The 72,089-nt window shown below is 25.9% G+C and overlaps 3 protein-coding genes across 3 annotated transcripts in view; 2 read left to right on the top strand and 1 right to left on the bottom strand.

Moving 5' to 3' along the window:
* Positions 1-9,119, top strand: part of LOC145838536 (uncharacterized) — a 13,412-nt gene extending 4,293 nt beyond the window's left edge. The window contains exons 3-8 of the mRNA XM_082946148.1: positions 405-552; positions 3,560-3,636; positions 5,460-5,604; positions 6,161-6,285; positions 7,486-7,664; positions 8,595-9,119. Coding sequence (XP_082802274.1) covers positions 405-552; positions 3,560-3,636; positions 5,460-5,604; positions 6,161-6,285; positions 7,486-7,664; positions 8,595-8,715 — 795 coding nt within the window. The 3' untranslated portion in view covers positions 8,716-9,119. The remainder of the gene's footprint in view (positions 1-404; positions 553-3,559; positions 3,637-5,459; positions 5,605-6,160; positions 6,286-7,485; positions 7,665-8,594) is intronic.
* Positions 9,120-18,321: 9,202 nt separating this feature from the next.
* LOC145838118 (ethanolamine kinase 1-like) lies at positions 18,322-36,187 on the bottom strand. Its single transcript, XM_082945663.1, has 9 exons — positions 36,049-36,187; positions 31,812-31,934; positions 28,373-28,509; positions 27,660-27,776; positions 25,632-25,768; positions 22,970-23,053; positions 19,974-20,140; positions 19,009-19,082; positions 18,322-18,791 (listed from the first exon to the last, which is right to left on the bottom strand). Exons 1-9 carry the CDS (start codon positions 36,157-36,159, stop codon positions 18,728-18,730), a joined length of 1,014 nt encoding a protein of 337 aa, XP_082801789.1. The 5' UTR covers positions 36,160-36,187; the 3' UTR covers positions 18,322-18,727.
* Positions 36,188-58,385: 22,198 nt separating this feature from the next.
* LOC145837799 (ATP-dependent RNA helicase DDX19A-like) lies at positions 58,386-60,566 on the top strand. Its single transcript, XM_082945249.1, has 5 exons — positions 58,386-58,770; positions 58,844-58,923; positions 59,232-59,432; positions 59,685-59,929; positions 60,245-60,566. Exons 1-5 carry the CDS (start codon positions 58,491-58,493, stop codon positions 60,564-60,566), a joined length of 1,128 nt encoding a protein of 375 aa, XP_082801375.1. The 5' UTR covers positions 58,386-58,490.
* Positions 60,567-72,089: the final 11,523 nt, after the last annotated feature.

The following is a 72,089-nucleotide window of genomic DNA, read 5'->3' as shown; positions in this document are numbered from 1 at the left end:
CTCATAATGTAAGGAACATTTCCTGAAAATTTGAAGAAGATTGCTTGAAAAATGAAGGAGAAGATAGATTTTAAAGCTCGTTTTTAAAAACTCGAGAAAAACGGCTTTAAAGTTACCCTTTATATACCCTTTATAAAGACAACCCTTTATATAACCGGTCATAAAAAAAAAGTTACTTAATATTTTTAAAATCTAAAAAAAGCATCTGAAAGATTATGAAATTTACTATAATATAAGTCTATATGTTATTTTTGGTCAAAAAATGGCACTCCTGCTATGGCCTTAAGTGAAAAAATAATTAAAGACTTGATAAAAGGTTGGGTAAAAGTTTCGAAAAGCACTACAGTTTTTTTTATATATCACCTCTAAATTCGCTTGCTTCTGTTTATCCTCATTTTTTTTAGTTACCAAACGCATGGGGGACTCAAGAGCCAGACATCCTAGCGCCTCCGAACCTCCAACCCCCAAAGGAGGACATTTGGCCCGAACAGAAGAAGGTCAACGATTGGGACATAATCGCCGACCCGGAGATAGCAAAAGCCAAAAACCAAGGTAATTTCTCAGTTTAAAAAAGAAATTGTTTTTCATTTGCGCAATGGTTGCGCAATTAGTTTTCGTGAATTTGTGTTCAAATTCAACACAAACAGTGGGTCGCTATCTACCCACTTGATGAATAAGTACAGTTTTTTTTAGAAGAAGTTTCTGTTTTACAGAAATTTTTAGTTGGTTATAAAAGTAAATTGTAAGGTATTACCTTTATTCAATTATCTTTTATCTATAGTTTTGTTAAAGTAAATTGAAGCTTACAAATAAGTTGAGTTTTATATACTTTAATCAACTTTTTCATTACAAACATCTTAATTATTTTTTTCAGTCATATAAATTCAGAAATAGTTTAAGTTGTCAGGCAGGATGTCTAGAAATTCAAAAATATTTAATGCAACAACAGTTATAACAACTTTTTTATGTTTAAACTTTCTTTTTTTAAACAAATTGAATATTATAAATTTCGATTTCAAACGGAGCTGTAAAAAATTTCAATCTCAACGTTTTCTAGTCGACTAGATATACTTTTTAAATTAAAGTGTCAGGTGTTTAGTATGTTAAAATATACACTTGGCAGTAATCTGCATATAGTTATTGATGTATTAATTCAACTACCAGTATACAAAACTTTTAGAGGCCTATATGACTTATAATTTCAAAGATTAAATAACAAATATTAGAAAACTGTTTTGTTTTTGTTAAAATCAACAAAATGATAGACTGTAACAGTTGTGTCGCGTCATCTTTTTGTTAGGGGGTGCTGCAGATTGACATTGTCAAATTAAAAATTCCCCTAGTTAAAATCATTTAGATAAAAATCATAAAGGTAATATAAAGAAAAAGCTATTTTTTCAGAAAAACAAAACTTGAACATATTTGTTTTAATAAATCTTTAATAAGTTATAAAAAAAAAAAACATATCTCATATCTTTGTACATCATCACCCTTTCTTAAAAGCTATAGTTACTTTTTTTTTAAATTTATATTTATATTAGTTTCTATTTTTGCACAACTATAAATTTACTAACTTAAAATTAAGACTTGATTAACTAGCAATAAAAAAAAAACTAAAATTATGCAAGTAAAAAAAAAAAAACGAGGTTGTTAAGTTCTAATCAAAAAATACTTAATTAAACAGCTAAATACTTTATTATATACATATAACAAAATAAAAGGTAAAGTTTACTCACACTTAATATAAAAGTTTTTAATTTTCCTACAAATAATAAAATCTAACAATGAAAAGTAGTCATATAAAAATGTAAATTTTTTATAAAATATGTATATATTTTAACAAACCTTATAAAAAACTAAAAAATAAAGTTAAGTCAGACTTAGCTTTCACTACACATAATTAAGGGCATAGGGGTGGATCCACCTTGGTTTTTACAAGTTGATCTAGACATGACATAAGCGATCAAAGTGGGTGCCTCAATAGGTCCCTAATGGATGGCGCAAACCAAAACGCGCAAAAAGTTTATTTCTCAAAAAATCTATCTCCTCCTTCATTTTTGAAGCAATCTTCTTCAAATTTTCACGGAAATTCTATTAATAGATTTTAAAAAAATTGAATGCAGGATTTTTTTTAATTTTGAAAAATAAAATTTTTATAAAAAAAAACCACCTATTTTTCTTGTTCTTTATCTAATTTTTTTATTTTAATAAAATTGCAACATTCAAAGTCTTCAAGTTATAAAAGGAACTTTTTCTAAAAGTTTTAGGTCTTTGGCTCGAAAATTAAAGGAGAAGATAGATTTTTAGTGATGTTTTAAATTTCAGAGAAAATTGACCCCAAAAACTTTGCAGTCTAAAAGTTTGTATCGAAAACTTTTATAAAATTACATTATCTCAAAAGTTAAATAAGATCTTTTTGTTCTATAAAAACTGGCTTGTAGTTTGCATTTTAAGCTTTCATATAAGATCCAATGTTATTTTTGTTTAAAAAAAGTGTCTGACCCCCCTATGCCCTTAACAAATAAAGCAACACTTAGATAAAAGTTTCTTGTTTGCAAATTAAAAAAACTAAAAGTTGTAAAATAGTCTATGACTATTAAATAAATTTTCAAGAAGTATTAATCTGAAACAACTAACTTTTGTCCTCAAACAAAAAATGAGTTAAATGAGTACTATTTTAAATAACCAAATTAACCAATATAGCAAAATCTTTGAAATAGTACAATATTTGCAAACTAACAAAATTAAAACTGTAAAATAACCTATAAACATTAATATCTAATCATTAATAAAAAGGCATTCCGGAGACAAAGGTATTTTTAGTTTGATAGCTTTTTCTAAAAATAAATATTTATGGTGCCATAAGAGTCAGTGAAAACTTAAGTATTATGAGAACATTACAAAGCAGATGGTAGCTTGTATTTAAAGACATCAAACCAATATTCTGAAAAATTGTGAAGCAAAATACTATATAACAACAAAAAAAGTTTAATAATCTTTCTATAAACTTCATATTAAATAACTCTTGATTTAAAACAAATGCATAGAACTTGTGAGTTGAAATAAAGGTTCATATAAGTTTAAGTATAAGACTTTTATATCATCTTGATTCTTTTTCAACCTTTTTTTTAACTTTTAAATATGCATTTATTTTGTTTTGTAAGTATGTTTTTCATGAAAGTTGAATGGATCTGCTTTAAAAATTAAATTAATCACGAATAATAAAAAAAAAAATTGTTAAATTTTTTTTATTTCCCTTGTAACGAAAAATTTGAGCTCTACAACTTTAACCTGCTATATATTTTACAAAGTAAGATTAAACTTTACTAACTTTTTGCTTTAACATCAGTCTTAATTTCAAGTCAACCCATACATAATTCATGAACAGTCTCAAAATTCTTAAAAAAATAAGTTTTTTGACCAGAATTAAAGAACGCTGTAGTTACTAATAAAATTATAAGTGTCAATATGTTTATTGTTGTTGTGAGCATAAAGTGTAAGATGTTTTTCATTTACTTGTTTGAAGACTGCTAAAACTTAAGTTGTTTACAATAATCAGGTGATTACACGAAAAAGAAGTTTTTCGCCGGTGATTTTGTAGCTGTGTGGTACACAAACGACTTCTACGTTGGAAAAGTTAGTGTTGTTTGATTGATATATAAAAACAATTGATGTTTTGTTGTTTGCAACCAATTAATTGGTTAACAAATGAAATTGTTGATTTTACTGAATCAATTGAAAAAAAAAATAAATAAACCACAGTTTATTTATTAATCAGCCTACACAATTTCAACACTATCAGTACCAGATATTTAATACAAAACTAAACAACTTATAATACTAGTTCACAACGTAACATTTCTATATGTATAAGTATGTTGTTGTTTTTTTTGATAAGTTTGAAAAAAAATTTACTATTGCTTTTTAATGAAACGAGAGTAGTAACTTAATTAAACACAAAAAAATAAAATATTTGGTTTAACTGAATTATCTGGTAAATTATTTTTAAGCAGTGTTATGAGATAAATTAAAACAGTTAATTTTTTAACTCCATGTTAACCATGACATTATCAGTACCCATGAAATTTTTATTACTCAAGCTGTTCTACTTTACAAAATTCAAAAAAAAAAAAAGTTTAAACAATAAAGTCATCAACTCTGTAAATGATTGTTACGTACAAGTTTTATGTAGTTTTTCTTAGAATTTGCTTCCAAAACAGTAACCAAATGACAATTATGTCAGAGTCAATTGTTTAAAAGCCATATGGGGATTGAATAATTTGTTTTTATAAAAATTAATGTTTGCTTTTATATGAAACCTTAAATTATAAACTGCAAGCCAGTTTTTATTTAAAAGAATATTTTTATAACTCTTTGAGTTATAGACGTTTTTTGTAAAGTCAAGCCAATACCGTGCCGTTTGGGCCGTAATTTTTTTATATTTAATTTTTTCGGAATAATAATTGGCTAAATCTGTCTTCTCCTTCATTTTTCGAGCTAGAAACCTCTAAGTTTCAGAAAAAGTTCCTTTATAGATTAAAAGACATTTTGAATGTTAGGGTTTATTTAACACTTAGAAAATAATAAGAAATTAGATAAAGAAAAAGCAAGAAAAATGGTAATTTTTATAATATTTTTTTTATTTTTCAAAAAAAACATCTTGCAATTAATCGATTTTAAAATATTAGTAATGGACGGTTAGAAATATATGATATATCAGGTTAAACTCTACAAAATAAAATCAACTTGTAAAATTCAAGGTAGAGCCCTCTATGGCTATATTGATCATTAAAATATATATATAACTTTTAAATAAACATTTACCGGATACCCGCATAGATAGAACTAAAGATAAAAAAAAAAACTCATTTTGTTATGGTTTAAATTATACATAATGAAATATTAAAATTCTAATCATTAAATAGCATAGTATTACACAAAATGATTGATAAAATTTAACTTAAAAGGTTTTTCAATATAAATTTTGCTAAATAGCGCCACACATCTACCAAAATCTACTGAATACAAGATGGTTGCACAATTTTTTTCATCTTAAGATAAAATTCACCAGATAACATACATTCAACCAATGATTAAAAAATAAATAACTTATAGTAATATTGTTAAAAGTATTTATCTTCAAAAAGTAAAATTTAGTTCTTAAATACCATGGTAGTGCACAAAATTTTAATATCACACTATGATTTTAACCTCAAATAACGCACATAGCATCGAAAATAACTGAGAAGTTTATTCATACACCACACATTTTTTTGTTAACAATATACAATTTTAATTTACAATTCTTATGACTTATTAAACTATGCAGTTTTAAATAAAACATTTACTTCATTATTTTTACTCGTATCCAGAAGATGAGGCCTATATTGTTAAAAACGGCAATAAAGTTAAACCAAGCACCATATTACTGCACACACTTTAAAATACTGTTCCCGCAGATAACGCACATATCGCCGAAGGTGAACCAGGCCACGGTGCACATCCCCTTCTGGGACTACGAGAAGGACAAGGAGGAGAAGCACGTGATCAACGTCAAGCCCGATCAGATATACTGCCTGCACACCTTCGACACCGAGGGAAGGGGTTGGTGATTTAAAATATTTGAAAATAAATAAAAATGAGTTTTTAGTATGTTTTTAAGTAAGATATACTCCCTGCCTGCACGCATTCGATACTGGGGAAAACGGTCTGGAGTTTTTATAGTTTGATTTTTAAGTATGAAACCAATGTGTGCTCTAATTTTCCAGATTTTTACAACCTGTAAACCAGATTGGTTGAGCCTGTATGTTATTTTTATTTAAACCCTTTTGCTGTTCTTTGTTATCATCCCAAGTTTTTAGTTCCAGCTCGCAGCAACCTTTTAAAAAATTTTCTTTTAGTTGTCTTTAAACAAATTTTGTTTAAACTTTAACTTTTAAGCTCACATTACTTACATAACCGCAGAAGTTGTTCATAAAGTTTTCGAGTGAATTTAGTTTTTTATTGACTTAAAAATGAAACAACAAGCAATACCAAATCATAATATTTTTTTCTAATTAGTGCTGACTACAAAAAAATCATATTAACTAAATATCATACACTATAAAACACAAGTTGTTTTCCTGTATTATTACTAATAAAAATGTATATACTTCTTCAGAACACGACAGCGACATCGGGTGGAGAGTCGGTGATTTTTGTTGGGCGTGGTTGGCTGAGGAGAGGGACTATTTTGCTGCCTGGTACCAAGGTCCCAACCGCAACAACCCAAACGACCAGGATGTGGTGGGTGCTTACAAATGTTTTATCAGTATAATGATAAATTAAATTAAACGACCAGAATGCGGTTGGTACTTTTCGTTATTAGATTAATTTAGTAATGTATACAAGGTTCTCACAAATACGCCACATTGAACTTTTGGGAAAATACCAAAGTTAAAGTGAGAAATGTTGCGGGTACTTGTACGTCATTATTATAATAAGTATACACACATGATATTAATTTGTTGATGTGTTCACACAAACATGGTTCTTCCATATGTGCCATTGTAATTTTTTCTGGTTTTTAACATGTCATTTACCATTCAATCATTTACACGATTTACGCAGAAGTCAAATGAAGTTATGTTTAGTATATTTTTAGGCAATGTGTAGAAATTTCTCTTAGCAAAGAACTTTTTGCATTTAAAAATCTAAACATGCTTGTTCAGTGGAAGTTCTGGTGAAAATTTATTGTTTCATAGTATAAGATATAGATCATTTTATTCTTGATAGTTTTTAATGCCTTTTTTTAGTTGTTAACTGATTTTTTTCATTAATTTTGGAATTAACATTTAGCTAGTAAAATAATTTTGAGTAAAACTTTCAAAAATGTTCCTTTTTACCAAAAAACAAGGTTTTTTTTTTTACAGTAACAAATATTTAAAAATACAGTTTAATCAATTTAGTTAGAATCAAACCTTAACTTTTTGAGTAATAAAGAAAGGTTATAAAGAAAGGAAGAAAATATGATTTTTATAAATTAGCTGTACTTATTAAAATCATCAAATTTAATGCCTCATATTTCTAAAGTAACTTTGAGTTTTGTTAAGTTGCAAAGTTTTTATAGAAGCTAGAGCAAAATAATTTACACCAACTAGTAAAAAACAAAATTGATCCCCACAAATGGCTTTGATAAATAGCTGTCAGAAAATTCTTTGAAAACCTACCAATTTTAAATACAAAAATTAGCTTTTTTTTAACAAATACAAAACTTAAATTTACAATCAGGTTTAAGCTTATTCGAAACAAAAAGCTAGAGTTAAAATCATATCATACGCAGGTGTTCGACACATACAAGAAAGGTGGTATACACCTGATAATAATTAGCCAAAATGTTCAGATATTTGACTTATACAAGAAAGATGGTATTTACCTGATGATAATAAACAACATATTAAAATTCATTTTCAAGTATTTTTTGACACACATTTAAAAATGTCACAGGTGTTTGATTCGTACGAGGACGATGGTATCTACCTGATACCCCGTCACTTTGTCATACCCCCGTACATGTTCGACGAGCGGTACCTGGACTACCACATCGAGGACGACCAGGACGTGGTGGTGGACCAGTCCAAGACGCAGTGCGAGAAGCTTGCCCGGATACTGAGGAGGGCGAGAAGGTATCAGTTGTTTGTTTTGAATTTTTTTTGATAATATTTTGTTTTAGAATTCCAATTTTTCTGTAGTTTGTTAGTAGTTGAAGGGATTAGTTGTTATTTTTGTAATTGGTATTTTGGTTTTTTTTTTTGATAAATTTTCATTTTAGTATTTAAATTTTTCAGTAGCTTGTTAGTAGTTGAAGGTGCAAGCTATTTTGTTTGCATGCTCGTACTTGTTACAGATAGTAACTATCATGTAAGGCTGTTTCGTTTATTTGTTGAATGCTGTTGTGGCTGTAATACCCAGTAGGTCCAAACAGGTTTGCTGTCGGGGAAATTTTGTGTTGTAAGCTTCCATTTACAAACACATGGTTTTAAAACATGTAGTTTATATTCTTACCAAAGCACAGTCGACCAATGGAATTGTAATTCTTTGTATAAATAGTAGATAATGTTTTTGATAAAAGTAAAAGAAACATTTTTTACTCATAATTTATATACTTGATTCACAAGTTATTGTTATCAGATGTTAAATTTAATTTTTTCTTCCAATAATAAAGAGGTTGTAGCTTTCTCTTGTGATTAGATTAACAATAAAATTACTTTTTTAAGTTCAACTTGCGACTAACCTAGTATTATAAGTCACAATAGTATTAAGTTAATTAAAAGGAGCTGTAAAACATTTAACTTAAACACCATTCAATTAAAAATAAAATTACTTGGTAGTGAAAATTTTCAAATATAACACAAAAGTTTCCCTATGAATTAAAATGTTTATCAGTTCATTCTATAACAAGGGAATAGCATAACTCTTAAGTAAGGAAAATATTTTAAATTAAATAGTAATATTTCATCAATCGTACTGTGCTGTTTTTAATTTTTTAATTTGATTAAAATTATGCGTCATAATGGTATACATATATAAATCTTTATATGCTGTTTATGTTCAAGGTTGCGCAAACAGAAAGGCGAGAACAAGTATTACTACGAGGAGGAAGATTGCGAAGGTGGATCAAGGTGGAAGGGTGTGGTTGGCAGGACTGGTGTGCAGATGAAGAACATGAAGTTGTGAATGCACACCAGGAAAAGTATGAAGTTGTGACATTTATTTTAGCAGCATTTTTGAATGAGGTGTATAATTAGTTGAAAACAGTTGTGTCTTCAATGTTCAATCTACTTTTTTTTTGTAATGAAATTTTTGGTTATAAATCGGTACATCAGTTTTTATGTTAGTTTAGATTAGAGGGACTAGTCCAACATTCCCTATAGTTATGTACTTGAGCCATTTTTTTGAATAATGAACTTTTAGGTCAATTTGATTAAAATTATTATTGTTTTTTAGTTATTAAAATGAAGTAATATTTTAATTATCAATATAATACATAACAAATTTTCAAGTGCTAAATCTATTAATGAAATTACTAGTATTTTTTATCATGTTTTCCTTTTTTTCTGCTATTTTTATCTACATTCAGTTGTGCCTTGTTGAAATTATACAATTTATAAATTGTAACAAAAACTGCTTAATTATTACTTGTTGTGTAATGTGAATTATTAGTACATTTTGATTATTATTTATCAATGCAACCTGAAAATAACTAGTAATCAAGCAGATACAATCACTTTACTATTTTAGATAAATTTTAGTTTAAATTCATAGACTATTTGCAACTAAAGATGATAAAAAATAAAATTTAACCATGAAACTACAATCAAACTAAGACCATATTTGTAGCTTAAATATGGAACCCAAATAATTTTTATCGGTATGAGTTAGTTGCAGCTAGCAACTATTTTGTTAACTAAAACCGATAAAATTGACCCGATCATATTATTTTTAATTCAATTTACATAGTACAATTAATAAAAAAAAAGATGTTATCTTCTTAAGTTTATCCGTTCCACAACTTGAAAAATGTTTGAAACAGCCTTTTTCAGCTTTAAAAATTTCTCAATTTTTAGCCTTCTAAACTCGGGCAAAGACAAATTAATAAAAAAGTAGAGACTATTAATCTTATACCAGTTATCAATAATTTTTATAAAAAAAAAAGTATTGCGCAACGAATCTAAAAAACAACTAGTTTTTATAAGTGACCTTATTAACTCTTAGTCATTGAAAGAATATTATGTTATATTAAAACACAAAAAATTATGTTGTTTGTCTCAACTGAATTCCATATGTGAAGTATAGCTATAGCTTACTTCACAATTTTATGCATTTATTCAAATAGTTAGTTTTAAAATTATAAATGAGATAACTCATGATAAAGATGGTAAAAGTTTTTTATTTTTCTTAATACTTGAATGAAAGTTATACATACTTGTTTATAAATATCATCTGAATTTTAAACGTTGACAAATTGTATTTGAGCTACTAACAGTTACTTTAAAGAAACTTACTTACTTAATAAACATTGCAACATTAATAATTTTTCTGAAATATACAATTTAAAATGTTTAAACATACTAATTCTGTCAAAATAATAAGCGGTCAAAATATATATTATTTGGCTGATCATTTTTTATGAAAAAAGATAACTTTTTGATTTATTCCTGTTAATAATATATTATTACAAACACATCAATCCAACAAGGTGACGAATTTAAATGATACTTTTCTACAGACGAACATTTATAGTGTTAAAAATTAAATGTTGAAACAGAATAGGAGTTTTTACATCTATAGAAATTAATTGAAACATCTTCTTATAAAACTTAATAAAATAATCATATCCTAACGAAAATGATAATGTTCATAACAAATATCCTAAATTAGTTTTTTAGGGCAGCTGTCAAACTTGCACGAGGGGACAAAATTGCACGAAGAGATAAATTGCATGAAGGGTCACTTATGAGCAGACAATTTTGCACGAAGACATTTTTGCACCAGTTGAATTTTTTTAACTAGATTTATTAAAATTATTTTACTTTCACTGATACCCTTACTCTCGGTCGGTAAATTATTTTTATAATATTTTTTATTATCACTGTTACCCCTTACCCTCGGTCAGTAACCTTTTTTTTTTAATTATTATTTTTCTTAATTTTTTACTCTCGTGCAAAATTGACCCTTGGTGCAAAATCGTCTTCGTGCAATTTTGTTCCCTCGTGTAAATTTGGCTTCGTGCAATTTTTTTCTCGTGCAATTTAGTAACCTTGTACAATTTACAAGATTTATTTTAGATTTATTAAAATTATTTTACTTTCACTGATACCCTTACTCTCGGTCGGTAAATTATTTTTATAATATTTTTTATTATCACTGTTACCCCTTACCCTCGGTCAGTAACCTTTTTTTTTTAATTATTATTTTTCTTAATTTTTTACTCTCGTGCAAAATTGACCCTTGGTGCAAAATCGTCTTCGTGCAATTTTGTTCCCTCGTGTAAATTTGGCTTCGTGCAATTTTTTTCTCGTGCAATTTAGTAACCTTGTACAATTTTTTCTTCTTGAAATTTAGACCACTTCCAGTTTTTTATATTCGGAATACCTTGAAGTTGAATTATTTATATGAGTTTACTTATCACTGAATAGTTTTCTTTTTTATATAAGAATTAAATAGGCTCAATTTTTCTCTACAATTTTTTTTTACTATGTATAAGTATTAAGATACAAAGTCCTTTAAAAAAAGTAACTACTTATATTTAAATATTTGAACTAAGTTTTTGGTATCTATGATACTTGATATCCCAGTTTTTTGTATTTTTTATCCGAAACCAAACATATTTATTCCCTTTAACAGTCCTATATACATTTTTATCTGTATCCATAATTTGTTTTTATTTTTTTTTCAAAGTCTTGTTATGTGTTACTGTTTATACACTGCACATTTGTCTGGCTAGCAGACATAAACTGTTTTGCTGAATTTTATAAAACCAATCAATATTTACAAGTTGTTAAAAAATCTGAATACTTTGTTATTTAAACTTTTTATTACTTCAAGTATCTACGAAGCTTATATAAGAAAGTGTTTTTGCTTTCTTACAAGTTTAAAATTGCCCAAAAATATTGCACAATTCAAAATTATATTCACCTTGGAATTGAGTCATGTTTAAACTAGAAAAAATAGTTGTAAATATCTTTTTATAGGTAGTTTATATACTATTTTCTATTATATGTTACAGCGACTTTTGAAAAAATAAGTTGCTTAAAAATTTAAAACTATCTAAAGACATATTTTTTGAAGAATTAAAGGTGGTAATTATTGGGTAAGCCTTAGCTGGTCGCGAGCAAAAACTTATAACAAAAGAATATTGGCGGGTCGCGGTTTAGTTTTTGTTCTTCATAACATGCCTAGGAATATCTACCTAGTGTAAGTTTAAAATCTCCCTTAAAGGAGACTAAGATATTTTAATGCCTTGCTTTTAACATTCCAGAACATCTAGAATATGTTTCAAAATTTTGTTTTGCAGGCCAGTTTCGCAAGATGGTGCACCGCATCCTTTGGGGACCGCAGTTTGCCGATCCCTGTTGTAGAGTTAAATAAATTTTTTCAGGAGATCGAATTTAAAGCTAATATGTAATTTTTCAGAATAAAATCGACTATTATTTTTAATTGAGATACCACATTCAAGGTCTTAATTCAGCCTACATTTTTTTAATTAAAAAAGTAAATTCTACTTGCCTACATCTTACACTCTATAACAAAAAAATTTAAATCAGCTACTTAAAGTATGTACTTTATAAATATACTAGTGATGTTTCCTAGAGAATTAAAAAAAACACATTATGTTTCAATTTTACAAATCATAAAATATCTTTATAAATTTTAAATGACGTGTGTAATTTATAAATCAGCGATTCTTAACCTGGGGCAAATATACCCCTGGGGTAAATTCCCTTATTTTAGAGGGTAAATTTTCTTTATTACAAGTAACAAATATTTTTTTTTATTAATTGACTTTTTGATTTATAAGTTGATATTTAACTTTAATTTTTTTTAAGTTAAATTTTTCTTTAAATTTAACGATATTTTATACTAAATAAGCTTAAAGTTCAAAAAAAAATCATTAAAGTTAAGCACTGTTTTGTATATTGGGAGTAAACTTTGTAATTACTTGCCAAAAATGGGCAACAATCTTCCGAAAAGAGGTAAATACAAAAAAAGGTTAAGAACCGCTGTTAAAAATTTACTAGTGATGTTTCCTAGTAAGTTAAAAAAAAAAACACATTATGTATTTAAGTTAAGTGTAATTTTATAAATTGTGATAAAACTTTACTACTGCTTTTACATTTGTTGCTGTGTATGAAACGATTTGTTTTGTAAAGTCCAGCTAACAAAAATACACGAAACAACTGTATTTAAAGTTGTGCCTGGCAATTATTAAATACTACTATATTTACTATTAAATTTATTATTATTAAATACAATTATTAAATACTACTTTATAAATAACTGTTTAGCATACAAATTGGTATTTATATACCCTTGTTTTGGTATCTTAAACATTTTGATTGAAATTCATAGTTTTTAATACAGTATAAAAATTAAAGTTACTTTTTTAGAAATGTAACAATTTGCATGCACTTTTTAAATGTATATAAGGCTGTAGGTTTTTTTCGAAATTGATTTATATAGACAGATAATGTTGGTGTTTGTCTTTAATTTTATTAAAACTGTTAATATCAAAACTTTTTAAGACCTGTATCTTTTTTAATGCTGTTAATGTTGTTTAAATTTTACTTTAAATATATATAGTTTCTTAAACAACAAAAAAAGCTTTCAAAATAATTGGTCACAGGACCTGGTTTATGAAAAAACCCTTTCGAATTTTCTCAGTTTTAAATCTTGGATACCTTTTAACGTCTTGTCCAGGACAAAGTAGTATAAGCATAAAAAAGTTAACCTGACTTTCAAACATCAAAAATTTTAACAAATTTATGGGTAGGTTAGATTCTGATATTTCCAAGTTAAACTTTACGACATCATATCAAAAGAAAAATACATAAATTAAAAAAAATATTGTAGTTGTAATAAATGTAGTTATTTGTCTTAAATAAAAAAGATTGCTCGATTTATTGAAATGTAAAGAGCTTATTTCAATAAAGATGTGAAATTGAATATTTTATTTACTACCAGATTTCCGTTGCAAAATTTTCGATCTTTTCAAGTAAAATAAATGGTTAACAGTTTACAAACGATGACCGAAAGGTCTTTTTCCACACCAATCCATTGACCATAGTTTAAAGCGTTCACATTATTTCTTCTTTCTTTCTTATACTTTAAAAGATCGCAATTATTTTGCCATTGAAGTATGGTAGTAAATAAAATGTTTAATTTCCACGTCTTTATTGTAATAATAACAAAATAAAATCAATATACCCAGTAAAAGGAAAGTGCCTCATGTAAGTTTTTAAGTTATGAAATTTTACTCACTCAGATGGGTAAAAAAATTGGATTACGTTAATTTAACAGGTTTGCATTTTAAAATCAAATGAAATGTATATACAAATGAACTTTTTCATATATTCAGGAAAAATTATAATTTCAGATAGAATAAAAAGATATAATTAAGTAAAAGTACAAAGTTATAATATTCACAACAAAAAGTTTAACAAGAATGGTATTATAAACGAACTAATACAGAAGATACTACATGAAATACTTTATAGTGTGTTTTTAATATAAATTTTAAGTACAAAGTTGTAAGTTGCTATTAATTTAGCTCGTATTAATAAAGCTCTCTCTGTAGGTATAAAAAAACTATTAGTATGGATTATTAGTTAATAAACTTTTGGTGAAAGATAATTTCCTTAAATAGTTTTTATTTAGTTAAATATATATACATATACCGATAAGCCTTAGATTGTAGTCTACTATCAAATTCATTTATATTTTATCGTATTTTTTATCCATCTTTTGTGTCATTAAGAGATTCATTGTAAATAAAATCGTTGTATTTCATAACTTTAAGGTTGTACGTTTGCTTATTTTAAATTAATAAACGATAAAAAGAGGATTTTTTCTGTTTGCTTGTGTTTAATTTGTAACTTATAACTAACTTTCAAAGACTTTATTATAAAACCTAGAGAATTTCTCAGGTAAACAAGGGGAGCGAGATATCAATATTTTATATCAGACATTAGCTTTTTTCATTCTTATATACAATAAACTACATTTTTAAAATAAGTAAAAAACATATTTTTTCTTATATATCACGCAATTGTTTTCAAAAACGGTTTTATTAAGTACTGGTATATTTTATAAATTCAGTACTTGAAATTATAATGATATGTGCTTTCAAAATCAATAGAATATTAGTAAAAGCAATACAAGTAAGTATAGTTTGTGAAACGTAAATTATTCTTTAAAAAATAAATAAAACACAACAGTTAATAAAATAAGTATAAATTACCCATAAACTTACCTGAAAGTTTGGTATAAAATAGTTTTTTGACCATAAAAGTAGCTTTGAAACTTATCAAGTTGAAAATTACCTCACGTAAAACTTTTTCATAAAACGCTATACCATTTTAGCAATAGTATTCAACGATTAAATTCAACTTGTTTTTTATGACATTTAGGTTTTAGTCATGTAAAACGTAATTTAAATTTTAACTATACTAACTATAGTTATAGATGTTTAATTGTGTATTTATTTTCCAGGAAATTAGTACTTAAATATTAAGCTTAGATAACTGTTTCAAGCAAACTTATGTTAAATAATCTAGTTTTCAAGGAAATCAAAAAAAAATCCTTTTTTTTATGTTTCCAAATATTGTAAGCTTTCTATTATTACAATTTAGACTTAGACAAGTATTGAAAAAATAAAAATAAGTATATTAATTAAAAGGAAATTTGTTGTTCTTATTATTGTTTTTCATTACTATTGTTTTTTTTTAATACATAATTGTTACATTAATTATTTTATACTTTCATTTATAAAAGTTAAGTTCAGTCGTGGTAGAAATCACTTCTTTAAAATTATCAAAAAATTATACTGTAGTTTATTTATATATTCAAATAGAAAATTTTTTTTTTTCCTTTTCAAGTAAAACTATTAAAAAAAAAGTACACTTTTAGCACAAAATACTGATATAATTAAACGTAAAATTATTTAAGCCTACTTTATTTTTACCTTTTTCAAAGAAGTTGTAACCTATCATTTAAGTACACCACATGTTTGCTTTTAGTTCCTTTTATAAGTTAAATTAAAGTTATATATTTTTTTTTTAGTTTCTATGCTGTTAGAAAAGTTTTTAGATACATTTTTTAACAAAAAACTCACTTAATTTTTATTTAGTTTTATTTTCTTACATTTCGTTTAATTGGTAGTTTTATTATTAAAGGGTAAAACATAGATGATCAAAAAATATGTCTATTAGCTCGTAAGAAATTATATAAGCATGTGGTGTACAACTCGATAACCGAAAGGCTCCTTTGTACACCAGGTCCTTCGACCAAATTTTTTAAGCGCTTTTTTTATCGTTCAATGAACAATATGCTAAATTGTACTACTGTTTTTAAAAGCATTTATTTTTTATAAAGCTGCGCTAAAACATTTTCTGAAAATTTTTTCTTAATGGAATATGTTTAAACTTAGTGTATAAGTTTTCTGAAAATTGTTTCTTAATGGAATATGCTTAAACTTAGTGTATAAAAACTGTATATATAAAATTGATCTAAAGCAGTTTTCGTTTGATTACTGCAATCTAAAGTAATTAATATTTTTATTTGCCTAATGTAAATACCATAAAAACTTTAATTTTGTATGTATACAAAACTATCTTTAGTATATAGAATATTAAAGTAAAATTTTTAGTATTTGAAAAATAGCTATTTCAAAAATTAATGTCAGTATTTATATGTCGTCTCAAAATTTTTATCATTAGATTAGTTAATTGAACTAGAAAACTTAAGTATAAACATGTTTTTAGTTATCCAATGATAGTAAATATATCAAGATATTAGGAAGAATAGTATTATGTTGTTTTTGAAAATCTAAATAAAACTTAATTATATTAAATTTTCTAAACACTAAAAAAAATTAATAGTAGTCTAAAGATAAAATATTAAAATTTAAAAAACTTAATTTAACGTAAAGTATTGTAGTCTACTGTTAAGTTTTTTAAAAAGTTAACCTTTCGATAGTACACACTACACAGAATTTTTAAAATGATATAAAAAGACAAAAACTTCATTTTGGAACTGTGTGATTTTCTTACTAATTGAGTAAGTTCTTTTAATTTGCATTAAAGTTTAAAATTTCAGTAATAGTGTTTACACACATGCTCTAAAAATGATAGACTCAGCGTTTCGAACACTTTTACAGTAGTTTTAAACGTCCGTCAGCCTAAAAGACATACCCTATTATAGGAACAACAAAAAAACAAACGATTGGAAATTCCAAGCCTCACGGCCCAAACCGCAAATGTAAAGTAGCTCTTTGTGCTCCAAACGTATTTGAACGTGTTTTAATGTTTAAAGGCGTCGAAACTTAAGTCAAAAATATGAAAATAAATGTCCGTAAGTGACTGGAAATAATATGCAAGAAGGTTTACTTTGTAGACATGTTGAAGTCACTTTAACAAGCTACAGTTTTTATGCTAAAAAGAGGTATTTAGTTTGAAATCTTCAAAGTGTTAACAATTCATAAGAAACGAAGTCTTATGCATTTTAATAACATTTTAGAACTTTTATTTTTGATTTTGAGTTACTTTTTTACTTACTATAAATGCTAATTTTATTAGCCTTTCAGAGCTAAATAAAAATGGTTCGCTAAAACTAAAAAGTTTAATACTTTTGTATAGCTTCAAGTTTTTTTAATTCACGATCAGACTTAAATAAGTTTAAAATTTTGCCATCAAAGCTTAATTGCTTAAATATGTCTCTTTTTAAAGTTATACATTGAAACAACAAAATATAAATCCTAGATTTAACAAAACACTAATCGGAACTTATAAAAAATATAAGAACAAGAAAAATGTGCTTGAAGATAAAAATAAGACGTACATACGTATTTTTATCTTTTTCAAATATACATATTTTCTTAAGTTGTGGCCCTTTAAACTTTATTTTGAGAATTTTAAAAGTCGTGCACCCAATATTTATTGGGCTGCTTTTTATATGATTTGCCATGAGTAAAAAAAATCATTTTGCAAAACTAAAATGTCAGGGAACCGGATTCACTCTGACACACATAAGAAACTACAAAAATGTCTTACATTTTTTAAAAGGGTTCGAAGGTAAGAACCACTTTTTATTAGACTTCCTAAATGAGTTTTTTTCAAATGTCCGCCTTAGAAATGTAACTGGCAAAAGTATTTTATATAACTTACAAAAAAATACAATATAATAAAGTATGCTAAATTAATGCTAAGTCATTTGTTATAATGCAAGTTTCTAATAAAAAGTTTACTTATTCTTTTTAATGAAAATATTGATTAGTTCAGATTTTAATAAACTTACAAACAGCAAAAAAAACTATTAATTTATATGGAGACAGTTATACATAAAACTAGCTAATACTTTTCTAAATTTCACACTATTATAAATATTCAAAAAAACTAATCACAAAAAACTGTAAATGAAATGATAACTTAACGATTTTATAAGTATTGTTTTATTCTAGCAAAAAAACTCTCATTTTTTCAAATAGCTAGTATAGTTTTTAATGTTTAAAATTATAAATTATATGAAACTATTCAACTAGTAAATGTAATAAAAATAACAAGCTCTTAACACGGAAAAATATATGGAAACAAATATTGATTAACAACAACACTTTTTTCGGTACACAATGTCAGCCAAGTAATAATGAAATGTTTAAAATAACAGAAGCGCTAGTAAGTACACTTGATTAATAATTGCACAAAATTTAAACATAATCTACAAAAAAAAAAATTTTAACTTTTTAAAAACGGTTAAAAGAGCAGGAATCAAAAATAAATAGAATGTTAGTACAGTTTTAATTTCAACAAATCAAACTTCTAAATGCAGTTTAAAAGTACCGAGAACACAAAAGAGGTGTATAAGTTAAGTATACGCTTAAAGTTAAAAATAAGGACGACTTATAAAAGGTAGTAAAATGTATAAGTGAATTGCATGTAATAAAACAATGTAAGTAAAAAAAAGTAACTAAAATTTAGGAATTATTCTTGACATACTTTTTCCTGTTGAAATATTCTGTTAGTCTCAAAACTGCGTACCTGAGAGAATATAATAAGTTTTATTGCTAGTTTGAAATTTTTTTTTCTACATTTATTATTTTTTATTTCTTATAGATATTAGTTTTTTTTTAATACAGACCAAGTGTTTAGATAAAAATTCTAAAATAACAATTAATTCAACTTTTTTTATTTAGCATAAAATTTAATAATACAACTTTTTCATAATGAAAACAATGCAAGTACAAATAAAACCAACCCTTTGTAGTCAAAATCTATTTGGGAGCACTTAGCTTGAACCAATGCCCATAAACCCCACATTAAATGGGGTGTCTGTTAAAATAATTATAAATTTTACACAAAAGAAAATCAAAATAGGAAAATATAAAGTTATGTATTGAAATGATCACAGAAATTTGTAATGATTAAGCGAAAACAGGCAGTAATAATTGCATTATTACAATAAAATAATGACTGACTCATAATTTTATTGTTTAAAAATATTATATATTAAGGCATTGTGTCTTTGAGTACCACTACCACAACAGTTTAATGACTGTTAAAGTTAAGAACATATATATATAGAAAATATTTGAAAAAACCTGTGAACATATTAAAACAGCCTTTGTTATGTTACAGTAAAACTCATTGAACAAGTGATGATAAAAGTGTTAGAAAGTTATCTCAGCAAATTAATCACAAATTTTAAATAGCGAACAAACGTGTTTAATTCTACTACTCTTTACACAATACTATAGCTCTTAGTAGTAAATATACTTGAAGGCCGTTTAATTTTTTTTTTATTGATTTGCATATTTAGTTTATGTCTGCAACACTTTTACAGTTATTTATTAAAGCTGCTTTTTTTCTATCTTGAATATTTTTCTTCATAAACACTTCTTGTAAATTTACTGTATAAACATTACAATTTATATCAAATCTAAACTTACCCTTATAATAACCACTAACTGTATTCAAGTATTTTGTGTTTAGTATAATTTATACAATTAACTGTAACATGCATTTGCTAATTTTGGATGTTTTAAAATAAGTTTAAACAATTACCCATACTAAAAAATGTGTATATAATAAAATACTTATAATTGAGCACAATTAATTAATGTGTCTTTGTAAAGTGACCAAACTTTATTTGAAAAACAAAACAATAAGGTATATGGCGCAAACTTAACTTTATATATAGTTGTATGCTAATTTTATACTAACCATTGAAAATTGGTTAACTTGATCATACAGCTTGGATGTTTGTGATTCTATTTCCTTATTGGTCGACTTAATGTTGTGAAATGTATTATTTTCTTGAATATAATTTCTTAACCAAGCCATCATTTGTTGTTTGTTCGGATAAAAATTGTAATCGACTTCGTCTACTCCTGTTGTAAAAAGTATTTGTTATTTATTAAATTTTTAATAAGTTTTATAAGACATTTGAAAAAAGGAACAGTGAATGTCAGGGATTCAAGATCTTTGAAAAGTTATGGAAATCAATAAATAATACAAAAAGTGCAAACTCAAATATCTTGTAAACTTTTTGAAACTTGAATTTATAATTGTTCCACTACAAAACTTTAGTAGTAACTTTAAGTTGTTTTTAATGTTTGAAAAAATACACAAATAGAATAATTTTTTACATAAAACATTGTAAAAATCTAAAAATTCTATTTATGACTAAAAATATATTTTTAGCTAAAATTTTTAAAATTAATTGTAACAGTTGATTTAGTTTTAATGTACCTATTGCTAATTATAAGTTAGTAGATTATCAAAAAAAAACTTAAACTGTTACAAATGGAGAAAAACTTATTTAACAATATTTTATTTATTTTACAGCAATAACATTGACATTTTTGTAAATTATTAAACTTATTTATTAAAACAAGTGTAAATAACTATTGAAAAAAAGGATTTTCTTGAACATCTCAATGTCTTTAAGAGAAGCCACATATACACCCTTTAGAAAACCAAACAGCAAAATTCTATACATCCACAATCAATCGAAATATCCAAAGTCCATAAGAAATGCGATCAGCCCTATGGTCCATAACCGCCTTTGCAAACTATCTGCTAATAAAAACATCTTTGATACTGCTAAAACTCTATGCAATGACGCACTATTAAAAAGCCCATTAGATGAATTCAAATGTCCCACACAACCCAGTAAGAAAAGATGTAGAAGAAGAAACATCATACACTTCCATCCCCCTTACTGCAACTCAGTCAAAACCAAAATTGGAAAACAATTCCTCCACCTATTAAAAAGCAGTTCCCTAAAGGTTCCAAGCTGCACAAGATAAACAACAAGAACACAGTCAAGATCACCTACAGTTGTTCTACACACCTAAAATCAAGTATCGAAGCACACAATAAAAAGTGCTACCCGTACCAAGCCCAACTGACAAACCCTGTATTTGCAGAAACGCCACTCAATGTCCGTTAAACGGTTAAGGCCATAGGGGAGGGGGTCCAACATTTTTTTTTTTACAAAAATTAACTTTGGCTTTTATATGAAAGCTTTAATTACAAACTACAAGCCAGTTTTAATATAAAACAAAAATATCATTTAACTTTTGAGATATTTAATTTTTTGTAAAAATTTTCCAATATAAACGTATGGACCGCAAATTTTTCGGAATCAATTTTCTCGGAATTTTTTAAATTCACTAAAAATCTATCTCCTTCTTCATTTTTCAAGCAATCTTCTTCAAATTTTCAGGAAACATTCCTAATAATAAAAGGAAAAAAACGTTACTTGAGAATTTTAATAATATAAAAAAACAAAAGTTTTATCACAAAAAATAAAAAAAAAAGTTTTTTTTTTTTTTTATATTGTTACATAAAATTTTTATAATTCCAAAGTAACGTTTTTTTTTTATTGTATAAAGATTAGACTGTGAAAGTTTGAAGAAGATTGCTTGAAAAATGTAGAAGGAGATAGATTTTAAATGAAATAGTCTTTTTTCGCTGTTTTAGTTTTCCCTTCCCATAGGGAACCTATTATGCGGCCCGACTTTGACTGGCCATATCTCAAAAAACAATTTGAATTTTTCAAAAAGAATCGCCATCGCAGAGTCTAACAGAGAAAGATCGTTGAATCAGCAAACAGAGCTCGCTGCCTTGTGCCCCCACTTCAAATCGTGCTATTTTAAATTCAATTTAACCTTATTTTATTTATTGATAGTTTTTGTTTTTTAATCGCCCTTTTAATTTAACTTACTTATTTAATTTAAAGTTGTCTTAATGGCTTTTTAGTTGTATTTAGTTAAATTTTCGTCTGAAAACTACTAACACTTATAAATATTTTTTAAAGGGTCACTTATCACCTCTAATTACCTTCCTACCTCTATATATATAAAGTGCTTTAGATTGTAGTTTTATTATTGTACATGAATAGCTGCTTACCAGTTAACCTCGGTAGTAACAATAAACGTTTGTTCTAAACGTATTATCATTTTATAATCACTCTCGTTTATTCGAGCACAATACTATTACCTAGCTAGAAACTTTTATAGTCTACTACAGTTAAAAAATGTGTTATAACTTGTGTTTTTATAACTACGCTAGATATTCTTTAGTTGATGATGAAGAGAAAAAAGAAGGTTTTAGGCGTTTTTAATGGTAGTTAGTTGTTTTGAAACTTATACTAGATATCATGGAAAATTAAATAAATTTAGGAGGCCATATTTGAAACTTACACTAAATATTCTGGAGTTAATGATGAAGAGCAAAAAAAAAGAAGGTCTTAGGCAGTTTTAATAATAGTTTTTTGAGAAATCTTTTTGGAGGGGGCCTTTTGAGAAAAAGTTTGGGAAACCATGTACTATATTCATAACAGCTTAAATATTTTGGTAGAAATTAGTTGGTATGTTCGGCTTATGAAAAACTAATAACTAAATCTTTAACTTAAATAATTTTTATTTGGTATATTTCTAGTTTATATAATTTTCTTACTGATCACATATTTTTCAATCTAAACTACCTATAGTATTTTTTCATCAGTACATACTACTTTTTTTTAATAAGTAACAACATGTTACTTTTAAACCTTTTTGTAGCATTTCTTGTACAAACATACAATTTTAATATTTTGAACTGATTTTAGCACTAAAGTTGAAAACAAGTGTATGTTAATACTGGTAGTAAGTTTCTAAAAAAAAAAATATAACTCTTACAGTACAAATACATACAAAAAAATTTGTATTTACCTGCAAATTCAGCAAAATGGTTGGCAATGTCGTAAGCTTGGTAATTGAAATTCGCATATTCGTAATCGATAAACCGGATTCTTTCTGTGTTAGTGCATACTTTCATATAAAACATTTTATACTTCAAATAAATCTTTAATTGTTAAAACTTTTATTTTTTCACTTTTATAAACTGAAAGTATAGCTTAGCTTGTTTTAATTTTAGAAGTTACACACTTATAACAGGGTTGCCACAGATCAAGCTGAGAAAAATTTGCTGACTTTTCCTGACTTTTAAATAAAATTTTCTTGACTTTTCTTAATCGAACTCTTAATTTAAACTTATTCTAAAATACTAATCTAACATTTTAAACTATATAAAGCTTAAACTAATTTTAATACAGGTTAAAACAACAGTTTTTTTTGCTGAATTCAAACATCAAACCTCGATTTCATCACTTGTATCACATTCTGTGTATGATTGATGTATTTGATAAACAGCTCATCCAGCAAAATACTTGCATTTTTATCTTATAAACACAGCTTGTCTGAAAAAAGGCAAAATTTTTTAGCATTTCCCAACATAAATGTATCTAAATAAACGAAACGACATATAAGGAACTTTTACAATTAAAACCTAAAATAAATTAAGAACTTAATCGAACACTGTTTTATTTTTTTATATGTATTAACATTTATTTTCTCCGTTTCTTTATTAACACTTCAACTTCTTCATCTAAAGAAGATATGGTTTCCTTCATCTTGTCTGCATCCTGTTTATTTTCTTGGCGATTAAAACTATTTGCCTAATTTAATTAAATCGTTCTCATCTGCTGCCCCTACACTTGTCGAAGAGAATCGTTTCTCTAAATCTAGCCACAGTTTGTGGACTTCATTTCTTTTATTTTTGTACTAAATTATTGACTTAAACCAAAAACACTTAGATTCTAAAATTATGTTAGATAAAGTTGTGTGTATATATCACAGTTTCATTATGGAAGTGCCCTTGCTACATATCATCAATACTAAAATGTTTCCAAAAACTGTTTGTTTAAGTAGGGTAGTTGTTCAAAATGTTAATAGAAAAAATTTGCAGTTTTATAAAGAATATTTATACCAGATGAAGGCATCGGAACTTAAATAATTTTGTAAATTTCTAGGAAAAATTTGCAATTTTAGTCTGACTTTAAAGGATTTTAAACTAATTTTTACCATTTGAAGGCTTTGGAAAATAAAGAATTTTGTAAAAGTAAACTGACAAAATCTGCCTTTTTTTCAAAAACCCACATTTTTTCCTGACTTTTGTCATTTTTTTAGTTTTTCCTGATTTCCTGACCTTGTGGCAACCCTGTTATAAACTATCAATAAAAAATGCTGTGTAGAACATACAAAATTATTTTTAGATTAAAAAAAAACTTTCTTTTTTGAATATAAACAAATCATAATAAAATATTTTTATATATTAATGCACACGGTACTCCAAACTTAGGTATATTAAAATTAAAAGAATAACATTAATAACATACTAACAAAAATAAAGTTGTAAAAAAGATTTAAAATGAACAAGAATATTTATTCGCTTTAAACTTTTAGATGTCAAAAACATGATTGAAGGGATGCCTAAAACTTTATTAAACCTAAAATAAACAAGGAAAAATTTCGAATTTTTTTTATTAAAAATATTAAAATAAAACAGTAATACTTGATTTGTTATAAATACTATTAATGCATATAAATGTTTTTAAAGCAAAATAATTTAATATTGTATGATACAAAATTGTTCTTTGTGGAAAAATTTTCGATGAAAATTATAATATTTTTCAAGAAAAAACAAATATCAATATTTTTGCTATATAGTCGTGAGTTTCTGTTACATAAAAAAAGTATTAAGCTTTTGTTTTTAAAAAATAAAGCTTTTAACTTAAATAGTTATGAAAGTTTTTTTTTTGTCCTGAATACAATACCAAGCTAGATTAAAACCAAAGGGCATACCAGTTACTTAATGTCTTATTCATATATATTTACACAACTGTCACTCTTATTCAAATAAATTACACTTGAAGAAGAGTTTATATACTTAATGAGCCCATTTGGTGAAACAAAAAATCTTAAAAATTTCTGGAAAAACAAATTTTGTATACCTAAAGTATGTATTTTTAAAAATCTATGCTTAAATTCAGGTTGCCAAATACTTTTTTGCAGATTTTCTCCAGCTTTTCTGAATTTCTTCCAAGTTAAAAAACATATTTTTTCTTTTTTAAATTAAATTTAGGGTAAAAAACTGTCTTAAAAAGTATAACAACATTGAAAAGATACTGTTAAGTTACTTGGAAAGAGTTTTTAAATAAATAAAATTTTTATGATACAAAAAAAATTATCTAAATGCTACAATTTTTGTATCTGATCGAAATTTCATTACTATACATTTAAAACCAGCTTAAAATTCTAGGTCTTTCCAGGTTTTTTAGTGATTTTTATTTCATATTCTTCATTTTTATTTGTTTCTTTAACTCCAGTTTTTTCAGGTTTCTTTTTTACCTAAAATGTGAAATTCCAGGTTTTTCCAGGACTCTAGGTTTTAACAACCCTTTTTTATTATATATTCAATTATATTCTATTTTAAACTAAAACTGAAAAAAGCAAAGACCAATTTCATATACATCAACAAATACAAGCAACCAACGTTCACTGGAGTTGTGGACGATGTTGTGCACTAGGAGGTCGTTGTGGCAGAATACGACCGGGTAGTCGTGTTTCGATACCATCTCTTCCATCTCGGTCACTTCACACGCCAACTCGTCCAAACTGCAGAATATCCCGCTGTGTGAAATTAAAACTAATAAATACTCCGCTGGAATAAAATATCCCGCTAAAGTATAAAAACAAATAATTCCCCTTTAGAATATTAAAGGAAATAAATATGGTAAATAGAACATGGATGGTAAATATTATAAATAAACATTCAAAAACAAGTACTACAAACAAAAAACTACAAATAGCCAAATGCTGAAACACAACAGAATTATTATTACAAGCAATTCAATTTTTTTATTTCAATATAAGTTTATTAATATTGGGTATAAAATCAAAATAAAACTTTTATGCAATTTACTTTTTGCAAGGAATTTTATTTTTAGTATATTTAAAACAGTTTATATAAAAGTTAAATCGATATAGAAATCTAAACCCGCTGTAATGTAATGTAGAATATTTTGAAATAAATTATTATAAGTAGTTACCATAATCAGAGTTGCCACTCGTTTTTTCCAATTTTTTTCCAGGTTTTCCAAATTTCTTCCAGGTTTTTAAAAGTAAACATTTTTAGCTCTACTTAAAGTTTAAAGTTAAGTTTAAGATATGAAACTCTGTTAAAGAGTACAAAAACATTGAAAAGATACTGTAAAGCTATATTAAATATGTTTTTTTAATTAAACCTTTTTTGATGATGACAAAATTTTTTTATTTATTTGATAGATTTTTTGAGTCAAACCGAAATATTACTACTGAACATGTGAAGTTTGTTAAAATTCCAGGTTTTTCCTTTTTTTTTAGTGATTTTTGTTCAAAATTTCAGGGTTTTCCAGGTAAAGTGGCAACTCTGCATAATACAACAAAGTTGACACCTTAAGTGGTAGAAAACTTACTAATATTAGATAATTTTTAACCATTGTTTGTCAAAGTTGCAAATATTATCACTTTTAAACACTGTGTGAACTTTTTTTTGTTGAAAATTTTATTTCCAGTATATTTAAAACAAATCATATATAAAGCAAAATGAAAAAGATACCCCTACAACTATCTGAAATTGCAGAATATTGCGCTAGAATATAAAAACAACTAAATATTATTCCTCTGGTTAATGTGTTAAATGTTTTAAAACAAAAAAAAAAGATGAAAAAAAAACTGTAAGTACTGGTAATTTAAAAAATAATTAAACTATAAACAGTAGAAACTTACTAGATATAAATTGTTTTTAATCGAAGTTTATCAAAAATGTATCTAAAGTCTAATTAAAAACACTTATTTAATTTGATTATTGAACGCAACCTTTTTATAAAAAAATACAAAAAAATATTTGAAAAATTAGTTCATATACATAATTTATATTAGAAATTATGAAATAATTAAATACAAACAAGTTATCGTATAAAAAACACAACCAAATATTTTTTCATTTAAGGAAAAACATAACTATAAAAACTTAATAATGTTAGGTAAACAAAATTAAGTTTCTTTATATTATTAATAATAAAGCGATACTAAAGGTTAATTATTAAATGAGCCAAAAAGAACAGAAAACATCCTAAGGTATCTTAAAGCAAGGTGACAAAATATAAACTAAATATTTAAAAAACTATTGTGAAATAATCATAGAAAATAAACGCGGTTAAAAATATAATTTTAAACTAGTTTATCAGCTAAATATGTATCATGTACGAAAAAGTATGAATCATTGGCCTCATAACGCAAAGTTACTTATTTGATAATATCTAACCGATTCTCGAACTAAAAATTATTATTAACTTTATACTCATTTTGCGTGTTTTTGTTTGAAAAAATTATCAATATTTTGTTAGGAACAAAATAAAATATGAAACATAATATTTAAATAATATAAAACATAAAAATGTTTGGATAACAACTATTGGAAAGTAAAATTAATCAGTAAAAAAAATTGTTAAACTAAGCTTTAAAATAAAACCAAACAAACGATTCTTTTTCTGAAGAGGCAAGTTTCAGAAATTTTCTGAAAACATCAACAAAAACAGGTTTTGAATTTTCATGGTTGGGAATTGCATGCATTTTTACCATCTCTCTCGCAACTAATCTGTGAAATAATACTTGTTTAACATTGTTAAATAAAACTTTAGAGAGTGTTTAGATGTTATGTATACAAAAAATTTATGGCATTTTTTACAAACATTAATAATGGTTTCAAATAAACTTTTAAGTATTAAATATAAATCAGCTTTTACATACTATAAAAATGTTAACTCATACATTGATTAAAGTCATTTTTGTAATAAGTTTATAATACAAATGTATGAACCTTTCTTTTACTGTTAATTTTTTCACAAGTTTATAAAATCATTAAAAATTTATCTTTTTCTTACGTTTTTAAGCAACTGACCTTAAATCATCGGTTTTTTTTTCTGCAATGTAAGAAAAAATTGCAATCATTAAAAAAAGCACTTTGTGACTTAAAGAAGTAAAACAATGTTTTTTTATGAATACACATCTTTCTAAAAACTACAAAGATTCCTAAAATATGATTATTTTTCATAAAACTTAGCCAGTTTAAATTGGTAATTTATATATTTAATTCTAAAATTTAATTTTTAACACAGTAACTTTTATAAAATAACTTGCTTCATTCACAACTTTTTTTTAATAATACAATAATCTAATCTTTATTTCACAGACCTTGTCACTTGTGGATCGCACACGGACTTGGTGGTCAATGTGGCGCCGGGCACGAACTCGTAACACAGTCCGTTCTTGAATATGCAGTACAGCTGGGGTGCGCAGTCGTACTTGCTCAATAAGGAGAAACTCTCTACCTGTATACATAAACTTGATAACAACTTGTGATAAGGAGAAACTTTTCACCTGTGGTTGAACACAGCTTTGTTCTAAGTAATTTGAAATAAAGTCATTTGTATAGTAATTAAAAATTTAATTTACTTTATTCAACATAAGATGCCGTTATTTTCTGTAGAAATATATTCCAAATTCCTTGGTATTAAGAAAGTTATAAGCATAAAAACTTAAACTATTAAAGAACTAATAAATTAAACTTTTTTAAGTGTCTTAATTTTACTTAAGAAGTAAAAAAGAAAATAAATATTTAATATTATATAAGTCCAAAACTACTACAACTTTAAACTTCGGGGTAAAAAGTAATTTAATCAATACTAAATACTTTTTTAAAGATAATGTTTTTTTTTATGCTTAACAAACTATTTTTTCAACAGAAGTTAAGTTTCTTTAAAAACTGGTGTTTTAAATCAAAAAAAAACATTCCATACTAGAGCACAATTTAGTTGAAACAAAACAAAGTAATTAAAAAAACATTCTTTATTACTACACCCACATTTTGTGATACATATTTTATAAAATAATTGAAAATTGAACAACTTTGTTTGGACATATACTATTTTTACTATACAAACAATAAATCAAATTATTTTAACACTTAATATTTTAGCCAAAATTAAAAAATTAAAAACAAAATTTTGTAATAAAAATAAGATCTTTGTTTAAAATGAGTGCTAGATTTGACTTCTTCGAAAATAAATAAATTTAAGTTTATGGAAGTATTTAAACTGTACTCAAAGCTATAATTTTTTTTTTATTTTAAGCTGAACTTAGTTTTTTTATTAGATACTTATTAAATAAACTTCTTATTTGATGAGTTAAAAATTGAAAAATTTGCAGTTAATTAAGAATATTTTAAATTTGAAGAAAAAAAGTTACAGACTATCTTAATTTTACACTTTTCTAATGATAAAGTAAGGGTTAAAAAATTGTGAGCTTTGATAGCTATTTATTTGTACACTTCATTTGAACAGAAATTACTTAGCCGGATACGTAAAGGACAAAAACCATCATTAACTATGGATAAATATCATTTTTTAATGAATTGAGGTACCTTGAATAAAAACTGTCTAAAAGGTAACATAATCTTTAACAAAAGTAAAAAATCAAGAATCTGAAAAAAAATAATAATAATGTTTAGGGATATTTAAGGGCTTAGGGGAAGGAGTCCAACATTTTTTATACAAAAACTAACATTAGATTGCAGAGTTGTAATGTAGTGTACAACCTAAGTGTAGTGTACAACTAAAACTCATAATTAAATTATACCTCAACTGTACTATCAATAATATTAAAAAACACCTAGGGCTACTCTATAAAAAAAACTAGGCATGGCATGAATGAGCACATTTCATATTAAAGAACAATTGCAAACACTAACATATACTCATTATATATAAAACACCACACTTCAGAAAATACTTTAAACGTGGTCAAAACTTTACACAAGAATTAAATCTAGCAAGAACATATTTTAAGTATATACAAATAATATAATATTCAAGTACTTTGAATTTCAATTTAAAAAATGTGCTTATAAAAAATAATGTTGTTTAAAAAAGAACTTTACTATAAACAACACAAAATACAAACGTCTACATGTTAGCAGCAGCAAGATTGTCTAGAATGCCTGTCACTGCACTCAGTATTCAACTGAATGGAACATCAGTGTACTGGTATTCCATTAAAAGATCTTATTTGAAAGCTGTTATTCTTTGCTATAAGATACTTTTACAGCATAAAAAAATTATTATTAAATTTTGAGATATCTTCAGTTGTGTATAAAGTCTACAACACAAACGTATGGAGAAAAAAAATTTCATTGCCAATTTTCATGCAACTTTAAAAAATTAACTAAAAATGTATCTTCTCCTTCAGTTTTTGATAAACTAACCTCAATTATTTTAGAAATGTTCCTTGCATTAATAGAAAAAACTCTATTTTAAAAATTTATAAAAAATAAATCAAAATTTTTATCTCTTAAATATTTTTTTTTGTTATTTATATTTTTTTAATAAACAAAACATTTTTACTCAAAATATAAAAATCCTAGAAAAGAAGTGTTTATTATCAATTAATAGCAAACAGAGAAAGTTTCAGAAATATTTCTTATGAACTGCAGGAAAAGATAGATTTTTAATGATTTTTTGTTTGCATTTTTTACTTTGGTCCTTCCATAAGGATCCTATTGAGCTTTCCTACTTTGCACTCTCATATCTCAAAAAGAATTTTGAATTTTACTAAATGGTAAAAAGCAACTGCTAGCTTACCTAAATTTCTTTGAAAATGAGAACAACATATAAAAAAGGTGTCTTTCCCCCCATATGCTTTTTGTAGCCTATTCACATAAAATTTATCTATTTAAGAACTTGTACTTAGTAAAAAAGTTTATTTTAAGTAATTAATAAAAAAAACTTATGTACAAAACGCTAGGTTTAACTTTATAAAATTAGAAGAACAAATTGACAACATTTATCTAATGATCTTGAAGAAAATTAAGTTAGACTAAAATAATCTTTATAGTTTGTTTAGAAGAAGGATTGGTTTGCAAAATTTTATTACAGACCATATTTACCAGAAGAATCTTTTTCAGGCATATTTTTTAATGAAAAAGTACATAAAATTAAAGAAAAATTCTATAAACAAAAACATAACAAAATAGTTGCTTTATAAGCACTACTGTGTAGGGAAAATCTAATTAAGAGTTGACTTTAGTATTATTTAATAAAAAATCTCAAATCTTTTTTACAAACTTTAATATTTAATCTTAAAAATATAATGTGAAACAGAGTTTTCCGCAATAGCACCAGATTTTACCCATATGCTGTTAATGTTTACCCCTTGTATAAAGCATAACCAAACATCTTAACAACTTTTTTAGTATTTTATAAAACTAAGTTATAAGAATCAACCATAAAATTCTATAATAAAAATTTAATTTACGAAAAGTCTTTTTAAAGCTAAGAAATACCTTTATCTTTAGAAATGTTTTGAAAAATAAATGAGCCAAAAATTTTGATAACAGGTAAATATGGAAACTAACATTCTTTTTATCAATCTGTTTCCACTTAGAGTAAACTTAAAATAGTAAACTAATTATAAATGGCTTTGAATCAATAAAAACTTTAAAAAGCAACCATGCCATACTTACATTAGAATAAAGCAACTATAAAAAAGTACGCACACTTTTTTTGGTATCAATATTTAAAAAGCTTTAGCATACGGAAAATGTAAGGTGAAACAATGGAAACTAAATAAAAACAACCTCAGCTTTTCTGTCGAGAAACTCTTCAGTGCCACTGCCGTTGACCCTGACCAAAACTGTTTCGTTTTTGTTTTCTTTCAAACTGAACCCGAGCATTTTGTTGGTGATTCCTGAATCGAATACCTGTTGTTCAACAAGCATTTAATTTTAATTCTTTATAAAAAATTCCATTTCGAATAAAATAAGATTAGTGTTCTTCAAATTTTTTTTAAGTTCAGTTCATAGAAAATTTAAAGGTAAGCAAGTTTATTTATATAAAAAGAAATTTTTTCTTCATTTATTTTATCATTTCTTGATTGATATTTGTTAAACTTATTAACAACTAAAACTTTTACTTTAAAAATCAATGTATTTATTCTTTCAAAAATTTATTTTACAAACTAAGTTTCGGTCAAAGACCTCTTCAGTGCTTAAATAAATCTAAAAAAAGATATGTGACAGTCATGGAAAATAGCAATTGAACAATTAAATTAAGATAAAAACAAAATATTACTGAAAAATTTTTACTTAAGAAACTAAACAAATCAAATTTTAATATTAAGACTGAGTTTTTGTAGAAGTTAAAATTTTTAGCTAAGTTTTAAAATCAATATAACAACAATACTAACAATAATCAAAGCTGCATGTAGCTTTCTTTTATCTTCTAAATAATTTACAGACTAAATATTGCTTAAGTAAAAGTGTAATTAATGAAATGAGCTTAAAATTTAATTGAAATTGGTGTGGCTTATTTTAATTGTGACGTAATTATTGAAAATTTGAACAATTTTGTGCTTTTAATCGTTATTAAAATTTAAATTTCCGTTCATATGTTTTGTATGAAAGCTTACAGTTAAAACAAATTTTTACCTTAAAACAAAACAAGTTAAATTATGGTACTAAGTTTGAATTTTTGGCAAAGTTTAAATTCTAGTTAAATTTAAAAATCAAAGAACAACACAAATAAATAAGAATAAGGTTAATAATAATAAGTAGGCTTAAGTTAAGATGCATTTTAATCAAGCTGAATTTTAATTTTGACTTGAATATTGTAAATTTAAGTAGTTTTGTGCTAATAATAGTTACCAAAATTTTAAAATTTTGCTTGAATAATTTAGAAAAAAAAAAAAAAAAAAAATTAACTTTAAGAAAATTATATTTACAAAAATTAAAAATTAAAAGCATGCATAAAACCTGTATTACGATTAATTTAAGTTTTGAAGTGGAGTTTTCGGAAGTGCGGGCAGGAATAAAAGAGTTCGTACCGTTTGTTTAGATTATCCCTTCTGTCTGCTTTAGCGATCGCGACCTTTTCTAATATGCAAGTACTGCAAATGCTTTGTGGGTTTTTTGCTTTGCCAATGTGGTGGATAATTTCCCAATCTATTTTGTATTCGATGTTCTTGTTTTTAAGCTTCCATATATACTTCGATAATTCTGTTCCGTTCTCTTTATAGTTTTTAAAGTCATTAATATGGTTGTACCATCTTTTTTTAAAAGTTCCACCCGTTGAGCCTAAATAGTTTTTTGTTTCGTTTTCCGATTTGATTGTCGCTTTATATATCACATTTTCAACTAAGCATTTATTCTTAAGGGGACATTTGTTTTTTGTTCGGCAGTTGCAAAGTGTTTCGTTTGGATCATCGTTTCTTGTTTTTAAGTATTTTCGATTGTGTTTTTGGATTAGTTATTTAGGCTCAACGGGTGGAACTTTTAAAAAAAGATGGTACAACCATATTAATGACTTTAAAAACTATAAAGAGAACGGAACAGAATTATCGAAGTATATATGGAAGCTTAAAAACAAGAACATCGAATACAAAATAGATTGGGAAATTATCCACCACATTGGCAAAGCAAAAAACCCACAAAGCATTTGCAGTACTTGCATATTAGAAAAGGTCGCGATCGCTAAAGCAGACAGAAGGGATAATCTAAACAAACGGTACGAACTCTTTTATTCCTGCCCGCACTTCCGAAAACTCCACTTCAAAACTTAAATTAATCGTAATACAGGTTTTATGCATGCTTTTAATTTTTAATTTTTGTAACTATAATTTTCTTAAAGTTAATTTTTTTTTTTTTTCTAAATTATTCAAGCAAAATTTTAAAATTTTGGTAACTATTATTAGCACAAAACTACTTAAATTTACAATATTCAAGTCAAAATTAAAATTCAGCTTGATTAAAATGCATCTTAACTTAAGCCTACTTATTATTATTAACCTTATTCTTATTTATTTGTGTTGTTCTTTGATTTTTAAATTTAACTAGAATTTAAACTTTGCCAAAAATTCAAACTTAGTACCATAATTTAACTTGTTTTGTTTTAAGGTAAAAATTTGTTTTAACTGTAAGCTTTCATATAAAACATATGAACGGAAATTTAAATTTTAATAACGATTAAAAGCACAAAATTGTTCAAATTTTCAATAATTACGTCACAATTAAAATAAGCCACACCAATTTCAATTAAATTTTAAGCTCATTTCATTAATTACACTTTTACTTAAGCAATATTTAGTCTGTAAATTATTTAGAAGATAAAAGAAAGCTACATGCAGCTTTGATTATTGTTAGTATTGTTGTTATATTGATTTTAAAACTTAGCTAAAAATTTTAACTTCTACAAAAACTCAGTCTTAATATTAAAATTTGATTTGTTTAGTTTCTTAAGTAAAAATTTTTCAGTAATATTTTGTTTTTATCTTAATTTAATTGTTCAATTGCTATTTTCCATGACTGTCACATATCTTTTTTTAGATTTATTTAAGCACTGAAGAGGTCTTTGACCGAAACTTAGTTTGTAAAATAAATTTTTGAAAGAATAAATATATTACTTCTCCTCCAGCAGTTGAGATCTCTCTATTTGTTTTCTTGAAACCAAAACATATTATATTTAAAAATCAATGTTTAAACATTTTATGTCTATGTATATTCTACTTTTAATGTTTGCTAACAAATAAAATTTTAGTGATAAATATTTATTTTTATTTAAACTATTTATTTTTGAAACATAACAAACTTATAAAATACACTAAATAAAGAAAAGTTTTAGTAGTGTAAAAAAAGATAGTATTACATACATTTCTATTAAGTTATTAATAAGTTTATTTATCACTATTCTGTTTTTTAATATTTTGTTAATATCTTAAATTCTTTAAGATTACATTTTTCTTAATAATATAAGGTTTTTTACTTTAATGTATCACTCTTACTATAAAGAAATTTTACTTCAGTAAACTCTTTTAGTTCAGGGTTGCCACTCGTTTTTTCAAAAATTTTTCCAGGTTTTCCAAATTTCTTCCAGGTTTTCAAAAGTAAACATTTTTGGGTCTATTTTTAGTTTTAAGTTAATTTTTATAAAAGAAACTGTGTTAAATAGTACAAAAACATTTAGAGGTGCTGTAAAGTTACTTTAATGTGTTTTTTAACAAAAAATTTTTTTGATGATGACAAAAAAATCTTGTTTATATGATAGATTTTTTGTGTCAAATTGAAATTTTAGTACTGAATATGTTAAAATTATTAAAAATTCCAGGTATTTTGATCAAAATTCCAAGTTTTTCCAGGTTATTTTTGCCTAAATTGTCGAATTCCAGGTTTTTCAAGGTTTTTCCAGGTTTCCAGGTAAAGTGGCAACCCTGTTAGTTTGAAAAATGTTAAACAAAACTACTCTTTTTTACATTCTAGCAAAATTAATTTTCTTAAACTTTTTATTTATGTTAATTATTTTTATTTGATAAGTTAGACAAACATCTTAGTTAAAATTTTAAATTATAGCTTTATAAAATATAGTTCAAGTTTATTTTAAAACATATTTTAACTAATTTATTCCTATTGTCCTAACTCAAATTTTAATAGTTAAATTACACTACGGTAACATTTGTTTTTCATTATTTTAAAGCTTCATTTCATTAAACCTTCATAAATATTACTTTAATTTATCTTATATTGGAAACTAAAAAGTAATTAAAAGACTTTACTTTAAACTCAGTTTTGTCAAATTTTTTAATTAACTTTAACAAAATAAATCTAAATATAATCACAAATGGTGTACTCAAAGTTTTAAATACAAATTGATTTTTTATATTGGTTAACCCTGCTTATATGATAGTTTTATTATAACATTAATACACAAACATTATTTTTTTATCATATTCATAAAAGTATACAAGCTATAGGACAAGCAAAACTTTAAAAAATTGCAACTAGAACAAGCACATTCAAAATAATTAGAATATACAAAAAATTTTACCTTACAAGCAATTTCATCTTTTTTCCAATCAGGTTTTACCAAGTTTATAATATGGTAAGATTCTTCAATTGCATTTTCCAAACTAATACATATATCAAGCCTTTCTAACATTACAATTTTATAAAATAGCTCTTTTGCATCCAATCTAAAAAGTGTATAAACTTTTTAAAATTTATATTCCGATTAAATTCTTATTTAGTTTAATTCATAAATGGTAGTATGTGTTCTGCTGTTTTATGAAGTGTATCTTTTTTAATAGCTAAAGAATAAGAAAAAACTTCTTTAAATTAATAATTTCAGTTTTTTGTTTATACAATCAAGTTGTATACAGATTTTATAGTAACAGTGTATACGTAGATACAGTACATACTAGAAATACTATACTACTAAGGGCTAAAGTAAACTTTAATATTTAGAGTTTATAGAGATTATGAAGCTAAACACAGGGTTGCCACTCAAAAGAATAGTTTTAGTAATAATAACTAATCAAGCTTTTATTGTTATTCAAAACACTCAAGTTTTACAATCATCAATAAAATAATGAGGTATTTACCAAGTTAATCATTGATATTTCAAAACAGCTTTAAAAAGGTTTCTTGTCAAACTGCTTAAGTATTGATAACAAAGTTTTCTAAACTAAACTGTTTATATTTGACAGCTTTTTATAAAACAATTTTCTGCATTAACAATACTACTTTTGAAATTTTTTATAAAAAATTTAAAGATATGGCTATTTTTTATTTAAAATTTAATTTCAATATAACTGTTATAAATCAAATAAGCTTGAAACAAACCTTTACATATAACAGTAAAAGTCAGAAAGTAAAGTGTAGCTTTTATTGGGTTATTATGTCAATTGTTATTTTTTATCTAACTTTAACTACAAAACTAGTATAACAGCATAAATTACTTGAATTAAAACTAAACGCAGTAACTTTTAAAAAGTTTTAGAGTATTCAATTTTTATTAAATATTCCTGTCCTGGACAAGACGTTAAAAGGTATTTAAGGTGAGCAACTTGATAACCAAAAGATTTTTTTTGTGCACTAGGTCCTAGGACTAAACATTTTAAGCATGTTTTTTGTTGTTCAATGAAGTATATTTATTAAAAACAGAAAAATACAGTAGATTGACAATACACTTTTTTTGTAAGATAGGTAGAGTCCAGTTTTTGATAAGAACCTTATTTTAAAAAATTATTACACATACGGCTATAAAAACTTTTATTTGCTATGAAAGTATACTATTTAAGGCTTTTAAAATATTTTTTTGTTTTTAGTTAACCCATACAAAATATACCAACCAAACCACAAAAAAGTGTTTTTTTGGATAAAAAAATCTAATTATTTTTGTAAGTGATATTGATGGAAAAATTTTGATTAAGAATTGTTTTAAATAAGGTCTTTAATATTAAATATAGTGACTTTTGGATCATATGTTGAGTAAATTTTCAGAAAATAAGACCTTTAGCTGAACCAAATATTTGTTGTGACTTGATAACTACTAAATGGATTTATGCAAAATAGATAACTGATCTATTAAAAGTTTGAAAACTACAATTTTTCTTAATTATATGTGCAATAAGATTGCCATAATAGCGTTCTATATCAGAACTGAACTTTAACTGATCTCCAAAAGAAGTCTACACTAATATTACTGGAAGAAGAAATATAAGGAGAAAAATAATAATGCTCACAAATGTAATGGATATCAAACTTTACATCAATCCTTTTGTTTGTAGTGAAAATATCCAAGTAATTGTGTTTATTCAACCTCTAAAAGAAAAGCTTGTCAAATTACAAGAGATTGTGATAAGTTGTTTTTGGTGACTAGTTATTGTTTAATTTTGAAATGATACAATGAGAATGAGTCGGGTAGGTTTGACAAATCAAATATTGTCTGGGTGTGCATTCATTAGCAAGTTAAAAAAAGTACATACAGCTGTGTGTTAAAAAAGGCACCAGTTTTTTGTGCAGTAAAAAATTGGAGCAAAGCTTCCTTCATGAACTTAGTTTGTTGAATAATTTTATTTAGCAGTTAACAAAGGCTTGGTCAAACCAATTTGATCATCAGACTACAAGCTTCGGTTGACTGAGACCGGTTTTGTCCTCATAAGGACTTATCAGCCTGTCACAACCAAAAAGCTTGCAGTCCTCAATCTACAAACGGTTTATCATGCTTTCACATGAAGCAACTATTTGCTGGCAATGATTGATGACTTCAGTACTGTATTTTGACGTGCAACGTTTAAACATTATCCAGGCAAGACATCTGGTAAGCTTGTATGAAGTACAATCAACAAAACAACAAAAACATCAGCGACTGCTCTGCAGACTTTCCCCGATGTTTTTGTTGATTTAGCAGTTATTTATTTTTATTGATCTAAATAAAAAAATTACTTGAACAATTACATTATATTCATAAGCTTCTTAACTGTATTTTAAATCATTTTATGCTTACCCTTTTTATTTAATATAAAGAACTTGTTTACATAGGTTACACCTATTCATAATTCTCTTAAATTTGAATTCTGTTTAGTTTATATATGTTTCAAAAATGGTTTTTGGTATTGCAACATTCAACTTAATGAGTATTCTAAGCAGTCATCAGCAGAGTACTCTTTAAGTCAAAAAAAAACTGTCCCAAGTGACCAAAAACTGTACTGATTGACTTTAAACTGTCCTAGGTCATCCTGAATTTTTTTTTTGAATTTCTAAAAGAGTTTTTGTTTCATACTTATTAACATTAAGTTATCCAAAAAATTTGGTTATAAAATAACCAATTTTGAAACTAAATCATCTAAGTCTCATTCAAAAGCTAGAACATAGGTTTGCAAACTGCAGCCAGGGGGCCGCATTAAATTTTTTGTTCATTTAGTTTAATATATTAATATTTCCTAAAAACAAAAACTAAGTTTTAGTGTAATCTTTAAATGATAATCTATTGCCTAATTTTTTTTTGTTTTAAAAGAGTGTTGCACTGCTTACATAAAAAGTCTGCAACTGAAAGAGGTTGGTTGACAATCTGAACCTTTGAAAGTTTAGTCACTAACTTCCCTCAGTGACAGCAGTTTTAATCAATGGATTGATGTGTAGAAAGCCTTTCTTTTATCAAGCTACAAACCATTTGCTCCAAAAATACTGTTTTGTGCTAAACTTATAAAAATAAAAATTTCAATTTAATGGTTTCAGGGTTGCCAAATAGTTTTGGTATATTTTCTCCAGGTTTTCATAGTTTTTTCCAAGTAATTAAAAATACAAGTTATAAGGTTTATTTTAAGTTAAAAATTTAGTCTAAGGTAAAAAACTATATTAAAAAGTACAACAAAATTAAAAAGATATCTTATAGCTTCTTTAAATGTGCATTTATTCTAATAAAAAAATTATTGATGATGACAATTAATTTTAATCTTTACAATAGATTTTTGTGTCAAATAAAAATTTTACTAATTATAAACACAAAAATTGTTTAAAATTCCTGTATTTTTTGTGATTTTGTTCAAAATTCTAGATTTTTTTAGCCTTAATTGTCCAATTCCAGGTTTTTTAGTAATTTTGTTCAAAATTATAGATTTGTTTAGCCTTAATTGTCCAACTCCAAGTTTTTCCAGGATTTCAAGTTTTTTGGCAACCTGGTGGTTTATAAACTTCTGAACAATTTAACCAAGTAACGAAGGGTATTCAAATAGCAACTTTGTAGTAATTGACCATAGAAACCATTGTCTATTATGGGCACTTAACAGTTCCCTCGGAGGGAATCCCTCCTGTACATGTAAAAAGAGTAACAAGAAAAATGTGAATGCACATGATCTTAAAAATTAAAATTTAAGGAGAGAAGACGGTGTGGTTCCCATAGTAGACTATGGTTTCCATAGTCAATATTGGCAAAAATAGGTATAAAAAAGAGTGCACACCAATTTTTTCTTTTAAAAAATAATGTTTTGAGTTAATTTAAATAATAATACTTAAAAAAAAATATCAATTAGTAATAATATTGATTTTTCATTGATCTTAAGTTCCTTTTTTGTTGTTTTAATTAAAACTGCTCAAAAAATGTTATAAAATGTATGGTGTGAGGCTCAATAACCAAAATGTCTTTCTCCACACCAACCCATTGACCATAGTTGTGAGGATTTACATTTTTCTTTCCTCCCTTGTACTTTGATTTTTAAATCATTCAAGTTCATATTTTTCTTGTTGCCCATTCTAATAGAACAACTACAAAAAGTTAATCAAACAACTTAACAATAAACAGAAAGCAAGAAATTGTAAGATTTACTATATTGAAATTCCAGAGAGCTCAAGGTAGAGTTATCTTTGTTTTTTATTTCCTTTGACAATTAATTTATTTATCAAACTTAGTTAATGTAAATTAGTTGTTAAAACATTGTAATTAACTTAAAATTTATAAACTTATTCTTTCGTTTTTATATTTAAGTTTTACTACTAAAAAAAAATTTATAAATGAAAATAAATATATTTAATAGACTGCACCAGAGAGTATATGCAAGTTAGAAATTGATATTCTCTCAAGTTTAAATGAGTTTATATTCGAAATCAATAAAATAACTCAAATTGTTAGTCATATTAGGGGATTTTACAAAAATTTAAAACTCAACCTTGCGACTGGCTCTACTTTAAGTTAAACCTTAAAGTTTTTTTGTTTACTGAAAATATGTAATGTATAAAAACGTTTTGTAATTATGAAATAAGCATATACTTATATTTCTGCCCTTTGTGTTTTCTTAAAAATACTAACTAAATAAACTTACAGTCATTTGTAAATTTCAACTCAAACCTAAAAATATGTTCTATATATTCTTCGACAAACGGGTATACACTTTTCTTGGCTAGTATTTTTTCTGCATTAAGTTGAAGGCAAGACAGCTTTGTTGCTAATCATTTTGGTTTAAATGTTAATAATGAACAAAACACAGCAATATAAATTAAATAATCTGTAAAATATTTTTCTACGCCACGCTGAACTTTAAAACTTATATTTTTTGTGTCTATAGAAGAAGAGTAAGGGATCAGCATAAAGTTTTTATGATCTAAATTCCAATTAAATATAAAAACTTATGAGTGTGTTTCATATTTTCGATTTTCTTTTTTTTTTTTTTTCCGAACTAGGTTTTACACAGTATCTATGGACTATGGAGTATGACTAAAGAGTAAAGGTTTTTATGTACACCGGGATTCCTGAAAAAGACCTTAAAAGTTTTTGTTTATGTTTTATGAAAAAAATTTGCATAAACAAGTTTCCTCATAACTGCTAAAGGAAAACTTCGCAGGTCACTTCACAAACGTTTTTGCAAGATGCAGATTCAAGACTCGTTTGTGACGTCATAGTCATAATTTGTGACGTAATAGAATGCAGGCTTTTGGTTTTAGCTTCACGTCATTGAAAATCGTTACGTGATCGTGGAAATAAAAATTTGCGTCGATCGGGGCGTTAGAAGCCGTAATATTAATATGATTGTTATATAATAGCTGAGGTTTTTTAAGTTTTTATATAAAATTTTTGAGTTTTGGTTTGATCATGCTAACTTTTAACTCGTAGTGAAATAGTAAGTAGTAAAGAAAACAAATTTATCTCTGAAATATTTTAAATATCAATGCATTATGTTAATATACCTAGAAAGATTTAAAATTTATGCTTTAACTATAACGTATATATATATATATATATATATATAACTGTTACTTAATTCAATTTTTGATTGATAATGACTGAAGGTTTTCTTAACTTTTTTTTTAGTCATTACAACGTGTAACAGAACTAAAGTTACGTTTATTAAACCGTTACTTTAATAAATTATCATTCTGAAACTTTTTAAAGTTATAGGATAACTTAGAAATACTTTCAAAATAAGTTATTTTTATAAGTTAAATATGTTTGTAAAGGTACTGGTATTTATTTTCTTAAGTCTAATATACTATTTTACTATATAGCCTTGTGGCTAGTTTATTTGTGTCTATATTAACTAATAAATTAAAGCTAAACACACTTTAATTATAAAACTTAAGTTTTGGCTTTTCATCAATTCTGTTTTTCTTCGAAACTTTTGCAAAGTTTTGAATTAGTTAGTAACTTTAAAACTTTAAAAAAGTTTTCAATGCATTGCTATTACAGCTTAAAGTTTTTTTTTGTTTTTAATTAAACCAATAAAACCCTCAAAAGTTTTTTTTTGAAAACACTTGCAAATTTTTTATCTAAAATCTAACTGTTAAATACCAAGCTATTACAAATATTAAACAAATGGGGTTTCAAATTTTGCTAAAGTAGTTTTAAATATAGTTTTAAAGTATTTTTGATAGTAAACTAATCAAGCCTTTAAAAGTAGCTGAAATGTTTTGTTCGTTTAATAACTACTGGAGCTGGTTAATTAGCTCAGGGTCATCAAAAGATATTATGACGGCTGCAAACAAAAAAAAGAATTTAATATAAATATTTTTTTATAAATTTATATTAAGTTTAACTCACATGAATCTGGTTCGAAATTTATGCTTAAAGCTGTAAAATATATAAAAAATAGTTTATATAATTAGTTCTCTAACTAGTTAAATTTAGATCTAGTTATTGGAACTTTATTATACAAAGTTGTTTACAAGCTCTCACATATAGAGTACTCAAAGCTTATATATTTAGATTGAGAATTTTAAGATTTATAAATAGATTAGTAACTAATAATAAATAATAAAAACTTAATCGATTCGTATAATGATATGTTTAAATATGATTAAAAGAATTAGCTTTATTAATTAGTTTTCTAACTAGGTATATGTGTATCGAAATATTGCAAGTTAAGTTTCTATATTTGAAAATATATTTCTAATGTTTACAGGTAAACTAATTAATAACAGCAAATAATGAAAACTAGGTTGTATAAAAGAAACTTAAGTTAAAAAAAGAAAAACGGTCTTATACTTACTTAAACAAACAAAACAACTTGAAAAACTATAAAAAAGAATTACTTAAAACTTCTTGACTTATTTCTTTATCGTTGTAATCCTACTTAATATTTTAAAGCAAAAAGATTTATTTAAGTTTTATAACAAATTTCTACGTTACTTTGTAGTCATCGGTACTCTTTTCCTATATATATAGTAAAAATCATTTTTAGGTATAGTGAACATTTAATAGAAGTTAAATTGCTTGTATTTCAGAATAATTTGTATCTGTACTTTCTTTAATCAACTTAATTCACAGGAATCACTAGCCTAAACTAATAATTCTAATTTCTAGTATACTTAGTATAGTGTTTTTAAAGTTTATTGATAAGTACTTTAGACGAGCGAAAAAACAGGTAATGAGTTTTCTAAAGTTATCTTTCATAATTTTTCTACTTTTTTTGAAAATGAAACTACTAAAAAAAGCTTATCCTATGCAAACCTTATGGTAAACATATGGTTATTTCAAAACTAAACAAGTTATAGATTAAAGTTAGAATGTAAAATAATTTATCAAAGTTCTTGCAACCTTTTGCCAATTAAAAATTATAATCTAAAGATCAATTAACAAATAAATCAAATAAAAACAAACTTGTATTTGCATTCGAGTTAGAAACAACAAAAACAGTTAAAAAAACAACTGTCAGAAAACCATTTCCAATAAATAATTCGATACAAATGTCAGCGATGTAAAATTACAATTTACAAAAACCCGAGCGCAGAGTAATTTATACCCAGCTGAATATCGGAATTTTGACGTCACAAACATGTTTTCTCGACACTTTCTCCGCCCCTTTTGTCCGGGTGACTTTTTTCTCGCGTCTTTTTTAAGAAAGTTGGGGCGCAAACATTTATGTTTTTGTCTTTTTTGTTTTGGTATTTTTATTAAACGGGGTTGGGCTTATTGACGAATTGGCTTGGGCGAATGACAAGTAAAGTTTGATACTTTATACTTAATATAATTTATAATAAATACGCAGTAATACCTTTAACCATGTATTTCGTGTAAGTTAAGTAGTTTTATTTGTTACATCTTTTTAAAATTCCAACTCCTAATAAAAATGTTATTATCCCAATAAATTCAAATTTTTAAGCCGGGAATATCTTGAGAAGCTGTATTTAAACTTTTCTTGTTTTTAAATACTTTTCTACATTTTTATAACAGTGCTATATTTTACTGATATAAAAAGTCTTATGTTCAACAATAATTTGTGTGAAAATAATCGTGTTACAAATGATTTTATCCGTGAGTAACAGTTATGGTTTTCCAATTGAACTTTAAAAAAGTTTTTTTTCTTTTTTTCTTTTCTTTATATGGTTTTTGATATAAATACCTTGGTAATAAAGCTAGTAAAAGTATTACTATAATTGAAGAAAACGGTTTATTTAAAGAATAAGATACATAATAATATATGCTATGGTAAAATTTACAATGCAATTGTTTTAAAATTTTAATAACAAAAAAAACTTCTAATTTTATTTTTGTATAATAAAAAATATTAAAAAGTTTTATGAAGAATTTGAACTTCATTTCTGCTAAGTTTTAGTTTTTGCTCATAATACATTGCTTTAGTTTTAAATCGTTTATTTTTACTAGAAGTAAAGTAAATTATAATTTAGTTTAGAGTTCCTTAAAAACTTCTTGAATACATCGTTTTTGTGTACAAAAATGAAGTTCAGTATTTTTTAAGTACATTAAGCTATATTAACTTAAAATTTACAAGAAAAAAAACTAACTAAAGTTTACATTTAGTTTTAAATTTAGTATATTTAAGAAGTTGCACATAATTAAGTTTTGCCTATAAAATGTTCTTTAAACTTAATGCAAATCACGTTTCTAAAAATAGCAAAAAAATATACTTTTTCAGACAAATACAATTATAATATTTATTTTTAGTCTAATAGATAAGCGTTCTTCACATGATTAAGTTGAAAAGTAGTACTTTATTTTTTTTTATAAGAGTCTTTTTAGATAAGTGAAGTTTTTACGCAGAAGTAACAACTTTCTTAAGTAAAAATAAGGTTTTTGTGTTTTTGCTGTTAATTTTTTTTTATAACATATTTTTTCTCGCATAATAATAGCAAATAAATACAAATACAATATTTTAAAATCAGATGTTTAAATAAGCATTTGACTTTATAATTTTTTTGTAGATAAGCATAAAAATCTTTTTAAAGTATTATCTTACATAAATTTCTTTTACTATAATGTTTCAAAACAAAGTTAATTTCTAAAATTTGTCTATTTTTAAATACCACCCATTAAACTTATAAACTATTTCAACAGAATAAATATTTGTTTAAGAACATCAGATTTCTTTGTTTTTTGCAGAAATTATACAATTAAAGATGTAATATTAGTTTAAATTTATTATTATGAAAAATTATATTTTATTTAAAACAATTGAAATGCTAACTTTTCAAATCATTTTTAATTGAAACGAGCTGTAATATTCTTAAAAACATTAAATGTTGAGGTCTAGTGTTTATTGTAATTACAGTAACACTTGTACACGGAGTACAACTTGCAACAAATGTTATTTTCAAATGCAACCTGGTATTCACTTAAAACTTGATGATGTTCTTGAATAAACGATCTCTACAGTGGCTTCTCGTTGAAGCCAACTTTTTGTTGTTTACAATTTTTTTTTCAATATTTGTTATCATTTGCGGACAGCATCTTTTTAAAGTAGATACCAACAACAAACACTTTATAAATATATAAATGTTTTCAGTTTGCTCAAGTTTGTTAGTAATTTAACGACCAAAGAACCAAAACAAAAGTTTCAACTTTTAATTAAGTATAAATCAAATTGAAAAAAAGCATTATAGCCTGCAGACATCCTGGTTTACTGAATTAAATTTGTTTTCATTTTTTTGTATGCAATCTACAAGTAAGTAGTTAAACAAACATCAGGTTTTTTTTCAAAAATCTAAAAAATTTCTGACTTCATTCTGACTAGTATCGATATCTGCGTGGCCACCGAAATGCCGCTTGCGTAGCTCGACAAACGTTTTTTCACGCCACTATCATCACGCTCACTTCTTCCACCTTTACCAGCATCAATCACGTCATTGATTTATCAATCAAAAGTTTAATCTGCCCCAACAGCTCCTTGTTCCTCTTACAACTATCAGAAGTATCGGAGAAACCTGAACTCAAAATTCTTGTTGTCCCTCAAAATTTCCTCGCACTTCTCCTCCTCCTCCCTCTTGCGCCTCCTGTCGTGCAAACTGGGGAAGCAGCTCGCGTTCTCCCGCAGCCTCGAGCAGCTCAAGCTCGGTTGGTACGTGGGGACGCAGTTGACGTGAGGGGGCGGTTTGGTGTTGAAGGGGCTGCAGTTGTAGAACCACTGAGGCATGTAGCAGAAGTTTGTTCTCGGAGGGGGGTAGCGGGCACGACGGCAGCATCCCGTGATCGTATTTGTCTCTAGTCTTCTCCTCTTTCGTGTGCTCTTCCGTTGTCGTCTTCTTCTTGCTCTTCCTGCTTAACTTTGATTTCATCCTGGAAAACACAGAGGTTTAGCTGGACTTTACTGATTTGCCCGAGTTAACTGATTCGTTAGACGCTTTGGTTTGGTTCTTTGTGGATTTTTTTTTTCAGATTTTACTGAATTACCAGAATTGAGAAACTCATTAGATTTGGTTTTGTTTTTAGTTTAAGTTCCGCCTTTTTGTGATGCATTTCCTTTTTCTTCTATAGTTTCCAACTTGCTCTGTTTAAACAGCTGTATAAAGCTGTTGTTTATTATATAATTGAATAAAGACTTAAAAGATGATATACATTTTGTGCTTTGTGAAACCCGTGGATGGTAAAAGAGGATTTTTTTAAAAAAACTATATGTTTAGACTATTTTTAGATGCGAGTTTATACTATTACTATGCTATATAATCTTCACTCATACTTATTGCTTTTAATTGATTATAAAACAGAAGAAAGCGTGTACGGCGCCGAGACAGCTGTACAAGCAGACCATTTGTTTTGTGTGATAAGTTTGTATATATATATATATATATACATAAAGAAAAGAATAGAAGTAAGTAAACTGAATCAATTTTCACAGAGTCCACTTAAAGGGCTTCTAAGTAGTTTATTACAATTAGCCGGCTTATGAGCAACACAGTTTTGATATGCTAATCACAAAAACATTTTAAAGCTGGTGTATATGCAAATGATGCTGTGCTTTCGAAAAATTGTTTTGACATAAAGATTTTAGAATAACTTCTTAGTGATAAAAAGAGCACAGCCAATAGCAGATGTTGATAATCCTGTCTGTAGGCTGTGCTTAAAAGAATCAACTGCCGTTATGTGAGCGTTTAAAAAGGAAGGTTGTTTAAATAAGAGGAGCGAATTCATATAGTCTTGCAGAATGTGAAAAAGCTCCTATTAAAATTCAATGAGTAGTCATTTATTTGTAGTTTTTTGATTTTTAGTTGTTTGTTTAGAAGGAAGATACGTTTTTGCACCGAAAATTGTCCTCTACAAAACCTATAACTTTCTAAGCCAGCCTCTCTGTTTCAGAGTTTACACAACAATAAAAGTAAAATCCCACACATGTATTGTATTTCGAGTCTCTAATGTAATAAGATGATTACAAACACTCCAGACCTAATACCAGTGTGTAGTGTTCACTAAAAAATATTCCACCTGGTAATAGTGAACACAGCATGGTTAAAATGTACCAAACGGCTGATAAACTATTTAAAGGAAAGGTTTCCATTTTTGTTTGGACGATAATGAACCAGTTGAGAATGAATAGAACGGGATATTCACATCAAGTAGAAATCCTAAAGACGATAAACATCTAGAAAGGTTTGAAAACGATATATACGCTGCAATTAAAAGTTTGGAAAAGTAAAGACCCGTTGTTCACAAAAATGATTTATATGAATTAAGAAAATCAAATAAATTAATTGCCTTTGCTAACACATCATTAACTATTTAGAAAATTGAACATAAGTGCTACAAAAAACTACTTTAAGAAAACATAACAGCAAACTACAAAAAGTGCGATAGCAACGCAGTAGAAGTAATTTTTTAAGAAGCTCAAAAAATTATAAGCAATTTAAAATTCTCAGTAAAATTCCAAAGTTGCAACAACAAGATGCATCTATAACTTTAAAAGATCATAATTCAGGGTTTCCGAACAAACTTAATTGTAGAGTAATAAGTAAAACGCATATTGATAAAATAGTAAAATATTTAAACAAATTTTAACTAGTACAATTAAAGACGTAAGAACAGCCACTAGTCTAATCCAATGGTAAAATACTAGTGAACTATTACAATGCTTTAACAGTATTAAAAATAAAAGTAGTAAGCGTTTCATTAGCTTCGATATTGTAGAATTTTATCCGTCTATTACAAAAGCACACTTAATTAATGCATTAGATTATGCATCCCAATTCTTTAATTTCAGTAAATCAGATACAGACATTATACTTCATTCGTGTGACTCTTTACTTTTTTCGGGTGATGATGTATGGAAGAAAAATGACACTGATAGTTAATGGTTTCGTTCTGAAGTATGTGTTAAACATTGAGGCTGAGTAAACGATACGAAAATTAGTTGTTTTTTTTTATATTATTAACATATATATATATATACATATAAGAACAAACGTGTGATAAACAAAAAACTAAAGTAGGAAGAACAGTTTACACACATGCAAAAAAAAGATGATTTTTGTAAATTTATATTTTAAAAAAGGTTGAAATATCTTCATCTGTATTAGATGTCTTAAAAGTACGTCGCAGAACAAAACTTTTTGTTTGGCGAACTTTTTATAGAAAAACGTAAATTTACAATCTAACTGCTTTTTAAGTAAATGTCATTTGTATTGAAGTTCTAAACGCTATTGAAAACAGTTTTCATTATGTTGAAAATGTTGATTATGACAACTTATTACGCGTGCTTTTTGTAAAGAGTGAGCAAAAAACTCTGATACAAGTTAGATTTTTCTCGGATGAATTTTTTTTAAAGATTTCCCTTTAAAAAAGTTGTTGTTATAAACTTATTCGAAGTGTTTTTAGAAAAGTTTTTTTTTAAATGTTAATAGCTTGAAAAAAGTAAAAAGTTTAGCCATATATAAAGTTATTTAAATTCTTGAAACAGAAAAAAAAAGTAACTAGTTTGCTGTTCCAATTTGTTTTATATAAATAAAATATGCATAATTTATTAGTTTGCTGAACGACAAAATAAATGCTTTAAATGTTTGGTCCTAGGACCTCGTGCACGAAAAAACCTTTCGGTTATCGAGTCACACACCACGGATACCTTTTAACGTCTTGCCCAGAACTAGGATGTTTGTTAATGAGGGAAAAAGTAGTTTTTTATTAATTTTAAGAATCATAGACTTTCGAACTGTGTTTTACATTTTTATTGTAAAAACTGTGTCTGTTTAGTAGCAGAGTTAACTATTTGTGGTAAAAAATATATAAGCTCTTATTGTAAAGCGAAAAATAAGTCTCAGACAACTCATGAAATTGTATAAAACTTTATAGATACAATAGTTGTCGAATACCAAAATATTTCAACAAGTTTCATCAAACTTTGAGTTAAAAATTTGTCACAATACAAGAAAATCTGTCCCTAAGCGCCCATACGACAAACCTAAAATAGGTTGAAAAAAATATTCATCCATAAAGGTAAAAAACTGATTGGTTATCAAAAAAATTTAAAAGAGTCGGTGCGATGTATTGGACGAGATAAAAGCTCAAAAATTAGATCAATGAAAAGTCAATTAATCAAAGAACTCGTCTATAAACTTTTAAAACAAGTAAACAAGCTTTAATAAAACTTTAAGTAGAGTAGAAGTTGATTATTTAGGTTAGAAAATCTCAAGAACTTGTAAACTCTATTTGTAACATTCATAAAAGCTTTGTAGAAAGTAAGAAACTGAAAAATGAGTCTTGCAAATGTTGCAAACTGAATTTTTCTAAATTAGAATATATTTATACACAAACTCAAGCGAGGTTTTACGAGTAAAAGAGAAAAGTTTTGCTCCAACCGGAAACAAGATTGGTAAAGTCAACAAAAATATTTATTTGAGAAAACAAAACTAGTGTAACGCCTCTGGCTATAAATTAAATTCAGCAAAATAGTTTTCTCTAATTAGGGGTTTTTTATTAATTTGTTAACTCTCTAAAATTGCCGCCTTAGATTGAATTATTAGATGTGTGAAAGCTCAAGCTGAACTTCCTATGTGCTAAATTGTGAGTATTGTTATTAATCTCTTATTTTTTAGCTCTGTCTCTTAAATTGAAATTTCTAATAAAGTTAAATTGAAGTTAATTGTACTTTTGGTTTGCATAAATTTGAATAAATAAACTCTGCTGTTGATAAAATTAAATTGAAGTTAATTGTACTTTTGGTTTTGCATAAATTTATATAAATAAACTTTGGTGTTAATACTTCATTATATTGAAATTATCTGTAATTTGATTTTACATAAATTTAAATAAATAAACTCTGCTGTTGATAAAATTAAATTGAAGTTAATTGTACTTTTGATTTTACATAAATTTAAATAAATAAACTCTGCTGTTGATAAAATTAAATTGAAGTTAATTGTACTTTTGGTTTTGCATAAATTTAAATAAATAAACTTTGGTGTTAATACTTCATTATATTGAAATTATCTGTAATTTGATTTTACATAAATTTAAATAAATAAACTTTGGTGTTAATAGTTAATTATATTGAAATTATCTGTAATTTGGTTACATAAAATTGAATAAATAAGCTTTGTTGTGGATAATTAATTAAGAAGCAGGCTGCTTTTGGTGCTCTTAATAATCTCTGAAATTTACAAATCAACTTTAATCAATTTAAAATAACTAGTGGGCCACACCTAACTCTTGGTATAGCATAATGAGTAATAGATCCAAGCCCCCCAACTAAAGGGAACATACATCATACTTTAGACAAGGTCAACAACCCCGAAACTCGCTGTAGCCAACGTAACATAGACAGAGGAATTAACAAAAGGGGTGTTGACCCACACTCTTCGCGCCGTAGCCAACCTGGTCCATCAGACCAACCACAAGCAACGTGCGAAAGATACTAGAAAAAGTTGCTGAAAGGACTTGTAGGCTTGGGATGTTCAGTCCACCATTAGGTTTTTGTCAGTCAAAGATGACGCTTTGCTGAAAGTTCTCTAAATAAATTGTTCAAATATGCAGACTTTACTTTGAGTAAAGCATTAAACGAGTAAAGCATAAGATGCTTTAGCTGTTTCTTATTTCGTTGATTTAAGTAATTACAAGTAGCAATAATCTTATAAAATGTCTGACTACAGCTTTTAGCCTTTGAAAAATGTTTAAAATATTTTTACAGTAAGTTAAAATTGTCAAATACTCTGTGCTCATCACGTAAGTTCAGTTTTGTTAAATACTTATAACGATTTTTAACAAAATTCAGCTAATTGTTGACAAATGTTTAGAAGTTATCACTTAGCTACAAGAACTGATTTGCAAAAAAAAATAAGAAAAAAGTTTCACAGAGAGTTTGACAGTTAAGTTCAATCTGTAATAAGGTTAACAAAGAAAAAAACATTTTTTTCAAAAACACTAAAAAATAGTTGCTTTTTACGCAAATTTTTGTAAAGTAAACATATAGTTATTGAATTATACAAGCAAGGAGTGTGGAGAATAGATCTACTTGGCAGTATGATCTCAGCAAACTAACAAAGTAAAACTTTGTTGGAAAAAAGTATAAAACACATTTAATAAGTAGAATCAAATTTGATCTAACAAGCAGAAGATTTCTTGTTTGTAAGCAATTTGATAAGAAATATTACAAAAGAAGAAATATCAAATCAAGTCAACTTCTCAATATGGTTGCATAAGTTATAAACACTAATTCTAAGTAGTCAAATGTTGAAGGAATTTCAACTGACTTAGTTAAATTTTTCAGGTAAATGTCCTTAAATTTCAGAAACTTAAGATTATTAGTAGAATTGCATAAAAGTTTGTAAAGTGCTTTTTTGAGACTTTGCTAAAAGCTCTCTAAATGTACTGTATAAATATGCAGACTTAATTTTTTCTAACTTCATTTGTATCGGATACGATAGTTAAGTTGCTTCTTATTTTCAATTTTTATAATGTAATACTTATTATTATCAAGAATCTTAAAAATTTCTGGTTACAACTTTGAGTAAAATTAAACTGGTAACGTAGCTTATTGATAAAAAGTTTAATATATAAAGTTCTAATAACTAAGAATTTCAAACAATTTTGTATTTCAATGTTTGCTAATCGAGCTTTCAATTGTAAGTTCAATATGAAACTTGATAGTTTAAATGAAATCAAAAAAGAAAAAAATTGATCTCATTTGAAAATGAAACTTTAAAGAAATCACTTTTGCACGACTATGTAAAGAAAATTATTTCTATAGAAAAGCTAACAAATCAAAAACACTGTTTACGAAAAGGTATACTAGATAAGTGAAGACAATTTCTATACAAACTGTAGTGTACTGTAGTTTACAGTAAAAGAAATAAAAGTAGCAAAATGACAACTGATAGTTTAAAATTATTGTCAGAAAATATTTTCTAATAAATTTAAATAAAATGGAAAATAAAAATTATTTTAAATTGTAAATATAAATTTAAAAAAAATGTTTGAAGAAAATCTCTCCTAATAGTCTTCAACAAGTATGATCAAAACCTCTACTGATAGTCTTCAACAAGTATGATCAAAACCTCTACTCATTGTTTTCAACAAGTATGATCAAAACCTTTACTCATTGTTTTCAACAAATATGGTGAACACCTATGGTCATCGTAATTAACAAGTACAGAAAAAAGTTATTGAAAGGGCTAATAGGATATAAATGTTTGAGTGTACCTTTAGGTTCTTGTTATTCAATGATGACGCTTTGCTGAAAGCTCTCTAAATAAATTGATTCAATATGCAGACTTTATTTTCAATAAAATATTATGTAACGGAACTTTCACATTGTCTTTGATTTTACTCTTACTGTAGTTTTCGTGTTTATAACAGAGACAACATAATATTCTATAATTTATATTTATTCTTTCAAAAAATTATTTTGCAAACTAAGTTTCGGTCAAAGACCTCGTCAGTGCTTAAATAAATCTTATTAAAATAGAAGATACTAAGATTTATTTAAGCACTGACGAGGTCTTTGACCGAAACTTAAGCACCGAAAACATATTTTGTGCTCAGTGATGCTTAGTGAGCCAGTAAAAACTGGTGTATATTTAAAAAAAAAAGTTCACGTTTGGCAAGACACACGTTTCTTGAAGTTTAAGAAATAGTTCCGGAAAGTAAGATTAGTTATTCTAAGGCTAAACAGTATCTTCTGCAAAGGTTCAATGAAAATTATTTATTTCAACTCATATAGGTTCAAAGTTTTTATTTTTTATTCATAAAAAAACCAACTTACAAATAGTCAAGCATGAAAAGTTTTGTTTTACTAAAATGTTTATTCTGTATTCAGAACTGCTCTTTTTAAAGTTTATGAAACTCTGCTTTATTAAAAATCTAGTAAATTGAAGGTTGAGATTTTGGCCCTGATTGTGCTAAAGTTTTAATAATATGAAAAAAGTCTTTGATATATTTTATACCTAACTAAAATTATTAGTCTCACAGTACAAAAATTCGGTCCCATTTTTATTGTACTTCAGGTAAACAAAAACTAAGTGACCTATGTTTTTTTGTTCAGTATATCACTAGTATTAAAGTTATATACGGAAACTAACCATAACCCAAAAATTAAAAAAAGATAGGTAGCTTCTATGTTTGTGTTATATTTACCTTTTGAAATTGTTTTTTAATCTTTTAATCATTTTTAAATATTTATAAAGTATTAAAATTTGGAGCATAAATTAAAAACAACACTAAAAGTGTATTTAATATTTGGTTAAAGATTTTTATTGGTATATTTTTTAATAAATTTTGTAAATTAAAACTTGTAGAAGTGTTGTTGTCTTGAGATTTTATGTTCAATAAAGTTTAGATTATTTATATTTTTAATAATACAACTTAATAATTTTTGCAAGCATAAACTTAAACATCAATGGTTTATACAAAATTATTTTTTAAGTACTTTTTATACATTTAAAACAAAAACTTTAAGATTATAAAAATTTCAATTTTAAAAACTAAACAGTAAAATGAATGTATCATAAAGCTTAAAAAGGAAATTCAATTCTTTAGCTCAATGCTTTTTGACAGACTCCTAATATATTTAACAATTTCTAGTGGCTATTTTTATTTACTACTTTTAATCACAATTAAATTTGTTTTAGGATTTTATTTTTATCACATATCTTAAATTTCTGTATAAATTTTCACGACTATCAAAATAATTCTGAAGGAGCAATCAAAAAACAACATATAGCATTAACTCAGGGTTGCCACAAGGTCATGAAATCAGGAAAAATAAAAAATGACAAAAGTCAGGAAAAGTCTGGAAAAATCAAGGTTTTTTGAAAAAAGGTCAGGAAAAGTCAGGAATTTTAAAAAATTTAAGAAAAAGTTAGAAATTAGCAGTTCAAAATTACAAACTTCCTTACTTTCCAAAGCCTTCAAATGGTAAAAATTATTTATAAATTCTTATGTCAGATTAAAGTTGCAAAATTTTCTAGAAGTTTACAAAATTACTTAACTTCCTATGCCTGCATCTGGTGTAATTAATAAAATATCCTTTATAAAACTGCTAAAGTTTTCTATTAACGTATTGAACAATTACCCTACTTGAACAAGCAGTTTTTGTATACTTTTTAGTGTTGATGATCTGTGCAGGGCTGCCAAAAAACCTTAAAATCTGAAAAAACCTGGAATTTTCAACAATTTTAACTTGTGTTAAGTAGTACAATTTCGATTTGACTCAAAAAACCTACCATATTGATAAATTTTTTTTGTCATCATCAAAAATTTTTTTTAGTAAAAAACACATTAAAGAATCTTTAAGATATATTCCATGTTGTTATACTATTTAACAAAGTTATTTAGCTTTAACTAAAAATAGACCCTAAAACGTCTAATTTTTAAAACCTTGAGGAAATTTTGAAAACCTTGAAAAAAATTTAATAAAAACATTTGGCAACCCTGTCTGTGGCAATGACACTTCCTTAGTGGAACTGTGATCTATAATCAAAAGTTTATCTTGCAGAGTTTAATAATTAAAGTGTTTTTTGTTTAAGTAAGTAAAAAGTTCTTTTTACCTAAGCACAAAGTTAAGTATTTTATGTAGCAAGTTTATGTGTTTACTATACCTTTTTATATATATTTTAAGTTGTTTAAACTTGAATAATAAGTTATTATATCATTATTTTTCATTGAAATTTAGCTAATTTTTAATTTTTTTGCAAAATATCTTAAGTTTTTAAAATAAATAATAGTTGATTTATTTCTTTCAAATCTTATACTGAATGATAAGAAGAAATATTTTATATAACAGATATATATTTTACTTTTTAGGCATTTTTTACAGTTACTTAAGTATGTTATTTTATAATTGATATTTAATTTAAGAATTTTATGTTACATGGTTTAGGTAGTATTTTTTTCAAACTAAGTGAACAATTTATATAAGTATTAAATGGTTTAGATAAGTTATTTTTATTATTACATATTATTACCTTAAGGTTATTTTACAACTTTTATGCAAGTCAGACTATTTTTAGCTGATAGAGCTGTTTAATGAAAATACATCAATACTCAGATGGTTAAAGTTATGTAGTAAAAGTTAGATGATTGAACTCAGCAAAAAACTGTTGGCTTAACTTGTTCAAAAATAATATTGAAAGCTTTCAATAGTTTTAAGTGTTTGATTATTTATTTTAAAATTTTGACTAAAAAAGTTTGACTGAAAAAGTCAGGAAAATTTTAGTAAAAAGTCAGGAAATCTTTCTTAGCTTGATCTGTGGCAAACTTATTAACTGCAAATCATTGTCACTGCAATCAAATTAACAAGAAAAATGTTAACAGGTTGATAAAATAATTCATTGACTTCTGAATTTTTGCAATTCATGTTAAATCTTACTGTTATTTTGTCAAACAGTTTTCAACTTGGTACTGAGCAGTTTAAATATAAGTCAAATCTCCATTGATCACTGAATTTAAACCAGAAGTAATGAATTTTACTATTAAATTGTCAACTAGTTTTAAAATTGGTTTTGAGCAGTTAGTTTTTAAGTCCAATCTGCATTGATCACTTAATTTTACCTGAGGTAATGAATATTACTATTATATTGTCAACTAGTTTTGAAATTGGTTTTGAGCAGTTAGTTTTTAAGTCCAATCTGCATTGCTTACTGACCTTCAACTATTTTTTTGGTCAGCTCTGCTTTGGTCAAACAGTTTGGATTCTGGACTAAAATAACATATTTGACTGCTTTTATTTGCTAAATTTCAAATTGATTAGGTTTTAAATTAATTTATGTTATTGTTTTATTGTCAGTTTGTTATATTTTTTTATCAATTTGTACTGATTTTTAACGCTGTTTACTTTATAATCTTGATGTTAAAAGTTTATGGCTAGTTAAATTTAAGAAATATTTAAAATTTAAATTTTGAAAATGAACCCTAATTATAAGCCCCTCTCTAGCTTATATTTAGCTAAGCTACCTAGCATAAATTTTTCACCCCAGTTTAGCTTTAGCAATAATGTGACCAACAGTCCTAAGGGAAATCCCAAAGGATCTAAGCTGTAACAAATAGTTAGTTTTTACTATTTAAAATTTTATCTATAATTAGTGATCTTTTAATTTTTTTTCTAATATTTAATTTTAAAATTTTCATAAATAGATATCTTTTGTTAATAACAACAATTTATTTTAAGTAATTGAACTTATACAACCATAAGATAATATTTCAATATGTGACCAGAGGGTGTAAAGTCCTTATAGTAATCTCTAAGATGAACATTAAATGTTCCAAACAAAGTATTAGGCACATACACAAAAAATATATGTAAATGATAATTAAGTAAAATTTTTAAGAATGTGTGGTCAAGTTGTTAAAACTACGTGGTCAGATTTTAGTGAGCTATAAAAATATAAACTTCAGAAGTTATTTTATATTTGTCAATCATGCAACAGCTAAATCTACTTTCAATTGCTATAAAGCAGGGTTAAACAAACGTTTTTTTAATTGACCTTCTTTAGAGAATTTAAAAATGCCATGGCACCCTTCAACAAGATTACTCAAAAACTAGCATTAAAAATTCTTCTTCAACAATTCCATAATATCTAGTGTAAGTTTCAATTAACTTCATAGCCTCCCTTTGCCGCTTATGGTCCCTTTATGGGAAGCCCTGCTATAAAGTGTAAAATATTTGCTTCATACAAATTTATTTTATACAATCAAGTAAGTCTAATTTAGCTTTGGTAATTTCATTTAACATTTGTGAAGTAAAATTGTGCACAGTAGCATAAGCATTGTGTACTTATACAAAACTGCATTAACAATAGGTTAAACAGCATTATTGATTAAACTCAAATAACAAGTAACAAGTTGTTGGTCATTGACATTATGATAGGGTAGATATTGGTAGATAACATAAGCATTTTATTTAAGGTAAAAATTTATATTTCTAAGTTAAACTAAAATTTCAATACATTAAAATTGAAGCAAAACAATAAAGATATTTTTTTTTTAACATTTTTGTAAAGAGTATTAAGTTAGCTAAAGCTAAAAAAACATTATATTAAATGTCCGACATTACTTGATAACAAAAAAAAAATTATAGATAAACAATTAATATTAAAACGTTGTTTAAAAGTAAATATATAAATTATAGTTATTAAAACGATTAATTAGTAATTAGAACATTGTAGAAAAAAAGTATATTTGGATAATTATTATTATATATAATTGTGCCTATTAGTATTCTAGAGTAGTACTGCGTCAAAAACCTTTAGACTTTTAGTTTATATATGTCATTTCAGTAGTAAAAGCATGTAAAATTTAGTTTGTGTTAAAAGCTTATCGTAAATATGTTTATTTTATAAAATATAATTTTAAAGAAAGTATCACTGATTTAATTGTTATGAGTTTCAAAAAACTAAAGATGATATATAATTTTTTTTTCTCTTAGTATTACTAAGCAATAGCTTTTGTTGTTTAAATCGCGATGGTGATAAATGTTTTTTATACTTTATATACTAGTTTTGTAAAGTTTTAAAATTTATATTTCTTCTACAGAGCTGGTCTTACGTAAACAAACTACTAAAATAAAAATGGCAAATATTTTGGAAACAGCTACAGATGAACAAATTAAAAAGTTTGAAAATCTTAAAATTAATGAAGAATCAGCTAGCAAAGAAGAAAAGACAGACACTGCAACTAAATCTGAAACATCTCCTCTTCAAAAACAACTTCAAAAGACGCTTGTTGACATTGGCAGCAACACAGTGAAGTTGGAAGTGCAACAGCAAGACCCGAACTCACCTATTTCCTCCGTTAAAAATTTTCAAGACCTGAACTTGCGAGACGACGTTCTGCAAGGAATCTGGGACATGGGGTTCACCCGCCCTTCGAAAATCCAAGAGACCGCACTGCCCATGCTCCTCCGCGACCCCCCAGAGAACATGATAGCCCAATCTCAATCTGGTACTGGAAAAACGGCAGCGTTTGTTTTGACGATGCTGCAAAGAATTGATTTGGAGAAGAAAGTGCCTCAGTGCATTTGTCTCTTGCCCACTTACGATTTAGCAGAGCAGACCGAAAAAACGGTTAAAAATATGGCAAAACATTTGAAAGGTCTCTCCGTTGATCGTGCAGTGAAAGGAAGTACAAGTTAGTGTTGCGTTAATTCTTCAAGAAACTTAGATAATATATTTTTCATTTAAACAATATTTTTAATTTACAGAAAAGAGAAACAGCGTGATTTCATCGCAGATAATAATCGGAACACCTGGAACAATGTATGACTGGTGCTTTAGAAAAAGAGTAAGTTTAATATTTTATCTTAATTAAAAAAAAATATTTTTATATTTGTTTTTAATTATGAAAACATTAGCTATTGAAATAAAAATTAACATCTCAAACTATAACTAAATCTTGGTAAATGAAAAGTCATCAGTTCTTTAAGTTTACAACTAGTAAATTTCAGCTAAAATTAAAGTTAAGTTTTTAAATGTAAAATTAGTATTTAAGTAAGACCTTCTGAACAATAAACTTAACTTTCCTGCAAAATATTTCCATCAAAAACTTTAAGCTTTTTTTTGGAATATAAATTAATTAAAAATATTTTTTAGATAGTGGATATGGAGCAAATAAAAGTGTTTGTATTAGACGAAGCTGACGTCATGATTGACACTCAAGGGTTCAAGGACATGAGTATTAAAATTTACAAAAGTCTGCCAGCAACTTGCCAAGTTTTGTTGTTCAGTGCAACTTATGAAGATTCCGTCATGGATTTTGCCAAAAGAATAGTGCAAAAACCGAATATTATTAAGGTTTTTTGTTTGTTAAAATTGACAATGTATTAAAAAACAGTTGTTTTGTTCTCGTCTCTATTTTTTTTTTAATAAAAATAATGCTAGAGTGTTGCTTTTTTTTCTGTTCTGTGGTTCAAAGTCATTTATGATATCATGGCAGATAATTTTTTTTAAAACATAAGCCCTTTAATCGTTTTCGTTTGCTATTACTATCAGGTTAACTATATTATTATTAACTACATATATAACTAAATTAAATAAAACATGCAGTTATGTCGTGAACAAGAAACTCTAGACAACATCAAGCAGTGCTACGTCGAATGCAAGTCTGCGGAGATGAAGTACCAGGCAATAGTGTCGGTGAACTCTGTGTTGAATGTCGGCCAAGGCATCATATTCTGCAGAACGAAAAAAACGGCAAAATGGCTGGCGGAAGAAATGTTGAAAGATAAATTTGTCGTTTCTTTGCTTACCGGAGACCTGGATGTTACTGAAAGAGCAAATGTGCTAGAAAAGTAAGATTTTGTTTGTACTAAAAACTGAATACTTTGAAAGTTTAAGTATAGTTTAACAGTTTTTCATTCAGCAAATACAGCCTGATCTCAGATCACAAAAAATTTATATTTGACTTTATTTTTATATATATAAATCTAATTTCTTGCCTTAACTTTGTAGGTTGTTTCTATCTATACAAGCTTTTTTTAAATTAATATTTTTTCGTGTTATTAAGTAGTTGTACGAAGTTGAAAAAAACAACAATTAACTTTAAAATTCTGGTAGTTATCAACATATATACATATTTGTACACTTTAGATAATGAATATTTTCAGATTTAAAAAGGGTGAAGAGAAATGGCTAGTGACCACAAACGTGTGCGCGCGAGGTATTGACGTTGAGCAAGTGACGCTTGTCGTCAATTTCGATTTACCAGTCGCCCACCCAGACACTCGCAAGGCTGACTGTGAAACTTATCTGCACAGAATCGGAAGGACCGGTCGATTTGGAAAATATGGCGTCGCAGTAAACTTTGTATCCAGCAGCCAGGACCGTGAAATATTGAACCAAATAAAAAGTCACTTCAACAAGGAAATGATCCAACTGAATGATATTGAAGACGACGATGAGCTCGAAGCAAAACTCGCAGAAAAATAGATAGAACAAAAAGAGAATATTATTTTACTACATAACAAAAATAAAACAAAATCACATAGTTTTTATCGTTTTTTTTTTCTAGTTAATTTCTTATTTAAGCTTTGACTTTGTTTCACTTAAACAAAATGTATAAAATTTGAACTAATAATAAACTAAGCCTGAATAAGAATAGACATTCACTTAACGCTTTGAAACTAAGCCTTGATTAACCGTATGTAGCCCACGATGTACATTCTTGACAACTACAAGTTCAGTGTGCAGAAAATTCAATTAAAAGTTACAAAGTCAGAAGAAATTATACCAGTATGTAACAGTGCGTATTTGTGTGCAGTCTTCAGTTTCTGATTGATCGATATTTTGTCCTTGACAAAACATTAAACTGTCCATGGTGGATGACTTGATAATCGAAAAAAAAATGTACACCAGGTCCTTGCTTTAAACGTTTTATGCGCTTTTATTTGCCGTTTATTAAATAATTAAATTGTGGTTACTTCAAACTTTCTTCTAATTGTTTGCGCGTATTATAAAATTTTAAGTCAACTAACTGATCAATTCGTTCGGATTTTTCCTAAAACAGCTGGTTTAAAAGCAGTATGTTATTCAATCTTAATTATGTTTTTTTTAATTATGTATAAAACTGTATCTCCTTATATAATTTTGGTGATTGCTCTTTGGGTCTTGAAATTTTTACGTAAAACTTTTGATATTTTGAAACACAACAATCAAACAAAAACAACAATGCCAGAAAGTCATTATTCACAACTTCATGTGTCAGAAATGAAAAATGCAATCTGGATACGAAAAGCAGCTTAGAACAAGTTAGGTATTAAGTGTACAAAAATTTTACTTATATGAAATTGACTTTGCACAAAATTTGATGAGAACAAGAGGTATATGCTGTTATTTTGAAAAAAAAAACAATTATTTTAAATTTTCGTTTATTATTATTTATTTTACTTATTAAACACTTAATATTATAATTCAAACTATAAAAATTACAAAATTATGAAAAAATTTAAGATTTGAAAATTTAAGCAAACCTTGGCAATACACTTTATACCTTCATTCAAATACTCAATGAAGCTAAAAAAAAATCTGGGTTAGATTTTGAAACATATTTAGAAATAGTAGCTATATCCTCTGCTAAATTCTATATTTTTGTTTTTAAAAGTTTTAGAAAATATTACTACACCACTTATAACTAATCTTTATTATAGATTATTGGTATAGAAATTTTTGCTTTAACTTTTAATAAAAAGTAAAACAAAATGATGTTAAATTTTAATTATAATGATTAAAGAAATATCTTAAGTAATATTGTAATCGATAGTGTTAAGTCCTAACTTAAAATGTAAAGCTAACATAAAAACTTTTTTTTTACACAAGGAACTAATAACTAAGTACTTATCACAAACTAGTTATGAAATTATTAAACAATAAAGGTCATTTTTTATTAAAATCTATAAAAAAAAATTTTCTAAAAACTCAAGTTGAAACTATCTAGTAAACATTTCAACGGGAGAAATTGAAATAAAATAAGTTAAAAAAAAAAACTAAGCTTAGTCTTAAATTGGTAACCACTTATATACACTTTATCAAACACATCACTAAGAATTACTAAACTTTTATTTCAATATATATATATTTAAAAAAACTAAATCTACCAAAAAATTGTAAGCTAACTTTTGTTACATATAGAGTTATTTTACATTGTTTAATTTTCGTTGATTAACAAGCAAACAAGATAATAATGTAGTAGGTGTAAATACTAATAAAAGACTACTTGATGTATTATAAACTATCAACTAAGTATGTACAAAGGAAAAGGTCTTTCCTTTTTGAATTGAACATTGAACTCGTTAAGTATTTTTCAAGTATTTGTTTAATAATCTTTGACTTATTTTAAATTGAGAAACATATTTTGCTTGGTAAAGATAAAATGTTTTTATATTATAAAGCTAATCATTCTACCGAATTATTTTCAATAAAAAATAAAAAACCAAGATGTAGTGCAACACGTATTTATTATAAACCCAAAAAATTTTTTTTTGAAATTATTGTAACTCAGTTTATGAAAACAAAGCAGTAAAATTTATAAACTTCAAACAAATAATTGAATATACAACCAACATTTTGCTTCAGAAAGCGATGAAATCCTTGTCATTTTACTGTAGGATTGTATGCTTCAGTTATTGATCGTCAACGCTTTTGGCAAATTAGTCAAAATTTGACAGAATGGTTTTTATACTAAGCTCATTTAAATCTACCGTTTTAGTCAAACATTACAGGTTTTTTAAAATAGCACAACTCTCTTAAAATGTGTTATATTTTACATCTTCCTGGATCAGTTTGTCGTCAATCTCCTCGATCTGTTTGTCATTTAAGTTTTATAGAATGTTAGAAACAAGGTAATGAAGTTTCGTAGAATGGTTGAAGCAAGGAGTTGAAGTTTCGTAGAATGGTTGAAGCAAGCTAATGCAGTTTCAGCAAAAAATTGTTGAAGTCGTCAAGTCTGTTTGTGAAGCGTTGCTGTAGGTGAAGATGGCATTTTGATTAACTTAGCGTATTTTATTTTTATTTTTTTGAAAACTAACTTGTTGCCGTTTTTATTTTTCAATTTTTGGTTTTTAACAGTTTAAGAACTTTTTAATTTTTTGTTATATTAGCACTTTAAATTATAATTTCAGAACTTTTGTTTATAGAGAAAAATGTTTATAGTATACCTTTTATAATATAAGAGTTAAATTTCGTTACCTATATGTCTAAAATAATAAACTTTTTAGTTTAAATTGAATGTATATTTTAAATTTGAAAAACTACTTTGAATACTTTGAAAAGCTATTAATTGTTGGCTTAATAACTATAATATACTTCAGCTTTTAACATCCCGATTAAAGCTTCAAAATGACTTAAGTTTAATAACGTTGTACTTACATTTGGGTTAAATAAACTTTCTATATACGCATATAGATATCATAACTACAAAAGGTATAGTTTTAGCACAACATTACTAAAAATCGCTTGTTTATGAATTTTGAGCTATGTCAAATAATACAGATAATGCATGTAAGAAACTAATAATTTCAAAGTTTATCTATAAAAACGAGAATGCATTACTTATTAAAAAAGACAACAAATTAAAAGAAATAATTATTACAGTTACTACACTTGTTACTTAAAATAATAGTTAATAGTATTACATCTATTTTTGTTAACAGCTATTATCTTAACAACATACAATTTATAGAAAAATACCTTAAGCTTGAATTTTAGTAAACAATTATACATACATATTTAATACCTGTGAACATAAGCTACAAAAAAAGAATCAAATACTTTGAGTAAGTCTACCTTATCATAACTGTATTCAATAGGAACATAACTGCACTAAATGTTTTATTTTAAAGTACAATATTATAAGTAGTATATAATACAGTAAATTATAAGTACAATTCTATTAAAATAAGCAATAAGCTTCAAATTATTGTTTATTTAAAGAATTTTAGTTGCTATGCTATAATGATTGTTGATAACTAAATTTACAATGTTTTTGTTTACATGATTATAATATTTTAATTACAGCTACGTAATATTTAATAAAACACTTCGCTTTCTTAAATACTAACAATAATCGTTTGTCAAAAACAGTATTTTAAATTGTAGAAGCAAATAAAACATTATTTAAAATTTTAGATGAAGTACTTTTTCAAAATAAATTTAACTTTTTTATATGATTTAGATTAGGTCGGGAAACTTTTTCAGTCAACGGGTCAGATATAGAAAAATTTAGTCGTTGGCGGACTGGAGCAATTAATTTATTCAAATTCATGAAATTTACCCATTTATCTATTAAGTATTTACAAAATAATAATTCTGTTTGCGCTTTTAACTATATCTAGTACAAATAAAAAATCTGCGCAGATTGTACCTAATACCTTTTTTTTTGCTATTTATATAATGTATTTTTCATCTAGCAATGTGTACGCTCGTCTGCCGCAGTTTTAGCTTGTGCAAGCCGGATTCCATTAAAATTTTGACAACATTGGCGGTAGGCCATTATCACTAAAAGTGGATTGGATCTGACCCGCGAGAAGTACGTTGCCCACCCTTAACTTAGTACCTTTTAACTTCTTAAATAGACATTAATCTTACAAATAAAAGTTTTATTAGAGTTGATGTAGTTCTTTAAAAAAGATCACTTTTTAGTTTAATCACCAAAAATAATTAGAATGTTTTAAATGTAATCTTTGGTTATCAGTTAATTGTTTTTTTAAACTATTATTAGTATATTAAAGTAAATTACAGTCAAATATATGTTCCAGTATTAAAACTATTGATAAAAATGACATGTTAAACTAAACTTTTAAATTTTAATTTATGAAATAATGAACGTACAAATATGTACTGCAAACAGTTATCGTATAAAACAAGTAATTAAAATAAGCTCCAAGTATTTGTTTATAAATCTTATAAATATTGAAGTACTAAAATAACTAACTTAACAAATAAGATTTTATTTGTCTCGTACCCAGTATATGCATACGTTTTTATAAAACCGAATAAAGAAAATGAAAAAAACTTCAGATAGTTGTTTTTTTTTTACTAATAGTTGTTGCAGATCAAAGTCACACATTTAAAAACATGTTAAAGATCTCTTTTCAAGTATTAAGAATTAAAGCTAAAAAGCTAATTAAGTTTTTATTAAGGTGTTTATACTATACAGTTCTGATAGTTTTTAATCTCGCACAGACCACGCATTGGAATCCCATCACTCTCAACACTGACCACCCTATCACATGACAAATCATTCAAACAAACGTTTTCACGCATAAAAATATGAACGCAGTGCTCCTTTCCACCACTGTTGCTTGGATTGTTGTATCCCCAGTCGTAAAGAGTGTCCTTGCCAGGATCCAATTTGGTTCCGTTCAAAAACCTAAGTTGCCCTCTCTTCCGATGTCATCTGCTCCAATCCACAAGTGCACTCCTTTCTCTTCGACTAAACCTCGGATTTGACTGTAAAGGAATTATAAGTCACAAGTTCTTTTGAAAATATTTAATGAAAGTTAATAGTATGTGGTTTTTAATCACTATAACTATTTTCGTAAATTGTTCACAACTTTTTCAGAAAGTTTATTAGTTAATAAAAGACATAAAGTAATTATCATTTAAATTACATTGATGTATATTACTGATTATAACGTAATTAATTTTAGTGAGTGTAAAAGTTTTGATAAAATAATTCGTTTAGTATTTATCAAAAAAGTCAATACTAAAAATATCTGTATATATTTGTACAACCAAAGTTATAAAGAAATTAGATTTAACATAACATAACAAAATAAACATACTTGAAATATTGTGAACTTTCAGCACCAAAATTGTGCATAAACAAATCTCCCCCCATACCAAGACATTGTTCCCTGCTTTGCCAATAATTTCCGTTTGTTGTTGTTATTCTGAACTCATAATTGTCTGTTATTTAGAAAAAGAACTTTAATATTATTAATTACAAAAGAGTTATAAGCTTAAATGGTACAGTCAGTTTTTTATCTTTTTTATAGTTCTTTTAATATACAGCTCTATATTTATTTATTATACTTATATTTTGAAGTTTTATAAGTTAATAAAGTTATTGTGAACTTAATATTGTTAATATTTAAAAAATACTTTTTCTTTAAAGTCTAAACTAAGTTTGTTTTTCATTGTTTAAATCAAATGTTAAATTTAATTTTCAAAAAGTTCTATCTAATCTATTCTAAAAGGGTTTTAAAAATTTATAGTTAGTAAGAGACTAACAATATTTTTCGTCTAAATCAGATTTTCTCTGTTCAATCTCTTTGCATGTTGCCGAAATTTCGATTTTGTTATTAATGTCACCATATATGCAGCTTAACAGCATCAAAAACACCACTGATTTCGCTAATAGGTGCATTAAGATTAATTTATACCGCTGTAAAATTAGTAAATATTAAACAAGTTTCAAATCATTTTTTGCTAAATCAATAAATTACTGAACAAAGTTATGTTCAAGTAGCTACAGAGACTACCTTTCTTTTATTTATTACTACTGAATAAAAAAAGTAACTAAGTCTATTAACTCATGATCTAACTGTTATTGTAATTTTCATTTTAAAACTAATTTTGACTTCAAAGCATTAGTCCGTTTATACAAATATATGAATACTTAGAAAAAGGTAACTTATTTTGAGTTAATAAATGTAAAGTTTTCTTTAATTTCAGTGTTTCTTTTTAGTTATTTTTCAAGTGGTACAAATAAAAAATCTAAAAATAACTAATTAATTTACGAAATACTTTAAGCTTATATAAGAACAAAAAAAAACAATAACAAGTTAGCTTGATTTAAGAGTAAATCATAAAACATATTTTAAACTTCAAAATACATTAGTATATTAGATTCTTTTAGATTTATACTTTACTTTTTAAGTTTAGTTTGATCTTGTTTTATCTAATATCTTAACTTGTGTACAAATTTTAAGCTAAAATTTTAAAAGAACTAATAAATTTTACAGATACCGTTGATTTACTCGAAAAATTATTTTAAAACCAACTTATTATTATTTTTTAAATATTTCTTTACTTTTTAGATTCTAACTTGTTATAGTACTTGTACTTGGTTGTTATATAGTTTTAAAACTCCAAATGTGGAAAAATTCACACATGTCTTGATGTTATACAATATGTTTGTATAAGTATTACACAATAAACATCGTAATAACACAAACTTACATCTACGCTTACAATAAAAGCTTTACATAACTTTTTTAAACATATTTTATGAAAATATTTAGATTTATGTAGAAAATTTGCCTTAATACAACTTTTAAAGCATTTGTTCAATAAACTTCGTATATAAAGTTAATAAAACCTTTAAAATTACTTTAATGAGACGAGTAATAAAAGTTTTTTTCCATACTATCTTACTTAAAATTCATAAAAAAAAATTTTGTCAGATTACAGTTTGATATTTTTTGAATTAAAAAACATTGTAAGATTTAAAAAATGTTGCAATCTTGTTATGCTCTAAAAGCTCTTTTATTTTTTTTTATTTTTAAGACTATAAATAGACTTAAGATACTTACATAACTTTTGTGTGAACTTGTTATATAACGAAAAAGTTCGCACACGTTTGCATACATATAAACCAATTTGTGTAATTAAAACTAACAGATCATGAAACTAGTTATGTAATTTAAACACTTATTAACTTTTAAATATATTTGAATTTTGTAACTTGTTTTTTTATTTTAAAATACTATTTAGTAAGAAATTTTACAGAAGTAAATTAATATAATGGTTGATCTAAAAAAAAAATTATCTTGTGCATTTTGAAAACAGACCTTTTTAAAACAATATCTAAAAAAATCATAAGTAATTTAATACTTTTTTGAAAAACTTTAAGTTTACTTTTGAAAAGTAAAAAAAAAGTTAAGTCATGTTGTGTATAGCTGTATAGTTAAAGTCAAAACTACTTAGTAGATGTAAGATAAAAACTTTACAAGTCATTATTTATTAATAATTTTAAAGAATGATTTTTTCAATTAGCTACTCTATAGCAGCGCTTCTGAAATGGGGTTCCGCGAAGCCTTTTGAAATTTAAAAAAGAAATTTGAAAGAAATAATAAAAACATAAATCACAAAACTTCAAAAAAAATGGAACACATAAAATGGAAAACATATATAGTTATAGCATTCATTGATCTGCTTAGTGTGTATCTAGCGGTAGGATTTTTAATGGGTATTCATTATTAAAAGATGTCATGGTTGCACAAATTTTTGCAATTTTTTTGAATTTCTATTTTTAGTGAAGTCATGAAAATACTAGTTTTATCTCTAAAGCAAACAATGTAGGAGCAATCAAAACAAATTCTAAATGTTTACACAAAAAAACTAAATAAATAAAAAATATCAGAAACTTTTTTTTGGTACATTATATTGTTTCAAATGCAGTAAAAATGTTTAAAAAGATGTCTATTAGCTCGATTTAAAATTTAATATGTATAAAAGCTTATTTTTACTTAAAAAAAGCCTACTATTATTTAAAAAAAAATCTTGCCAAGCTTTTAAAATTTTAACAGAAAATGAGTTTGAAATAGTTTTTTTAGACTTACATGATAAAAAGTGATACTCTAATTTTTAAAAGTTGTGGCCAGGTCTTTAAAATTTTAACAGAAATTCAGTTTGAAATAATTATTTAAATTTACATGATAAAAATGTTTTAATGTCTTTGTGTTGGCCAAGTTTTAAAGTTTGTTGTATAATTATTAAATGCTTATTCTGTTTAATTATTATAACTCAATGATACTTTTTTGATATTCATTTACAAAAATACACCTAAAGAAAATGACAAAAAACTTTTAATATTTAAAAAATGATATTAGTTTTGAATTGATGATTTTAAAATATTAAATATAAAATAATGATTTGCTTAATTAGGTTGTCTTTTTATTTTATTTACATTTATTTATTTTTTGTTAGGTATCTTAACCGTTTATTACAGTAATTTGTAAATTCGATTAGGTTCATCTTCATTTCGTTATTGTTTGTAGCTCTCATTTTGTTTTTGTTATGCAAGGAAAGATTTTTATGACGTTGCGATTAATCATGTTTGTTTTCGTTTATTTATTATAGAATAATAAAATACCTCTTGCCTCTGGCGCACTTTGAGTTTGACTCGACTTAATACTATTACAATTGGTAAGATTTCTAGCAATGATATAGTTTTGCTAAAAAATTCGTTTTTCACTGAAATTCTTTTGTTTTTTGCAGAAAATATTATATTAAACATTTTATTTAAAATTAAATTAGGGGTTCTCTGGAAAAGTTGAACTTTGAAAAGGGTTCCGCCAATAGAAAAAGGTTCGGAAGCACTGCTCTAGAGCATATATATTAGATTATACACAAGCCTAAACATTATTTTTATTCAGAAATAATATGATGTATTAAGTTTTAAAATTAGGTATTATAACAAAAAATATAATTACAAAATACCATCAGTTATTCTTGTTGATCATTTCAATGTTCGAATTACCGGGGCTAGGCTTGGACTTTTGATTGACTAAAAAATATCCATACTGAAATACGGTTTTTAAAATAACTAAAAAATGTTAAAAAAAAAATTTCAATATGAGTTTTTTGAATATCAAATAATAAAACGTAATAAACTTTATTTAGTGTGAATAAAACTTTAAACGTTTTTGTTAATTTTACCACTTTAATAAACTTTTTAACTTTATTTTAACAGTATTGAAGCCTGCCATGTTTGTTTTTATCTTTTTTATAGAAAATAAAGTATTAAACAATGTTACAATTCAACAGATATTGAGTTAATTTTCAATACAGTAAGGTACATCTTTAGAATTAATGAACTTAAACCTTTACAAAAAAAAAAAACTACCTTAAAGATGTAAGACCCAAGAACAACACCTAATTTTTGTACATAATTACGCTTTTTAATAAGTTTACAATTTTGCTTCTTATTTTGATAAGTACTATCTAAACATGAGATTTAATTGTAAAACTCTTTAAAAAATGCGATTAAAAATACTGGATCACCTTTACTAAATTTTTAATGGTCAGCTACAGCTTCATACTTCTACAACTTAAGAGGTTATGACAAATGCCACTTTTAATGTAATGTGAATATAGAAAATCTTATTTCTCACAAATTAGATCATCAATGAAGCAGCAGATATTAGTTTTTGCTTTGTTTAATTTAGGAAAAGTAGAATAAATTTAGTATAAGTTGGGTATGCAACTCGATGACCAACACGTCTATTTGCGTATCCAGGTCCTTAAACCAAAACTTTTGAGCTATTTTTTTGCTTTTGTTCATTAAATTACCTATTAAAAAACTTGTTAAGCAAAACTTTTCATTTAAAATGCTTCATCCAAGCTCTTATTTAAATATTTTTGTAAAAAGTTGAATTTTTTTTTGTTGTTATTATATAGAATTCAGAAAGCCGATTGAACAAATCGTCAATGAAAAGTATTAATGAAATAGGTCATGAATGTAACTTGAGAGTGACAAACGTAATTCTTGTGATGCAATAGACACAAACAAGCCTTAGCTATGTAACAGCGGGGAACTTAAAAATCATGATGTTGTTAATAGTTTGAATTACAGTTTTAATGAAAACAAAAAGGATTGGAATTCGTTAAACGATCGACAATGCAAGTTTACATGCGTGAAGAATAGCAGAAGACATTTACTACGGTTATTATGGCTTATGTAAAATGGTATCGTATAAAAACGTAAATTCTAAATAAAAACTATGAAATTTTCTTTTATTTTACTAAAAACATTGACTTAATTTGATTTGTTAAGTTAGAATGTGTGATATTTATGTTTGTTTTAAGTTTTAGACAGAGATTTTTATCATAATTTGTATTTTTTATTGTTTGAATTTTTTTTTAGATACGTCATAAACAATTGCGTTGTGTGTTTCTACAATCAAAAAATTAAAACTTCAGAGTATAGTTTTATATGTTATGTTATATTCATCGTAATATGACTACTAAATAAATATAGAATAGTTGTTCAAACTAAGTTATATTTCAATTAACAAGAATTTTTTAGATATGTATTTGGTAATGTTCAGATGTTTAAGTTGACCTAAGTATTTTTTTTGTACTGTTGTTTTAAAGTGTTACAAGGTAATAAAAATAAGTTGCTTACAAATTAATAAATTACATAAAACACTTACATTGTTTAGAAAAATTTTAATGATAACAATTTTTATTTGATAAGTTACTGTATTCGAAAAAACATGATGATAAAATAGGAAAAAATAAATTGAAAAAAAAAGAGCTTAAGTCACTTTATCGAGTTGGTAAAATTGCAGATAACAAAATCAGACCAATTATAGTCAAATTAAACAATTTAGCATCCAAACACAGACTGTTAAGACTGAGAGATTTGAAAATGTTTAGTGGTGAAATTGAATCAAAAATCTACATCAACCCTGACAGAACTTTCTTGGAAATAGAAGTTTTCAGAACATTGAGAAAAGAAGTTAAAATAAAGCAAACCATCGCTGATGAGAATAAATTAAACATAAAATATGTTATAAGGAACAACAAGATAGTTGAACAAACAAGACAGCCCTTTCGTTACCGATCCCAGGACATCTGGGATTAGTGGAGGAAATCGTGAGTCAACGGGTATAAATTTATTAAGTGATAGGATTAATTTTAACACTAACAAGTTTTCCTATATAAATTGTAACAACAGCTATTTAAAAGTTTGTTACACTAATATAAGATCTGTTTTAAATAAATTTTATATTTTAGAGAACTATATAAATTTTAATAACATTGATTTATTTTTTTTTTGACTGAAACATGGTTAACTAATAAGGTCAACGATGCCACAGTGTATCCTTTTAACTATAACATTTACCGAAGTGATAGATCTAGTAGGGGTGGAGGTGTTGCTATACTTTTCAAAAATTCGCTTAAAGTTATTAAAGTTAAAAACGATTCTATCTCTACTAGCAACAT

This window comes from Thalia democratica, chromosome 6, assembly GCF_965202585.1.
Source record: "Thalia democratica chromosome 6, ktThaDemo2.hap1.1, whole genome shotgun sequence".
In the NCBI taxonomy this organism is placed as follows: Eukaryota; Metazoa; Chordata; class Thaliacea; order Salpida; family Salpidae; genus Thalia; species Thalia democratica.
This window is presented reverse-complemented; position numbering and strand designations above follow the sequence as displayed.

Coding starts and splice junctions, on each gene's coding strand:
- LOC145837799 (XM_082945249.1), top strand. CDS start 58,491: ATGGGGTTCACCCGCCCTTCGAAAATCCAAGAGACCGCACTGCCCATG. Junction 58,771..58,843: donor TGCAGTGAAAGGAAGTACAA/GTTAGTGTTGCG, acceptor TTTAATTTACAG/AAAAGAGAAACAGCGTGATT. Junction 59,433..59,684: donor AAAAACCGAATATTATTAAG/GTTTTTTGTTTG, acceptor TAAAACATGCAG/TTATGTCGTGAACAAGAAAC.
- LOC145838118 (XM_082945663.1), bottom strand. CDS start 36,159: ATGTTAGAAAGGCTTGATATATGTATTAGTTTGGAAAATGCAATTGAA. Junction 31,935..36,048: donor AAGATGAAATTGCTTGTAAG/GTAAAATTTTTT, acceptor GTTGAACAACAG/GTATTCGATTCAGGAATCAC. Junction 19,083..19,973: donor AAGTTAACCAATTTTCAATG/GTTAGTATAAAA, acceptor TTATTTTAACAG/ACACCCCATTTAATGTGGGG.